At 39.4% G+C, this 70,906-nt stretch overlaps 3 protein-coding genes and 3 non-coding genes across 6 annotated transcripts; 4 read left to right on the forward strand and 2 right to left on the reverse strand.

Moving 5' to 3' along the window:
• Positions 1-19,547: 19,547 nt before the first annotated feature.
• LOC130988808 (dirigent protein 21-like) lies at positions 19,548-20,287 on the reverse strand. The gene has a single exon (XM_057912773.1). The coding sequence runs from the start codon at positions 20,256-20,258 to the stop codon at positions 19,686-19,688; it is 573 nt and encodes a 190-aa protein (XP_057768756.1). The 5' UTR covers positions 20,259-20,287; the 3' UTR covers positions 19,548-19,685.
• A 5,134-nt stretch (positions 20,288-25,421) lies between these two features.
• LOC130990530 (uncharacterized) lies at positions 25,422-29,983 on the reverse strand. Its single transcript, XM_057914758.1, has 3 exons — positions 29,593-29,983; positions 25,810-29,465; positions 25,422-25,643 (listed from the first exon to the last, which is right to left on the reverse strand). Exons 1-3 carry the CDS (start codon positions 29,981-29,983, stop codon positions 25,422-25,424), a joined length of 4,269 nt encoding a protein of 1,422 aa, XP_057770741.1.
• Positions 29,984-32,470: 2,487 nt separating this feature from the next.
• On the forward strand, positions 32,471-34,983 carry LOC130988810 (60S ribosomal protein L21-1). The gene is made up of 2 exons (XM_057912776.1): positions 32,471-32,844; positions 34,476-34,983. Exons 1-2 carry the CDS (start codon positions 32,608-32,610, stop codon positions 34,731-34,733), a joined length of 495 nt encoding a protein of 164 aa, XP_057768759.1. The 5' UTR covers positions 32,471-32,607; the 3' UTR covers positions 34,734-34,983.
• LOC130991084 (small nucleolar RNA SNORD14) lies at positions 33,024-33,147 on the forward strand. Its single transcript, XR_009091047.1, has one exon. It is a non-coding gene; the product is annotated as a small nucleolar RNA SNORD14 (small nucleolar RNA).
• On the forward strand, positions 33,415-33,537 carry LOC130991112 (small nucleolar RNA SNORD14). The gene has a single exon (XR_009091075.1). It is a non-coding gene; the product is annotated as a small nucleolar RNA SNORD14 (small nucleolar RNA).
• Positions 34,085-34,207, forward strand: LOC130991082 (small nucleolar RNA SNORD14). The gene has a single exon (XR_009091045.1). It is a non-coding gene; the product is annotated as a small nucleolar RNA SNORD14 (small nucleolar RNA).
• Positions 34,984-70,906: the final 35,923 nt, after the last annotated feature.

The raw sequence follows: 70,906 nt of genomic DNA on the forward strand, positions 1-70,906 counted from the left end.
CAAGGTAAGCTTCGGCTTGAACGTTTCCACCTCCTGCCATAACCTCCACCTGCATTTTTAAAGCAATAACACCTTGATCATATTTCAGTTATTCCTCATCTCAATCATCAATACCACAACAGCCAACCAACAACTAGATACTCAAGGTATTTATGCGACCTCAGTTATTCAATCCAGTTTGCATTCATACCATCAAACATGATCAGATTCAAATGATAGATGGCAATAAGCTTGATAAACTTAGCAAAGTTACATACTCTATATGAAATAGCATTAGTTACTTTCCTGTTGTATTCATATCTATAGAGCTCATAACAAACCACATATGCGAACTCATGATTTATGGCATTTCACGAAAGTAGTATGATTCATACATTGAGATATTACCACTGTACAACCAAAGCCATAAGAGCTCCCATCATGTAGCAACATGAATCGAAATACAATAGCAGGGGATAGAACAAAAACTTAGCTTAAGGAATAGGGTCGACTGCCCTGTTTAGTCGAGCTCAAGGAAGACGACGGCGAAGCCGAAGGTTCCAGCAGCAGCGGCGTCGGGGCTCGGGGAATCAACGACGACGGTGGCCTGGTGCTCCTACTGCTGTCGATCCAGAGATAGCAGTGGGTGGATGGCGGCTGGACGAGAAGCTGGTCGGCGGAGGGAGAGATGGTGGACCGATCAACTGCTGCTCGGCCACGGCCAGAGGAGATCCGAGGGAGGAGGCGGATCTGCTGCGAGGACGCCGGAGGCGGCGGCGCAGCCGCTGGATGAGAGGGAGCTAGGGCTCGGGCGCCGCTCTTCGCGGTGGGATGCTGGGGTTTAACGCGTCACCGGTCAAATCTGACCGGAGCAGATGACGACTGAACGGCCGGCCCAACCGACCAGAGCTTGAACGAGAGAGAGAGATCGGCTTGGGGAGGCGGCGGCGTTACCTCAGCAGCGGCGACGTCCAGCGACATAGCTTCCAGGCGTGTCGGCAGATGACGCCGGCCGGAGCAGGCGTTGGCCGAACGGAATCTCGGTGAGAGGAGAAGAGACCGAGCGGCCGGCTTTGCGTGAGAAAGAGGAGAGTGAGTTCTGTTTCAGCGTAGTTTGAGAGAGAAGGGGAGTGTCAGCCGATTTTGAGAGAGATCAGAGAGAGAAAGGCGAGAATTGATTTTGAGGAAATAGGGAGAGAGAACCGAGATGTTGGGGGAAGAAAATTTTGGGCTTTTCCTATTGTAATTAAAGTTGGGCTTATTTATTTTAATTGGGCTTATTTATTTAATTCTTTGGGCCTTGTTGATTTATTTTTAGTGGGCTTGAGTTGGGCTGGCTTATTTATTAATATTGGGCTTCTGATTTTATTTAAATGGCCGATTTTAATTACTGATTGAGCCTCCGATTTTATTTATATGGGCTTTGATTTAATTGTTGTTTTGATTTGTATGGGCTTCATTTAATTGAGTTGGACTTTATTTATTTTAATAATTGGGCCATTACATTGGGCCATTTCATTGGGCCGGAGTTTATTTAATTATGTTGGACTCCTTATTTGGGCTTCGTTTCAGTGGGCCGATTTTATTTTAAATTACAGTGGGCTTGAGTTGGGCCGAAAATTTGGGCCTTTATTTTATTTTCTTTGGGCTTCATAATTATTTATTTTGGGCCTTGTTGTATTTTTTATAATTGGGCCTAATTCAATTATTTTGCTTGGGCTTTAGTTTAATTCATTGGGCCTAATTTAATTAATTCATTGGGCCTAATTTAATTAATTCATTGGGCTTTGTTATTTTATTCCGATTGGGCCTCCTAATTATTTTCTTTAGGCCTTGGTTATTTATTCAACTGGACCCTAAAATTTTTTTTAATTACTTGAGTCCATGAATTACTCCAACTAAACTTTTCAATTTAATTATTGGAATGCCACGATTTATTTAAATCAAGCCATATTTGTTTAATTAATTTAGGCTGCCTTATGTTGAGCCTTTTAATTATTTAATCTTATAACATTACTTGTTCCTATTTATTAAACCGATTAATTATGAGGTTATAAAGCGAATAAGTTGAAGTATTTATTTATTTTTTTATTGACTATGAGGAATGGGGTTTATTTACTTGGCGGATTGGAACACCTGAAGCGAACGGATTATTTTAGTTAAATACTCAACCACGCAAGATGAAACCTAGTTGGTATTTATTTGATCCGATAGTGAGGATTAATAGTAGTAATGATCTAATATCATCTCGGAGTAATAAATCATGCATAAAAATCATGCATAGTTAATTCTGTAATCTCATTATTTGAGGATTTTACTCGAGCAATATCTTATTTATATTCTCGTAATAAAGGTCAAGCACGAGATTAATAATCAGTCAAGGAGCTACTGTACCACAAAAAGTTTCTAACAGGTGGGCATTACTTTTATATATATCAAATGAGTTTAAATGTTACGTTCAAGCAAGTTATTTCATGATTAAATTAATTGAAGTTATTTCAAATATTGTCTTGCCATAAAATGTTTAAATTTCAGTATGATATCTATCTGATGTGACTTTAATCATGTAATCGAATTCGGGTCTTGAGCAGTTGATAGCTATCCTGCCAGGGCTAGTGTACACCAGTGACCGTGAGTCATCTAGCGGGTTGGCCGGTCAAGTGACCGTGAGAGGTGGCCACCTCTCCGGCACACAGTTCCAGATATGATAGATTACAGAACTTAGACTGCAGTCGAACTTTAAGAATCACAAATGAATTTAGTAAGCTTGGGCCTTTTAGCGAAAAACTCCCTTGCTGTACTGTTTATTATGGCATGACAATTTACAGTTTTGAAGCATGTATTTTTATACTTAGGCATACGTGCCCACTGAGTACTTTTGTACTCAAGCCCTGCATATATTTCTAAATGTGCAGGTTGAGCAGCTGCCGATGTTGATGAAGTGACGAGCGGGATTCTTTTGTCTTATTATGTATTAATGAACTCTAGGGTTACATGTCTTCATACATGTAATCAGAATCATATTCCGCTGCGTACTCAGAATTTTTATGTTTATTTGGCTAAGTCAGAGATATCTGAACTTATTAGTTATTTGAGTCTATACGACTAAACTTCTGTTATATTATAAATATTCCTTTTGTTAAATTATAAAATGTGATTCTTCTTTGTTTAATTATCCCCTTTCTACCCCGCTTCTAATATCCCTCCATTAGTCACGGTTTCCCGGCTTAATTATCCTTAATTAGGACCGGTCGTGACAGGATATGACCATTATGGTTTCCCACATTTATAGGGAAGGTAATAGTGCTGCGGACATTATGGCTAATCCGGAGAGGTCGGAAGGTTGGTGGCCCTACGCGGTGGATGAGATTAAGCGTGCTGTTACTTTGGATATGGCTACTCATAGTTTTGTGCGTGTTTGTGACTAATGCTCGGGGTTCAGCTTTGTTGTTTGCGGCTTGGTTTGGCTGTTTGCGGTTGAGATGGGACGTTTCCTAGCTTTTTTCACAGCTGCTGAGTGCGCTCGGTGCTGGGGTTTAGGGAGTCGGGTCCCGTTGGTTGCTCTGCGGTCGCATGTGGTGCTCTTGCGGTCGACATTGAGTGTTTTGGGGTGTGGTCCGCTTTGGCTGCATTACGTCTTGCCTTACCTTCTGTCTTTTTGTTTTTGTTTGTTGTGGAGTGGATGCGCCCGGATGGTCTAGGGACAATGGTCAGGCCGGAGTTCCTGAGGCTGTCCTTTTCGCTCTTCACCTCTGTCGGGTCTTTTCTTTGGCTCCTAGACGGGTACTCTTTTTCCTCCCTAGAGGTTTTCCCTTTCGGGTTTTCTCTTCACAGGTTTTAATGAGGTCCGACCCTTAGTCTGCTTCCTCTTGTGCTTTCAAGGGTTTTTTCTTAGGTCTTTTTTCTTTCTTTTAATATTAAACCACATTTAATTAATATGGAATGTAATAGTTAATTAATTAATAAATAATGAAGAGTATATATGGTAAGCTTTTGAAATGGAGCAATTCTAAGCATGCCATGTAGGTTAAGGCCTAATGGTATATAAAGAAGATATTATATACATATATATATATATATATATATACATCTACAATTAATTATATTTATTAAGATTAATGAATCTTTATGTGGAATGTAATAGTTAATTAATTAATTAATTAATAAATAATGAAGATTATATATGGTAAGCTTTTGAAATGGAGCAATTCTAAGCATGCCATGTAGGCTAAGGCCTAGTTGTATTATAAAGAAGATTCTTCATCCGATTGAGATTATTATAAATTTGATAGATGATTAAAGATTTCAAATACTATATTTTAACATCATATCATTTATTGTTCTTTATCTACATTCTTTATTTATGCATTACTAATTTCATAATTTATTTATAGTTATTATTATTATTATTATTATTTTTATTATTATTATGGACGATACAAAAATAAATAAAGTTTTTAGATATGAAAAATATATTTTTATTCACGATACATATAAAATGTATGGATATATTTTGTAAAAAATTAAAAATAAAATTTTAATTATTTTGATAAACGTAAAATAAGATTTTATTAACTTAGATTATATGTAATGTTAATATTATATATATATATATATACACATCTACAATTAATTATATTTATTAAGATTAATAAATCTTTAGATGGAATGTAATAGTTAATTAATGGGTAAAGTACCAAATACCCCCCCCCCCCGACGTTGGCGTCCCTATCGCGTATAGCCCCCCATAGTCAGGGTCAGCGATGTTTACTACCCTAACGTGGCAAAATCGTAGCAATTAACCCCCCGCGACTTAACGGCCCTAAACTCCGTCTGAAATTTTTTTTTATTTTTTTATTTTATTAAAAGTGGGGCCCTCACCAACGATTTTCAGCGGGAGACGAAGGGACGAAGGGGTTTGGTGCTACTTCTAACATACCCAAAGGTCTTCTCCACTGCCATTCCAATTTCAAATCCGAAAAAACCCTTCTCCTCCCGAGCAGAGTTCATACGTGGAAGAGACGAAAGAAAGAAAAAAAGGGAAGATCAGTTCTTCTCTTATGTGATTTTGGAAGAAAGACAGATGGTGCCGGTCTGTGCCGATTCCATGACGGATTCAGAAAGAATAGATAGACGAGAGAAGAGAAGAAAGCAGGACCCGCGAAGAGAAAGAAGACCGATTAGCTACACAGAACTAGAAGGAAGGCTGGCGTCCAGAGGCACTACTAAGAATAGGGACAAGGAATGCCATCGATCGACAAACTCCTGATAGAAGCACGGTTTTTTAGTAGGAGCTTCGCCGCTGCTCGTCTGTGAATTCAAACCTTGCATGCAATGGCAGAAGAGGAAAATGACGGTTCAGGGTAAGTGTGTTGCTTAAGAAAATTGCGATTTAGCTTCGTTTGTGTTTGTTAGTTCGAGCACTGATTTTTTTTGTTTTGCGTTTCAGTAACGTTTTTGAGGGCTTCTTTTTCAACTACGGGGGGTATTGGGAGAAGAAGCACGCTTGGTGTTATGAAGAGGTAAATACTGACTTTGTTGAGAGTGCAAGTATTGATTCATTGACATTCGAAATGATTGTGAAGAAATATGAAGAACTAGGCTTCCCGAATCCTAAAGCATATTTCGTGCAAGATTCGAATGAAATTTACGAGAATGGACTTTATGCTATTTACGATGAGGAATCGACGAGGAGAGTGTTGGATTTAGGTTTCATTTATGGTTGGGACGAGGTCTGTATATACATAGATCATGAGATGCTTCCTTTTCCTTCTGAATTGGTGGATAGAGTACGCGGGTTCTTAGATGAAGAAGAAAGGGTAAAGCTTGATAGGTTACAATCAAAGGGGGAGAGTGAAAAGTCGCGATTGATTCAGGGTGAAGGAGGTAAGTTTGATGGAATTCAGGGTGATGGGGATAGGATTGAGGAAATTCAGGGTGATGGGGATAGGATTGAGGGAATTCAGGGTGATAGGGATAGGTTTGAGGGAATTCAGGGTGATGGGGATAGGATTGAGGAAATTCAGGGTGATGGGGATACACTGCCTAAACAGATAGATGAAGATAGGATTAAGGAAACTCAGGGAGAGGGTAGAGATCAGAGAGGGGTAGATGTAAGAGAAGGTGATGCTTTGGTCGAGGAAGATCTTCATACTGTCAACATCATGGAGTTTGATGACATGGAAATTCAGGGAGGAGAGAACAGTGAGTGCAGTGATGAAGATGGTGAAACAGATGAAGATGAGATGGATGATGAATCAAGTGGAGAGGAAGATGAGATGGAGGATCTTGAAGATGGTTTAGATGTAAGCTTCAAGCTTGGGCAAACTTTTGGCTCTGTCAAGGAAGCAAGGGATGCTGTCAATCTCTACGGAATAGAAGGTGGATATAGGTTGCGGTTTGTCAAGAATGAGAGTTCAAGGCTGAGAGTTGTTTGTCTGAATTCAAAGAGCTGCCCTTTTCTGTTCTATTGCTCAAAGATAGGCAATGATGGAGGCATGGCTGTGAAGACATTGATCTTGGAGCACAGTTGTTACAAGCAGTGGACTGTGCCAAGTATGACACAAACTTGGCTTGCAAACCACTTCAAAAGCAGAGTATACAAGGATACTAAGTTCAGTGCAAAGCAGATGCAAGAAGATACCAAGATCAATTTCAAGCTTCATGTTTCCTTGTTCAAGTGCAAGAGAGCAAGAAAATTGATCATGACAGAGCTTAATGGAAGTGTCATCAATGAATTCAAGATGTTAGAAGCATATATTCAGATTTTGAAAGAGAAGAATCCTGGATCAAGGTGTGAGTTACAACTGTCTAAAGAAGCTGCAGAAAGGGGTGCAAGAGTTTTTAGGAGATTGTTTAGCATTATGTTTTTTTTGAATTGGCTTTGATGTTTGGATACATTGCTTTTGGATATAAAGTGAAGATAATGCTGTGTTTACATTACTTTGAATTGGCTCTGATGTTTACTATTAAGATCAAAAGGATGTTGACAGCAACATGTTTTTATTGCCAAGAACAAAAGCATACCATTAAGAACAAAAGGATGTTTCATTATCATCCTTTTCATTGACAATTGACAGCAACATGTTTTTACAAGAACATTACAAAAAAAATCATCCAACTAAGCATCAACATTGAATAAGCGATCCAACTCTTCTTCTTCCATTCATCACAATCATCCTTCATCTTTTGCAGGGCATACTTCAATTCGCCCTTTTCAACATCAAATTCGCAGCTTCTTGCTTGAAGTTTCTTCACTATTTGTCTACATTCTTTCAATTCATTAATAACAAATTTAGCTCTCTCACCTATGGGCTCGTCATGCCACACAAAATGCCCACAATTCTTCGACTGAAACAACAAAAAATGCACACCAATTAAGGGTGCGCCCATGATTATTCAGAAATTGCACATAATTCATCTGGTAATTTCGAACTCAAAAGAAAGAAAATTAACCTTCCAATTTCGACATCCATAGAACCTGCGACCAGGATTATCAGCTGTCCACGAAGTCATTAAAGGTGCTATCACCCTTGCGCCATCAATTTTGCACATACAAAACTGTGGAGAACCTTCCATGTCCGCATCTGTCGTCCTTCTTCGAAATGAATTGCTCGACCCACAAAACGAATTGGAACTCATAGGTATTATATATACCAAGAACGAATTGGGGAAATTATGAGTTCTTCGATTGGAACAAATTTAGCACAAGAACAGAAATCGAAATCGAAAAACAAGGGTTCTTCGATTGGGGAAATTATGAGTTCACAACCCTAACATTTGATCTTAAAACCGTTGGTGAGGGCCCCACTTTTAATAAAATAAAAAAATAAAAAAAAATTCAGACGGAGTTTAGGGCCGTTAAGTCGCGGGGGGTTAATTGCTACGATTTTGCCACGTTAGGGTAGTAAGCAGCGCTGACCCTGACTATGGGGGGCTATACGCGATAGGGACGCCAACGTCGGGGGGGTATTTGGTACTTTACCCTTAATTAATTAATAAATAATGAAGATTATATATGGTAAGCTTTTGAAATGGAGTGCAACAATTCTAAGCATGCCATGTAGGTTAAGGACTAATGGTATTATAAAGAAGATATTATATATATATATATATATATATATATATATATACATCTACAATTAATTATATTTATTAAGATTAATGAATCTTTATATGGAATGTAATAGTTAATTAATTAATAAATAATGAAGATTATATATGGTAAGCTTTTGAAATGGAGCAATTCTAAGCATGTCATGTAGGTTAAGGCCTAATGGTATTATATTATAAAGAAGATTCTATGTGCTCTTCCCTTTGGTCAACTATATATGTGTGTGTGTGTGTGTTTTTTTTTTTGGGTATTTACCTAAAAAATATATATTTATATAATTCTTCATAAAAAAAAGCATATAATCTAGGATAATGTAGGTATGCTATTGGACACAGGTTAATCAGGCTCACAAGCAAGAGAAATACTAATAAATTCATGAATAATCATAATTTAATGTTATTCGTAAAATTAGAATCCCCAAATATTAGCAATACCTTTAGGACTATCATGGAATTAGTGAATGTGTGTAATATGTTTGATTGAAATGTTTTTATTTATTATATTAATATTATGTTAGAATGTATAAAAATATAATTTATTATTTGGTATGATATATTAAGATTATATAAATTTGTTAATAATTATAATTATAATTTATTGCTAAATAAAATCACTCAAATATGTATAATATTTTTAATTTTTTATTTATAAAGAATCGTGTGTTTTGTATCAAACAAAATATTAGGGATATCATACGTATATTATACACTCACCGGTACCAAATGGATCCTTAAAGTACACTGTCTTTAGTTGCAAAATTTATCATAAGAAATTGAAAAAAAAAAACTTATCATATTTTTATGGTCTCGAAATTTTTTATTCCATATTCTTTAAGAACTAAAAACATTAAAAATATTATTATATTAATATTCCATAATAATACTATTAAAAATTAAAGTGAAAACTTACGAAAAAGAATCATAAAATTTTTCATTCATGTGGAAGAAAATTTATTCACTCTAAAATATATAAAAATTTTCTTTCACTTTAATTAAATAATCAATCATGTACATTTTTGAGCAGACAAAATATCACCAACCTAACCTACTCATCAATATTTTGCACAACCCAAGTGCATGGTAAATGTTATATACACTTTTCGTCCCAAAACGTGTACTACTCTAGCAATCTAATTTGAGTTGTCTCAAGTCTCGACCATATATTCATATCGTTACATTTATATTATTTGTAATAGTTATAAACTCGGTCGGTCCAAGAAAAAAATTCCTATGTTTTTTTCTTTTCTTTTGAGATGTTTATACAAAAATTTATCATTTAACTTTAAACTATACCTTACCATTTACTTTTATTTTTCACCACTCTTAATATTAATTACAACACATTTTCATCACTCCTAATATATTCAACAACTTTTTTTCACTTTCAATATACTCAATAATTTTTTCTTAAAATTCGTGCCACCTCGTCCTAAGAAATCCTTTCATGAACGGAGGGAGTATATATATAATTAATAATAATAAAAAAAATGATATTCTTAAAATCTCACTATTTCAAGAGCGGTCAACTTTTTTTGATTTACAACCCTTCCTAATTATGTACATGAATTTTAAATTTTTATTTATATTGAATTAAATAATAAATTCAAAACATTACCTTAAATCCTTTTTATATTAAATTTTTATTTATTTAACGAAAGAGTAATTTACTTTATCATTATAATTAAAAGTAAAGTGATTTTTCATCGAAATTTGTCCTACATATCACTCTAAAATCTCTCAATTACCATTTTCTTCAAATCTCCTTTATTTGCAGCTAGGGCTGGTAAACCGGTTCCGGTTATCCGGTTAAAACCGTAACCGAACCGAAAAAATCGGTTATCGGTTAATCGATAACCGATTTTTACCGGTTCGGTTCGGTTTTCGGTTATTATGTTTCCATTTTACCGGTTAATCGGTTTAACCGGTCGGTTAACCGGTTAAACCGATTAACCGGTTTAGTCATATAATTAAATAATTTAGATTTTATAATTTAAATAGAATAGCTGAATAGGGCTTAATTCCATTCCCCCAAGAACGAAATACAGCAGCAGCTTCTGTTCTGGCTGTGCGACCCGCCGCTGCGACTCTGAAATTGAAGGCCACCTCTTCCCACTGGACCGCGTCGCCGGTACCCCTCGCCATCGGGCCACGTCGCCGACGTCTTCCCAGTTTTTTCCGCACCTGAGCACCATCTGCTAGATCTGTACCTCTTTCCTAAATCGGACCACGTCGCCTGCTCTTTCTCCGGCGACTGCACCTCCTCCCACCTCTTCGCTTGAGCGCCGGCACCTCTTCTCTTCCCACCGGACCACGTCTGCTCCTTCTCCGGATCCTTGGGTGGCAGCACCTCTTCAACACTAATTTTGATAATTATTAGAACTTAGGGATTTGGGATTTGTGAAATTGGGTGGCGGCTGATTTTGCTTTTTGTATAGATACAGCCAACAAATAGCTTGCAAGATTAAGGTGGGTGTTTGTGTGTTATTATCATCCCTGTGTTTGTGATTATCTTCCTTGTTCTTTCACGATTGTGGGCTGTAGTTTTATCAGATAGCTTGTAGGATTTGGAGTTGACCGGTTAATCGGTTAACCAATTAACCGGTCCGGTTTAACCGGACCGGTTATTCGGTTAACCGATCTAAAAATCGGTTCGGTTTTCGGTTATCATTTTGGCTTTTAATCGGTTCCGGTTAACCGGTAAACCGGTTCGGTTATAACCGAACCGGACCGATTACCAGCCCTATTTGCAGCAATTATTTTTATCTGTAATATTTTAATTATATAAATTTATAATATATATATATATATATATAATATTTCATCTTTCAAATATTAATTTAATTCTCTATAAATAATAAATCTACCTATACATCGAATCCCAAGCCGAATTTCATTCTAGATGGATGTTGGTATTTCATTATAGATGGATAATGTATTTCAAAGTTATCTGTAAACGACATATCTAAACTGGTCATTTCATTCTGGACGAATACAAGTATTTTAAATAAAATATTGCAATAATTTGAATTATAAATTTGAACAGAATCATATAATTAATCGAATTTGGAATGAGTACACATATATACATTATAATTAGTTTCGAAAATCTATCTTATATTTTATTATTTAAACATGTTTAGATAATTAGTGGATAAAATATTAATTTATTATATGGATTTGAGACGGGTTTTTCCGCATCCTCTATTATTTAGTATTTATTTATTTATCTTAAATACTAATTTTATGCATTCTTAATTCATATATCTTTTAATTTTCATTAGTTTAATATTTTAAAATGTCCTTATTAAAGAGTACGATGGTTTCTTAATTAATTTGCATTCCTATTTTTCATTTTAATTGAAATTTTGCATCAATTTTTCACGAGCTTTTATCGATTACAAATCTTGCATTGATTTTTTCACGAGGCTTAACGAGAGGATGCTCAAAAATTAAAAATGGTCTATCAAACTCAATACAAGATGATGCTCACAAGCCAATTTAGATCTTTTAAACTCCAGACGAGATAATGATGAGAAGTCAAAGATGATTTATCAAGCTCCATACAGAATAATACTCAGAAGACAATTCTAGTCTTTTGGTTATAGATGAAATGATGTTCAAAAGTCAATTTTGATTTTTCAAGCTTCAAATGATGATGCTCGAAAATTCAATGCTTAGAATTTAATTCTAGTCTTTCAAACTCCAGGTAATGATGCACAAAAGTTTGACGATCAAAAATTAAATGTGGTCTTTAAAGCTCTAGCGAAGATGATGCTCAAAGTCGGACACACAAAAGCCATATATGGTCTTTAGAGCTCCTTATGATGATATGATCTTACAAGATGCAGATGATGCTCAGATGGCGAATGTGATTTTAAATTATCTTTCATCTATGAATCGAAAAAAATGTATAATATTAATAAATCTTTTTATGTACGATTAACAACAAATGAGGCTCATCATCCTCCATCATATTATACATCAAATCTTTTTTTTTTTTGTCATATTCTTATATTTCTAAACTCTCTAATTTCACGTCGACTTTCTATGAAAGTTCATCAAATAAAAACTTATATAAAAAGATATTTCTATTCTCTTAAACAAAAATTAACATTTAATTGACTAAAGGCCCGTTTGATTTTCAGTATTGGATTAATCATGATATAAATTATCCTGATAATTTAGTGTGGATTAGTCATGATTTCTAATCTCAGATGGGTGTTTGATATCATTGGTAATTAATCCCAAAAAGTGTTTGGTATCCATTGAAATAGGTTGGATTAACATATCAAATACCTAAATTAGTAGCCTATGGAGGGGGTGGAATAATTAGTGTGGGTTAATCCCATGAGGGAGGTGAGATAATTAGTGTGGGTTAATCCCACAAAATAAGCTAGGGTCTTGGGATAAACCTGGAGTTGACCATATTAGTAACACATAATATCAAACACTACATAAATCCATATTAATTTAACTTATCCTGCTTTTAAACCCATATCAAACAGGCCCATAACAAGTGTCATACGTTCCTTTTTGAGTTGTCCCACAATAAGTGCCATATTTCTAAAATAAGAAAGTGAACTCCACCTCTTTTTATTTTTTACCTTTTAATCATCTTCACTTTAATTCTATTTTTCTCACAAAGTAAAAGTGGGCTCCACCACTTTTTATTTTTTTACTCTTTAATTATACCCACATAAATTGTCGTGCCGAAACAAACTAGGACATTTGTTATGAGACGGAGGGAGTATTATTTAAACTGTACCACCAATTTAATTTGATTAATTAAATTAATTATAAAAATAATTTATAATTAGAAAGATTTTTCCATATTCTATACTTATAATAACAATGTAAAGTAATTATAAATCACAATACAAAATAATTTTCGTCGAATTTCGACAAGTAAACATGCTAGTTTATATATATATATATATATATATATATATATATATATATATATATATATATATATATAGGGAGAGGTTCAAGAAAGAACCATAAATAAAAGAAGACCGGAGAACCATTTTCAGCCATTCGATCATCAAGATCTACGGTGGATGCATCATCTTGTTGGATGAATGCAGATCCTGAGTTCGAATCCTGAAGGGAGCATTTTTTTTTAATTTTTTTAGTGCATTAATTTTAACAGCGAATGCATTAATTTTTACAGTGGATGCATTAGATTTGATGGTTCTCCCGTTCTCACAAATAATGTAGTTCTCTCTAGAACCACACCCTATATATATATATATATATATATATATATATATATATATATATATATATATATATATATATGGAAAAGGTGCAGATCCACCCCTATAATAGAGGCACCAATAACGTATTGCTCCCCATAGTTGGCATTGGATCAAATAGGCCCCCGGAGTCTGAAAAATCGATCAATTAAGCATGTTTGACTAATCGCTGTTAGTCAAAAGTTAGTCAATTTTTTTTAAACCCCCAATTTCTTTCTTCTTCCAATTTCTACCCCCAATTCCAATTCAACCACCAATTACATCTCCCTTGGCCTCTCTTCTCTTCCGGCGGCAACGAGACCGCCGGTCACCTCTATTTCTCGTCTCATTCTCTCTCGCTTCTTTCTTTCTGTCGAGCAAAAGTAGTTTAGATTTCAGACGAAGGGAGAACCATCGGCGATTGGTGTATAGGGTTGTTCAGGCCTGATTAAGGGGGTTGTTGGGCGACTGGTGGTCGGAGGCGGCGCCCCTTGCCAAATGATCGAAGGGATTGGGTCAGATTTGTGTTTATTCAAGAGAGATCTGAGCGAGGGAGAAGATGAGAGCTTCGTGCCGGACTCGGGAAGGGAGAGAGAGACAGAGGGAGGTGGCGGTGCTGCCACCGGCAAGGAAGAAAACGTCGCCGCATGGGGCGGCGGCTGGCTGGGTGGACAAAGTGGGTAGAAATTTCAAAGTAAAAAAAAAAGAGGGTGTGTCTCCTTCCAGCCTGGTTCGGAAAAAAAAAGGGAGACATCCATTTTCCCATCTCCCGCCCTTCGTCGAATAAGAGAAGATGGTGTCGTTCAGTTCTTCGTCGGAAGAAGGGCCGTAGCAGTGGCGGACGTGGTCGTGGGGTAAGAAAGGGAAGAGCAGCGATGCTTTGCCAGAGGAGGAGCCGCCGCAGTGGTCGCGCCGTCTCAGTCTCTCTTCCGCTGTTCGACAGTTTTGGAGAATCAGCTAGACCAAAAAATCGAGTTTTAGAAATAGAGAGAGGGGGATATATCTCTCTCTCTCCCGTCTCACTCCTTCAGTCGAAAATTACAACAGGCACTGCAGTCCGCCAGCGCCGTTCTAGCTTTGCTGGAAAATGGAAGCTTCTACTTTGAAGAAGGAAGGTCGGCGTTAAATTTTTATTTATTTAACGAAAGAGTAATTTACTTTATCATTATAATTAAAAGTAAAGTGATTTTTCATCGAAATTTGTCCTACATATCACTCTAAAATCTCTCAATTACCATTTTCTTCAAATCTCCTTTATTTGCAGCTAGGGCTGGTAAACCGGTTCCGGTTATCCGGTTAAAACCGTAACCGAACCGAAAAAATCGGTTATCGGTTAATCGATAACCGATTTTTACCGGTTCGGTTCGGTTTTCGGTTATTATGTTTCCATTTTACCGGTTAATCGGTTTAACCGGTCGGTTAACCGGTTAAACCGATTAACCGGTTTAGTCATATAATTAAATAATTTAGATTTTATAATTTAAATAGAATAGCTGAATAGGGCTTAATTCCATTCCCCCAAGAACGAAATACAGCAGCAGCTTCTGTTCTGGCTGTGCGACCCGCCGCTGCGACTCTGAAATTGAAGGCCACCTCTTCCCACTGGACCGCGTCGCCGGTACCCCTCGCCATCGGGCCACGTCGCCGACGTCTTCCCAGTTTTTTCCGCACCTGAGCACCATCTGCTAGATCTGTACCTCTTTCCTAAATCGGACCACGTCGCCTGCTCTTTCTCCGGCGACTGCACCTCCTCCCACCTCTTCGCTTGAGCGCCGGCACCTCTTCTCTTCCCACCGGACCACGTCTGCTCCTTCTCCGGATCCTTGGGTGGCAGCACCTCTTCAACACTAATTTTGATAATTATTAGAACTTAGGGATTTGGGATTTGTGAAATTGGGTGGCGGCTGATTTTGCTTTTTGTATAGATACAGCCAACAAATAGCTTGCAAGATTAAGGTGGGTGTTTGTGTGTTATTATCATCCCTGTGTTTGTGATTATCTTCCTTGTTCTTTCACGATTGTGGGCTGTAGTTTTATCAGATAGCTTGTAGGATTTGGAGTTGACCGGTTAATCGGTTAACCAATTAACCGGTCCGGTTTAACCGGACCGGTTATTCGGTTAACCGATCTAAAAATCGGTTCGGTTTTCGGTTATCATTTTGGCTTTTAATCGGTTCCGGTTAACCGGTAAACCGGTTCGGTTATAACCGAACCGGACCGATTACCAGCCCTATTTGCAGCAATTATTTTTATCTGTAATATTTTAATTATATAAATTTATAATATATATATATATATATATATAATATTTCATCTTTCAAATATTAATTTAATTCTCTATAAATAATAAATCTACCTATACATCGAATCCCAAGCCGAATTTCATTCTAGATGGATGTTGGTATTTCATTATAGATGGATAATGTATTTCAAAGTTATCTGTAAACGACATATCTAAACTGGTCATTTCATTCTGGACGAATACAAGTATTTTAAATAAAATATTGCAATAATTTGAATTATAAATTTGAACAGAATCATATAATTAATCGAATTTGGAATGTGTACACATATATACATTATAATTAGTTTCGAAAATCTATCTTATATTTTATTATTTAAACATGTTTAGATAATTAGTGGATAAAATATTAATTTATTATATGGATTTGAGACGGGTTTTTCCGCATCCTCTATTATTTAGTATTTATTTATTTATCTTAAATACTAATTTTATGCATTCTTAATTCATATATCTTTTAATTTTCATTAGTTTAATATTTTAAAATGTCCTTATTAAAGAGTACGATGGTTTCTTAATTAATTTGCATTCCTATTTTTCATTTTAATTGAAATTTTGCATCAATTTTTCACGAGCTTTTATCGATTACAAATCTTGCATTGATTTTTTCACGAGGCTTAACGAGAGGATGCTCAAAAATTAAAAATGGTCTATCAAACTCAATACAAGATGATGCTCACAAGCCAATTTAGATCTTTTAAACTCCAGACGAGATAATGATGAGAAGTCAAAGATGATTTATCAAGCTCCATACAGAATAATACTCAGAAGACAATTCTAGTCTTTTGGTTATAGATGAAATGATGTTCAAAAGTCAATTTTGATTTTTCAAGCTTCAAATGATGATGCTCGAAAATTCAATGCTTAGAATTTAATTCTAGTCTTTCAAACTCCAGGTAATGATGCACAAAAGTTTGACGATCAAAAATTAAATGTGGTCTTTAAAGCTCTAGCGAAGATGATGCTCAAAGTCGGACACACAAAAGCCATATATGGTCTTTAGAGCTCCTTATGATGATATGATCTTACAAGATGCAGATGATGCTCAGATGGCGAATGTGATTTTAAATTATCTTTCATCTATGAATCGAAAAAAATGTATAATATTAATAAATCTTTTTATGTACGATTAACAACAAATGAGGCTCATCATCCTCCATCATATTATACATCAAATCTTTTTTTTTTTGTCATATTCTTATATTTCTAAACTCTCTAATTTCACGTCGACTTTCTATGAAAGTTCATCAAATAAAAACTTATATAAAAAGATATTTCTATTCTCTTAAACAAAAATTAACATTTAATTGACTAAAGGCCCGTTTGATTTTCAGTATTGGATTAATCATGATATAAATTATCCTGATAATTTAGTGTGGATTAGTCATGATTTCTAATCTCAGATGGGTGTTTGATATCATTGGTAATTAATCCCAAAAAGTGTTTGGTATCCATTGAAATAGGTTGGATTAACATATCAAATACCTAAATTAGTAGCCTATGGAGGGGGTGGAATAATTAGTGTGGGTTAATCCCATGAGGGAGGTGAGATAATTAGTGTGGGTTAATCCCACAAAATAAGCTAGGGTCTTGGGATAAACCTGGAGTTGACCATATTAGTAACACATAATATCAAACACTACATAAATCCATATTAATTTAACTTATCCTGCTTTTAAACCCATATCAAACAGGCCCATAACAAGTGTCATACGTTCCTTTTTGAGTTGTCCCACAATAAGTGCCATATTTCTAAAATAAGAAAGTGAACTCCACCTCTTTTTATTTTTTACCTTTTAATCATCTTCACTTTAATTCTATTTTTCTCACAAAGTAAAAGTGGGCTCCACCACTTTTTATTTTTTTACTCTTTAATTATACCCACATAAATTGTCGTGCCGAAACAAACTAGGACATTTGTTATGAGACGGAGGGAGTATTATTTAAACTGTACCACCAATTTAATTTGATTAATTAAATTAATTATAAAAATAATTTATAATTAGAAAGATTTTTCCATATTCTATACTTATAATAACAATGTAAAGTAATTATAAATCACAATACAAAATAATTTTCGTCGAATTTCGACAAGTAAACATGCTAGTTTATATATATATATATATATATATATATATATATATATATATATATATATATATATATAGGGAGAGGTTCAAGAAAGAACCATAAATAAAAGAAGACCGGAGAACCATTTTCAGCCATTCGATCATCAAGATCTACGGTGGATGCATCATCTTGTTGGATGAATGCAGATCCTGAGTTCGAATCCTGAAGGGAGCATTTTTTTTTAATTTTTTTAGTGCATTAATTTTAACAGCGAATGCATTAATTTTTACAGTGGATGCATTAGATTTGATGGTTCTCCCGTTCTCACAAATAATGTAGTTCTCTCTAGAACCACACCCTATATATATATATATATATATATATATATATATATATATATATATATATGGAAAAGGTGCAGATCCACCCCTATAATAGAGGCACCAATAACGTATTGCTCCCCATAGTTGGCATTGGATCAAATAGGCCCCCGGAGTCTGAAAAATCGATCAATTAAGCATGTTTGACTAATCGCTGTTAGTCAAAAGTTAGTCAATTTTTTTTAAACCCCCAATTTCTTTCTTCTTCCAATTTCTACCCCCAATTCCAATTCAACCACCAATTACATCTCCCTTGGCCTCTCTTCTCTTCCGGCGGCAACGAGACCGCCGGTCACCTCTATTTCTCGTCTCATTCTCTCTCGCTTCTTTCTTTCTGTCGAGCAAAAGTAGTTTAGATTTCAGACGAAGGGAGAACCATCGGCGATTGGTGTATAGGGTTGTTCAGGCCGGATTAAGGGGGTTGTTGGGCGACTGGTGGTCGGAGGCGGCGCCCCTTGCCAAATGATCGAAGGGATTGGGTCAGATTTGTGTTTATTCAAGAGAGATCTGAGCGAGGGAGAAGATGAGAGCTTCGTGCCGGACTCGGGAAGGGAGAGAGAGACAGAGGGAGGTGGCGGTGCTGCCACCGGCAAGGAAGAAAACGTCGCCGCATGGGGCGGCGGCTGGCTGGGTGGACAAAGTGGGTAGAAATTTCAAAGTAAAAAAAAAAGAGGGTGTGTCTCCTTCCAGCCTGGTTCGGAAAAAAAAGGGAGACATCCATTTTCCCATCTCCCGCCCTTCGTCGAATAAGAGAAGATGGTGTCGTTCAGTTCTTCGTCGGAAGAAGGGCCGTAGCAGTGGCGGACGTGGTCGTGGGGTAAGAAAGGGAAGAGCAGCGATGCTTTGCCAGAGGAGGAGCCGCCGCAGTGGTCGCGCCGTCTCAGTCTCTCTTCCGCTGTTCGACAGTTTTGGAGAATCAGCTAGACCAAAAAATCGAGTTTTAGAAATAGAGAGAGGGGGATATATCTCTCTCTCTCCCGTCTCACTCCTTCAGTCGAAAATTACAACAGGCACTGCAGTCCGCCAGCGCCGTTCTAGCTTTGCTGGAAAATGGAAGCTTCTACTTTGAAGAAGGAAGGTCGGCGTTGATTTGGACGACTCATTTCAGGCTTTCAGCCGAGAGAAAGAGAGAGAGTCGGATTGAGGGAGAGGTGACCGATGGCGACGACCTCGTCGCAGCCGGAAGAGAAGAGATGTCGAGGGAGATGTCGGTGGTGGCTGAATTGGATTGGGGGTAGAAATTGGAAGAAGAAAGAAATTGAGGGTGATTTTTTTATTTTTTTTTACTAATGTTCGACTAACAACGGTTAGTCAAACGGGCTTAATTGATCGATTTTTCAGACTTTGGGGTTCAAATGTCGACTATGGGGAGCAATACGCTATAAGAGCCTCTACTATAGAGGTGGATCTACACCTTTTCCCTAATTTTATTAAGAATAAAGTAATTTATTTACACAATACAATTAATTATCAGAATTATTCTACGATTACCATTAATATTTTATTAAATAAAATAATTATTTGGAACTATTTAACACTCCTTGCAATACATAGAGCATGAATAGGTAATTGAGACATACAGACACGACGCATATGAAATACTAATCAGTAGTGGAAGACATAGACGTCATACTCCTCCACAGCATAACCCATTTTCAAGTCAAGCAGATGCGTCTGCGTCCGAGCATACCCGCGAGCAAACCTGAAAACGCCGCTGCCGCCCACGATAGGCATCTCCCTCGCCGCCGAGAGCACCGCGTTCCGCCCCAACACGCTCAGCGTGCTGCCGTTGAACCTCCCCTCCACGAAGGCGAAATTGAACACCATCAAAAGCCCCGCGTCGCTCACGTCGGCCGATGCATACATCCCCTGAGCTCTGCCCACGACCTTCGAGCTCAGGTTCGGGCCCACCGTCAGGCGATCGTCGATGATCAGCACCTCGCCAAACTTGTAGGGGTAGGAGCTCGTCGTGGCGGCCTGCGCCACTCGCACCGCCGTGGGGTTTCGGCCGCCGAGGACGTCGTGAAAGTAGAAGTGGAGGTGGCTCAGCTTCTCTCTCTTCATCCCCATCTCTCTCTTGGAGAATTTTCTCGAGAATTCTTGGGAGTTTATAATTGGCGCTGCGGAGAGGAAGATAATAAGAGAGAATATTGCGAGGTTTGTGGTAGCTCTGGCCATGGCTATGGAGAAATCTAGAGACGAGACAGTATAAATAGAAATAAATTAAATGTTGTGTTTCAAATAAAGTTTTTTTTTTTTGAGAACTGTTTCAGATAAAGTTGGTGAAGTAGGGCACAACAAAGGGAAGAGAGATGGAAATATTCTTTTATCTAGGGGAGAGATTGAAATATTTAATAGAAAAGTATTACTGTCATATTCATTTGATTTGCTTTTGAGCAGGTATTTTTTTATCTTTTTTTGAAAGGGCTTGAGTATGTATTTAATGTTTCCACATTTTGCACTTTCGTGCATGCATGGCTAATCCGACTTTTTCTATAACTGGAGCTGTAACTGTAGAAAGTAGCGTGTAAGAGCATCTCCAAAGAAGACACTATTTTAGCATTGAATGCTACTCCAATCGTCTCCTGACAGCTACTGTAAATTGAAGTTTGTGAACAGTGTCCCGCCTCATGTAACGGGCACTGTTCACTCTGTTACTTTTTTTTTTTGTTTTTCATTTTCTTTTCTTTTTTTGTTTTATTATATTTGTTTTTTCTTTTATCTTTATAAAATGCTTACCTTTGCTTGATTTAATTTGTAAAATGTATAGATAACTACTCTTTACATTATGTAATTTATGCTTTGTTAAATATTATGTAATGTTTAATTCTAAGAGTATTATGTAATTTCAGTTTTTTATGTTGTTGAAATAAATTAATCGTTCTACAACATTTAAATATAGCACTTTATTAATTAATTTTTCTCAAAAATATTTAAATTAATTTATATTTGAATTTGAATTATATTTAATTGAATATGAATATAATTATTTATAAATATATATGATATATAATAATTAAATTGATAAAATAATTTAATAATAAAGAGCAATATTCCATTGTAGAGGGAAATGTAGAGTTGATTGTTGGAGATGAAAATCCAAAAACTCTACATTTCAACTCTACAATAGAGTGAAGGGCCCTCTACAATAGAGGAACTCCTGTAAATGCTCTAAGAACAACTATAGCGGTAAAACGCTAGTTTGTAATGCATGGCTCTCTCTAGTGACAGTTACTTTACGCTAAAATTTGTAGTTTTAGTGTGCGTGTATTGGTCAAGTGGTAAGGGGTTAATGTCTAAGGTAAAAGGTCTTGGGTTTGAGTCATCTGTAGCGCGGTCTTTAAATTTCTTTATTTAATATTGTTAATTTATCAAAAAATAAAAATTTGTAGTTTGTGATTTGTGAACAGTTGCACGCTTCATCTGTCGAGCTACTATTCATCACGATAAGTTTGAATATTTTTTTTTTGCTTTTCTTTTGTCTTTCTTTTTATTTTCTTGTTTTTATTTCTTTTTGTTATTCATATAAAATACTCCTTATTTTATCTTGGTTTATATGAAGAATATATTTTTCTATTTTTTATATTATTAATATGTTTAAATTTTTGTGTTTAATTTATAAAAGACATTATATAAAATTTTAAAATTGCAACATCATAAAAATTTAGTAATATAAAATTACAATAATAATAAAATTACAACAACACAAAAATATCATGAACATAAAATTATAAGAAATAAAAATACAATAATATTAAATTAACAAAACATTCAATCCTAGTAAGGTCTAAGATCATCTTCAGATCCTCCAACATCACTGCTAGATCCGCCAAAAATTTGAAATTCATGACCTAATAATTTCATTGTAGCAAGTCTTATCAAAAATCAAAATGCTATAGCAATCCACAGAGTTACTTTAACTCGTCCAACATCGAAAATTACATTAAACTGTGATTTAAATTATTTTATATAATATAATTATCTTTATATAAATTATTTTTAATTAGTTTAATTTGATGTAATAGAGTTTACGTTGTATTAATTTCAATCATATTCATCAATTAAATTTGTGTTAGTATATAAGTTTTTGTTTGATGAAGTTTTTAAAAAGAATAATGTGGGATTGGAGATTTTAGAAAAATCAAAAGAAAAAGTATGTAAATTTGATGGAAGGATTGATGTGCTACATTCAATTGTATATAGACAATATTTATTAATCTTGTACAAATTTTTATATCGACGGATAAGAATTAATTTAAGACCTCATATGTCATATAAACATCATCTCATTTGAACTCTGTAAGACCTCATACGTCATCTAAGCATCATCTCATCTGTTTTCCTATTATATATGTAATCATTTTAATACTTGTTCTGATCCTAGACCCATATAATAATACCCACTAATTTCTAGAATAATTTATAAAATATGCATATAATCAAATAAATATTTAAAACAATAAGAACCTATTTCTTTCAAATACATTTATATATCTTTTTTTTTTATTTTTTTTTAAAGTTAAATACTCCCTCCGTCCCGCTCCAAATGTCTCATTTCTTTTGGGCACGAAGATTAAGAAATGTGTATAAAGTAGATAAAGTGGGTATAAAATAGATAAAGTGAGTTGATGAAAATTGTTTAAATATTAAGTATAGAGAGATGGTGTATTGCCAAAAAAGGAAATGAGACATTTGGAGAGGGACAACCCAAAATAGAAAATGGGACATTTGGAGTGGGACAGAGGGAGTATCTTTTTATTTAGATTTTTAAACGGTAAAATTTAATAATCATTTTATTTAAATTCTGAAATGTGAATTTTAATATAAATTCAATATGAGAATGTAATTTAGGAATGATAATTTATTTGAAATTATTTTTCATGACCAAATTAAATTAAAGAACCTCTTTATTTCATATATATCTTAATATCATTTTATTTATTTTATATAATCAAATTCAATTGAAGAACCTATTTATTTGAAAAATATCTATGATTTTAGGTTTGCAATTGCTGAAATGTAATACTCCCTCCGTCCACAAAAAGTAGTCTTTTTTTGCCATTTTGGGATATCTACAAAAATTAGTCTCTTTCTATTTTTAGAAATTATCTGTCATATGGTGGGTCATATTCTCCACTTACAATATAATTAATTATCATTATAAACGCTACTCTTTAAGTCAGACTCTTTCTCCACTCACAATACAATAACCACTTTTATTAACACTCTAGTCGTCCCTTATTTGGATTATTTTTTTTGGACGGAGGGAGTACAATTTTTTTTTTTAGATTTTGACTTATGAAGTTTAATATAAATTTAATGTGGAAAACTATATATTGCAATTATAAAAAAAATGTGAAAAATTATTTATTTGAAATGCATATTATAAACATTTCTTTATCTAGATTTTTCCATGATTAATTAAATTTAATTGAATATCAATTTGGGAATGATAGATGAGCTAATATATGCATGAAGATTGAGCATTTTATTTGGATTATGAATTGATGAATAGTATAAATTCAATGTGAGATGAATGATTTAAAATAGCTAAAAATGATTAATATAGGAGATGTCAACTAGCATTGAGAGTGAATAGGGTGCTTCCAATATGTATTCTTTTATATAATTAATAGATATGATTTGAAATAAAAAATGTTAACTATTAAAATAATTAATAGATGATTTGAAATAAAAAAATGTATTCTTTTATATAATTAATAGAGTGAATGGACTACTTAAGCTCATACATAATTTTATATAACAAAAGAAAATGTTAACTATTAAAATAAAAAATAGAAATATTAATTTATATTTTTGTAAATGTAACAATATACATTTAATAAAGATAATTTAAAAAGGACCAAAAACTAACCAAAATCCTGCGTCACCGCCCTCCATTCCACCCCTATGCAAGGGTCATCGGCTCATCGCCGCTCTCTCTCTCTATGTGTCATCCTTCTACGTGTCGTCGCTCCACCAACACATCGACTGTTGCTATGCCGTCATTACCATTGCCTTTGTCATCCTTCTGTGTGTCATCGCTCCACCACTTATCCCCTACATGTCTCCGCTTTATCTGGAACAAAGTCCACAGCCTAATGCTCCTGCAAACTTGGAGGGCCACTATCTCTCGTTCTTTTCCGCTGCCTCCATTTATGTGTGGATCAACATGTCGCCGTTCACAAATGAATTGATGGATCAGTTGCACAGTCTACAAAGTCAGTCCGTATAACCAAAGTGTTCTTTAAGTACTAGAAGATCAGCTTATGTCATCCGATTGGGGAATCATGTCCCAAATACCGCAGAGGAATAATATCACTTGAGAATCATGTCCCCAAATACCGCCACACATGTGTATAAGCATAAAATCAGAGAGAAAATTGTTCTAATTACTAGATCCAAATTTGAAACACAAATAAATTCACCAAATTTTTTGCGTAACTTCCCCACTATGCATATGAAAAACAAAATCATGCTAATACTCACGTGTTAACTCAGATTTTAGGCTAAAACAAAAACACCTATTAGAATATGAAATAAGCACCATTCTCAGCTCTTAGATCATCAAGATCTACGGTTAATTCATATCCTTGCTAGATAAATTTATGGTCCCGAGTTCGAATCTTACAGGTAGCAAAAAAATTATTTTTTGCAATTCATATATTTACACAGCGAATTCATATGTTCTACACAAAAATTAATATATTTTAGGCAGTTCTTATTTTTATATGTTAAGAAATGTTTATACCGTAGCCCTCCCCTATATATACATATATGTGATATTATTAAAATGCATTTATTAAGAAAAAGAAAAGAAAAACCTAAGAAAAAACCCTTGAAAGCACAAGAAAAGCAGACTAAGGGCCGGGCCTCATTAAAACCTTTTTACGGAAAACCCGGTGGGAAAAACCGTAAAAAGGAAAAAGAGTACCCGTCTAACAGACGGAAAGGAAAAGAGGAAGAAGAGCAGAAGAGAGAGTTTCGGGAACTCCGGCCTTACCATCACCCCCAAACAATCTCGGCTCAAACCCCAACAAAAAACAGACCAAAAGAACACTACTGCAAAAGGAAAAGCAGTCAGCCACCGCCGGCCACCAAACCCATGCAAGCAAAGCACCGAAAAACAAAAACCGAAGAAGAAGAAACCAGCCACCGTCATTCATCCAACCATGCAAACAACGACAGCAACAGCAGAAGTCCAGCGCCTCCCAACCCTCAAGGAGAAAGCCCAGAGCTCGCAGAACACAACAAACCCACTCCACCCAGCAAAGCAGCCCGTCAAACCCAAAAACCGAGCCGCACACCATGTGTTTGAAGAAACACCAAACCTACCCAGCATCAAGATTTTATCCGAACTCGACTATGCGTCGACATATCTAAAGCCACGTCTTTCTTGATGGCGTCAATAGCATATGGCCACCATCCCTCCTCTCTATCATGATTCGCCATAGCATCCGCCGCGGTATTCCCTTCACGATAGATATGAGATATCTGCAAACGACAATCAAGGAGGAGAAGAAGCGTGCGATTCCACGCAGCCTTGAAGCGCCACGGAACGTCCTGAGAGCGGGAATTAAGAAGATTAATAACGTAAATAGAATCCGCCTCAATCCAAAGCCAACGCCATCCTCTAAAATGAGCAATATTCACCGCATGAATCACAGCAAGCAGCTCGGCCTCGAACGCAAAACCCGTACCCCCCTTTGAAGTGGAAACACCCACGCACCCAACCCCAGTTATCCCAGAAAACGCCACCAGCAGCAATGCTTCCCGGAGCTCCCAAAGCTGAACCGTCCGTGTTAACTTTCATCCACTGTCCTGCCGGCGGCCACCAATGAACTTCAATCATAGTGGGAGGCGGCGCCGCCCTCGTAGAAACCCCAATTCTGCGAAGCACGATATAATCAGCCCAAGAGTTGTTAGAGCAGCCCAGCTTAGGAAAGTTAGCATCCAACTCTTTAAACATCACTTGCAAAAAACTAACAATAGTTTTAGGATGGAAGGAAGCATCATTGAAAGTCATTTGATTACGGCAATCCCAGACTTTCCACAACAGATTAATAAGCCCCGCTTTCCAGAATGAACGAACTTGGGGGCTGAAATCGCCATTCCAGGCAGCAACCAGGACACTATGAATATCCAAGCAGAGAGAGAGCTCCTCTTTGCCAAACCAGGCCAAGAAAACGGACCAGACCGAGCGTAGAGCATTACAGCTCCAAAACAAGTGATCAATGGTCTCCATATCTAAACCGCACAAGATGCAACGGTTTGGGCCAAGAATGCCGCGTCTCATGAGATTGTCCAGCGTGGGCAACTTTTTGTGAATAATACGCCAACAGGTCAAAGAGCGATGTTCTGGAATAAACTTTTCCCAAATCCATTTTCCCCACACCACCTTCGGGAAAATACGATTTTGAGACTCATAAGCAAGAGAAGCAGTCACATTCCCACAAACCGAGGGTTTCCAGAAACGAGCATCCTTCTCATCCCCAATCGGAAGAAGCAAAATATCCACCACAATGTCCGGGTAATTGATAATAAAATCCGCAGTGAAGTGCCAAATTCCCTCATAAAAGTAATCACTCACCGCTTGATCGAGGAAATCTATCATAAAGCTCGGAATATGAAGCCGCTCCATCAACTTATAACCCAACCAGTCATCACGCCAGAAATAAGTATGCTCACCAGTGCCCACATAAGAGTAAGAATCATCAACCAGATTATTCACAAGGCCCCGAATACCAGTCCAGACGGGAGAGGAAGCCAAATAAATTTTAGCATATCTAAAAGTAGTCAAATACCGCGTGCAAAGAATCGCAGGAGCAAACTTCTTACCCTGAATAATTCTCCAAGCCATCTTCATTAAGAAACTTTTGTTCATAGCAGTGAACGATCTGATCCCTAAGCCACCATCTGCACGCGGAGCGCAGACTCGGGACCAGCTGACCGGACAAGAAGGCTTTTTATCCACATTACCCGTCCAAATGAAGTTCCGACACTTCTTGTCCAAGCTGTAAATCAGAGACTTTGGCCAGCGATAAACCATCATAGAATGAGTGATAGAACTCTGAATAACCGAGCGGACCAAGCAGATTCTACCAGCCATAGAGAGCTGCAAACCCTTCCAATTCGAAAATTTGTTGACAATTCTGTCATGTATGCCCATAAAATAAGAAGCCCGAATACGACCATGAAAGATCGGAACTCCCAGATAATTGACCGGCAAGGATCCCACAGCAAAGCTCAAATTCCGAATCACCCCATTTTTCATAACATGAGACACTCCCGACCCAAAGAAAACGTGAGATTTCTCCGGATTACAAATCTGACCAGAAAGCTCCCCGTAAAGGTCCAGGATTTCTTTAATTTTTCGCGCATTCCTGACAGACGCTTTGCAGAAAATCAAAATATCATCAGCGTAGAGAAGATGAGTGGGAAAGTGAACCGATCGACTGAAATCCATGGGGATGAGATGTCGAGACCGAACACAATTCAAGAAAAGATGACTCAACACATCTTCCGCGAGACCAAAGAGAATCGGTGAAAGAGGGTCTCCCTGCCTGACCCCTCTGGAACAAGCAAAATAGCCGCTCAGCTGCCCATTAAAGAGGATGGATAACCTAGCAGAACTGAAAATAACAGAAATCCAACGAATAAAGTTCTCATGAAAACCGTTAACCCGAAGGACTTGAAAAATAAAATCCCAACTCATCGTATCAAAAGCTTTGCGAATATCAATCTTGCAAGCCATATTTGAACGCCTCCCCGTACGATTCAAACAGTTAAACCCCTCCGAACCAAGCATGATACAGTCGTGTATCGATCTTCCTTCAATGAAACCAAATTGGTTCGGAGTGACCCCGGCAGCCGCCACCCCACTTAATCTAGTGGCCAAGATCTTCGAGATGATCTTAAAGAAGAAATTAGACAGAACTATAGGACGTAGATCAGCCACAGTCTCAACATTATCCTTTTTAGGAATCAGGATTAACGTACTAGAGTTACAACCCGCTGGCAAATAGGAAAAGCGAAAAAAAGCTTGAACAGCCGCCACAACATCCGCACGAATTATGGACCAGCAATTCTGAAAGAAACGCCCAGAAAACCCGTCAGGCCCTGGCGAGCTATTGGCATCAAGACCGAAAACCGAAGCAGTAATCTCATCATCATCCGGAATACCAATGAGAGTGTCATTCTGCCCCTCAGTAACAAAATGATCAACAATAGCCTCAATCATAATCCTCTCCACTCTGCTCCCACCATCATCTTTGAACAAATTGGAAAAAAACTCCACAATATGCTGTTGAATGCCATCACGATCATAAGAAAATGAGTCACCAATCTTAAGATGCTCAATCCTCGTGCCATGCCTTCTAGAGCGAATCATGCGGTGAAAAAAAGACGAGTTTCGATCACCATCCTGTAACCAATTCGCACGACTTTTCTGCTGCAACAAACTATTCTTTCGTTCCAAAATAACGTTGAGATGAGCTTGAGCAGCCACTTCATCCTCAAACAGCTGATCAGTATAGCCCAAAAGAGAAATATTGTTCTGAATTTCTAACAAATTTTGTTGTCCCGACTGCAGGAGCTCGTCCACATGGCCAAAAACAGTTTTATTCCAGACTCTCAAATCACCTCTCAGCCTTTTAAGCTTAGCCATCACAGTGAAGATGGGACATCGAACATCCATAGTAGCCGACCAGGAAGAGTTAACCTTATCTAGAAAACCAGGGTGAGAAATCCACATGTTCAAAAATTTAAAAGAACGCCGATTGTGGGGCAAGTCAGCATCACATTGAAAGATAAGAGGAGAATGATCAGAAGTCAGCCTCGGAAGAGCATGAGTGTTGACGTTGGACCATAAGCAACCAAAGTTGTCAGAGAAAAGAGCTCTATCCAGAAGGGATTCCACATGCCTAGGGAGGAGCCGCCTACCAGACCACGTGAACCGAATACCAGAGGTAGGCGATTCAATAAAGCCAGTAGCTTCAATGAAGTCGCAGAACTCCTTACAAGAGCTCCTCGAAGGCATCACCGAACTTAACCGCTCATGAGCACCCTTGATAGCATTGAAATCACCGATGAACACCGTGTTACCATCAACAAAAGAGAGAAGATCCCTCCACAAAGAGCGCCGAGTGATCTGATCGTTAGCACCGTGAACGATCGCCACACGGAAATTCTTCGAACACCAACAACAATTAGCAATAACCACCTGGTCGGAAGAGTGAATAATGATAGTCTGAACCGTAGGGTGAGCCAGCAACCAGATATTCGAGCGACGAGGACCTCTACAATTCTGGTGACGAGGGATCATATTAATAGATCTCCAAAATTGCTGCCGAACTTTATGAAACCTCGTTTTAGGTTCGATTAAACCTAAAATTATCGGAGAAAAGGAACGACAATGTTCCTTAAGAAGACGTTTAGACTCGTCCGTCAAGCCACGGACGTTCCAAACGAGGAAATTCATTAAATTAGAATTTCAATCTGGGCTGGGATTCACCCAGCTCCGCTTCCTTATCCCAACGTTTATTCACCACGTTATCCATTGTTTGTAAACAAACATCCTTGCTATAATCAACAATATAATCACGCGGATTGTGACCAGCTTCAACCGATTTCCTAAGCCGGTTTTTAATACTTTCTTGCTGCATCAAAAGAGCCTTATTATGATTCCTGGCAGCTTGATCTTGCTTAGGAGGCCTGCCCCGACCTCGCTTCTTCACCTCATTCTCCAAAGCTATGGCTTTCAGATCCTTATCAGCAAGTGTGTCCGTTTTAATCTGCTCTCCCTCGTTAGTCGTTTGATCCATCGACAAGCTCGCGCTCTCCTTAAGAATGACCGGATGTTTGTTGCTCTCAGTAAGAATTATGTTGTCATCAGAATCTTCCATCGACCACCTCCTGTGTCCCAACTTGTCATTACATTCCAAACTCCCCGTCCTCAATAGCCCCGTCTGATCAGCCTCCGGACCATGAGAATATACATATATGTGATAAAATACAAATTCCATCAATTTAAAGACACAAGAAAAAAATAAAAATCGATAATTGTTGCTATTTGAAATCGAGAAAATTCCACAACTATATTTAGGGATATCAATGCAGCCCGAAACCCGTGGGCCGACCCGAATAACCCGACAAAATTAGAGGGTTAGGGTTGAAAAATCGCAACTCGATAAAACCTCCAGCCCGATTAGCCCGCACCCGACTAACCCGGAACCCGATAGGGTTAGCCCGAAAACCCGATGGGCTGGCCCAGTGGGCTGACGGAATTGTGATTGATACATCCAGTTACAACTTCTGCTATGTTTAGAGCTATGGTATTTGCTTAAATATATATATGTAGCCTCATTAAAAAAAGTGAAATTAATTAGTTAGAATATATGTGTGTGTGTGTGTGCAATCTCATTAAAAAAAGTGAAATTAAGTACGAATTTTTTGTAGAAATTGATTATTAATATCTCATTAGTTAGAAATTAATTATTAGTATCTCATTTTAAAGTGATACCATTTTTTTTTCTGTCAATGAGACGTGCATGACAAATCCACTAATTAAGTAATGATCCAGATTGATTCTAGTGCATTGATACATGTTAAATTTTACTATCTCATTTTAATATAATTTTGTTTATGTAATCTTGAATATCTTATATTTTTGCATTTCATGTTTTGCTATATAATTTATATCTTTAATATCTATGTATATTTTATACATTATACATTAGATCATTAGGAATAATAAAATACAAATGATAATTTTATTTTTACGCCTTTAACCTGATTAGCCTGATGGGCTAGCCCGAAACCCGAAAGTTTAGGGTTAGGGTTGAAGATTTACAACCCGAAAAAATCTCCAACCCGATTAGCCCGGACCCGACTAACCCGGAACCCGATAGGGCTAGCCCGAAAACCCGGTGGGCTGGCCCGATTGACATCCCTAACTATATTAAGTAACGACTAGAATAGCCCGTTGTACGATGCGCAATAACAATGCCGATTAAAATAAATAAATAAATAAATAAAGATATATACTTAAATAAAAGGGGTTATTGCCATAAAATACATCAAGTTTGTCAATTTTCTTATTTATATCATCACCTTTTTTTTTTGCCAGAAAATACATGAATTTATACTTTGTTTGTAATTATCCCACCATTTATAATTTCGTCCAAATTAATCTGAGGTGGCTACCAACGTGACAACCGGAATTGCCAATTGGCTGCCGGAATTGCCAAATCACACTTAAACACACTTCTCTCTCTCTCTCTCTCTCTATCAACACACACACAAACCCCCACACACACGTACAACCCCACCCTCTTCTTCCTTCTCCGGCGACGGCGTCGTCGTCGCCGCTGCCGCCCTCTCATCCCTTAACCCTCTTTCTCTCTCTCTCTCTCTCTCTATCAGACACACACACACAAACCCACGCACACACCCATTGCACACACACACACGCACAACCCCCTCCCCCTTCTTCCTTCTTCGGCGACGATAGCGTCGTCGCCGCCGCCGCTACCGCCCTCTCATCCCTTAACCACCCGCTGTCTCTCTCTCTCTCTCTCTCTCCTTTGCACACACATACACAACCAAAGCAGCAGCCGCCGCGAAGCGACGACCGCCGCTGCACATCGCCCTCTCCCTCGCTCGTCTCTCCTCTGCTTCGGTCAGAACGACGGCAGAGCCGCCGTCGCCGAGCCCTAGGCTCCCAAACCCTAGATCCTTAAATCCAGCCACCCATTTCCCCAAAATTTCTAGTGAAAACTCCGCCATACACGACGCCACCTCCGTCCGCCCTCTTTCTAAAGTCAGACGGCGGCAACAAGGCCACTGACGATACGCCTTCTCTCATCTGTTAAACTCCGCCAGGCAGGGAGAAGGCGGGGGTTAGGGGAAGGGGGAGGCTCCGCCGGACGTGGGGTTGGGGGAAGGGGGAGGCTCCATCGGGTTGGAGAAGTGGTGGCGACGAGGTTGGGGGAAGGGGAGGCTCCACCAGGCTGGAGAAGTGGTGGCGGCGGGATCGGGAAGGGGCACGATCTTGGGGTGTGGGGGGAGGGGGACGGTCTGTAGGGAAGGGGGTTGGGGAAGTGTGCGTGTGTTCGTGTGAGAGAGAGAGAGAGAGAGAGAGAGAGAGGTGTATGTGTGATTTGGCAAATTTTGGATGCCACATGGCAATTCGAATGCCACCTCATATTTAATTTGGGCGAAATTATAAATGATGGGATAATTACAAATAAAGTATAAATTCATGTATTTTCTGGCCAAAATAAAAAGTGATGATATAAATCAGAAAATTGACAAACTTGATGTATTTTACGGCAATAACCCCTAAATAAAAAATAGAAAATTATAAATATATTAATATAGATTAGAAGGCCGAAGAAGCCCAATTCACACCCATGAGCGGCCCATTCCCCTCAGAAAACCTTAAAACCCTAATTATTTTCCCAATATATATGATTCATCATCTTTCCCCAAAACCCTACACTCACATTCAGCTCAATCTATCAGAACAATGCCGGCTGGGCACGGACTGAGGTCGCGGACCAGAGATACGTTCTCGCGGCCTTTCAGAAAGAAGGGTCCGACCCATCTCTCCACCTACCTCCGCACCTACAAAACTGGAGACTATGTGGATGTCAAGGTTAACGGGTCGATCCACAAAGGCATGCCTCACAAGTTCTACCATGGTCGAACGGGTCGGGTCTGGAACGTCACCAAGCGTGCCGTCGGCGTTGAAGTCAACAAGCAGGTATCCATCAAATCCTTAATGCTGGACTAGTTTTGTTGAAGTATTTTCCTTCGCGTATTCAAATGGTGTTGTTTTTTGTTTTGTTTTGTTTTGTTTTTGTCTTTAAAATTTCGTATTGTTTAATGATGGGACAGCTTTATATATATATATATATATATCCTATTTGGGTTTAATTTGGGTATCTGTGATGACAAATTCTAAGGCTGTTTCTCAAAACATTCGCAGTAGCCGCCTGAAAGCTTTCGCCTTTCGCCGGGCTTGAGAGCTTCTGATGCTTTTATTCTTCCTTGGATGTCTGAGACCCCGATTTTCAAGTTCTTTTTTTTGTGTAAATTTTTTTATTTATTGTATTGTGTTACTGAATGTGTGGATGATTAATTTCCGAAAGTGATTAAAAAAAGCTATCTTGAATGTGTTTCTTTGTGTGAGGTTTTTGAATGATCACTTGAGATTGTATTCCGTGCATGTATTTTTGGCAATAAGTTATAGCTATTATTAGAGGAAATTTTGAACTGGTTAATGAATTGCTTCATTTTGATGGAGTTATTATTGTTTTATGATCACTGATGGTGTCTGTGATGACAAATTCTAAGGCTGTTTCTCAAAACATTCGCAGTGGCCGCCTAAGAGCTTTCGCCTTCGCCAGGCTTGAGAGCTTCTGCTGCTTTTATCCTTCCTTGGATGTCTGAGACACCGCTTGTTGTTTTCTTATACTCGTATAAAATAAAATTGCTACGATATTTTTGCTTTGTTTTGTTTTGTTTTGTTTTTGCCTTTCAAATTCGTATGGTTTAATGATGGGACAGCTTCTTTTATATATATATATGTACATATATATTTTTATTTATTTATTTCCATTTGGGTTTAATTTTGGTGCATGCTCCAAATTCCAAAGCTGTTTCTCAAAACATTTGCAGTAGCTGCCTGTAAGCTTTTGCCGTTCGCGCTTCTGATGCTTTTATTCTTCCTTGGATATTTGAGACCTCGATTTTCAAGTTATTTTAATGCAAATTTATTGTATTGTGTTACCGAATATGTGAATGCTCAATTTCCAAAAGTGATTAAAAAATGCTACCTTGGATGTGTTTCTTTGTATGAGGTTTTTGAATGATCACTTGAGATTGTATTCTGTGTATGTATTTTTGGCAAGAAGTTATAGCTATTATTAGATGAAATTTTGTACTGTTTAATGAATTGCTTCATTTTGATGGAGCTATTATTGTTTTGGGATCACTGATGGTGTCTATGATGACAAATTTTAAGGCTGTTTCTCAAAACATTCGCAGTGGCCGCCTAAGAGCTTTCGCCTTCGCCAGGCTTGAGAGCTTCTGCTGCTTTTATCCTTCCTTGGATGTCTGAGGCACCGCTTGTTTTCTTATACTCGTATATAAAATAAAATTTCTATGATGGTTTTTTGGGTGATCACATGAAATTGTGAGTACTGTAGCTATTGCTTGAAAGAATCTATAGCTAGTCGCTCAATGAATTCATAGTGTCTTTTAAATAAGATCAGAACAAGTTTTGTAGTGTTTTTAGCTTGTTTAAAGCTTGCTTTTGCTGTAGACTGTTGATTTCCCTCTGGTGTTTCCCTTCTTATTTGCCCTTCTCTTGATTGTAATGCATGATTTCAGGTGGGCAACAGAATTATAAGGAAGAGAATCCATGTTCGCATTGAACATGTTCAGCAATCGCGATGCCATGAAGAGGTGATGCTGAGGATAAAGAAGAACGATCAGTTGAAAGCTGAAGCGAAGGCGCAGGGTAAAATCATAAGCACGAAGCGTCAGCCAGAAGGGCCAAAACCTGGATTCATGGTGGGAGGTGCAACATTAGAGACTGTAACTCCGATCCCCTATGATGTTGTCAACGATCTCAAGGGTGGTTACTAAGGATTGGCTCTAGGCTTATCCACTCTTTGATAATTTTTGTGATGTACGAACTTCTGGAAATTGATGATTCAGTGCCATTTTGGTCAAGCATATAAAGCTTTAGTTATTGTGCTGTAGATTGTTTCTAGATATTTGTTTTTTCTTTTTGACTTTGGAGTATCATGATATAGTGATTCTTGTTTATGAAGAGACATGAAAAAGAAGTAAGCTATTGGTGGCAATAGATTTTTTTCAGATTTTTGTATGAAAATCAAAGTTCTTATTGTACTTAATTCTTTGTTACGTTTGGTATGGTGTTATTCTATTTGGTTGGGTACTTAGTTTTTTAATCTTGCCTCATGAGGTTTGGTCCTCTCCCTATGATAAAATTAATCTTTTGATAATTTCATTAGTTATTTTCAGCTATTTCATATTTGGGTAGATACTATTTTGGCGATTTCTTATACTTGGGGTTAGGTTTTATTTACTTTGTCCATGTTTAGGAGTGGGCACAAAGTAAAGAACCTGTGCTTAAGTAAAAGATCTTGTTTAGTGTAGAACACACATCTTTATACTCTAAAATTTTAGGAAATGCAGTGAACACTTGCAGGAAATAGCAAAATATCTTTCTACATAAGTAACAAGTTTTCTTGCTTTCTGTATAAGTAGTGGCTTTGTTGCAACAACAGTAAGCTAATGCTTTTGAAGAGAAATACATCGGAAATGAAAGCTCTGCTCATCCTAGTCGCCCTTGCCCTGGCTTTCTCCTCGGGTTTGCTCTGCTCCTTTATTCATACTAGCTTTCTTATTTGGTATCACACACTAACACACACCCACAATCATGCCGTACCCTTGATTTATTAGTTGGAGGAGAGACGTTTTAACAATTGAGCTTCGTTTTGATCATCTCAGCCGTTTCCACATGGATTCCGGAGCATAGGTGCGTCAAAAGCATTCATTCGACCACGTGTGACTCGTATAGATGTGAGCAACGATGTTCTACAATGACTTGTGGACATGGAAAATGCAGTGGCGCCTATTGCATATGCACCTATTTCTGCCCCCAACCTCCCAATTAGAGCTTTCTTTGTCTCCCAATTTTCATCACTTTGTAATAGATGATTTCGTGTATGGGGTCATATGATGGTTTACAAACAATAAGAGTTTTCTTTTCGAGCGCTTGTGTTTTTCAAGTTACATTACATGCACCCTTTATTATTAGAAATTGGAAAACATATGATGTGTGATGATTTATAACTTAGATTTGTGGATTTCTTTTAACGGGAATTTTGAAGGGTTGTATATTGAAAGCGAGACTTTTATATTTGTATACATTGATTCCTTAGTTCATTGCGATTCTTCTATCTGAAATATTGTTATTGCATAATCCTATAATAGTCCTATTTATCTCATACTATAGATTATATGATGTGTTGTAAATCACAGAAGATCATATAATCGGGAAAAGTTGAGATATAAATTGAGTTCACAATCGAGGCAACCATGGACGAGTTGCTGGTTTAGATTGTAGCATAAATAGATAAATAGTTTGTCTTGACTATTTATTTATTTATGCTAGTACACTTGTGTTGAACATGATCACAGTGAGATGAATTCTTATATTCTGACTAATTAAGAATCAAGATTTCAGTGACTTAAATAGTCTTAACCTTAATTGGATTAATCGGTGTGAATAATTAATTGACTATTGCTTTGATTTATCAAGGGTGAGAGTTCTATTGAAGCTTAATATACTCAATACTTTGGGTGATAGCAATTATTATTTGGCATGCGATTATATTGTAATAAGGATCTGTGTCCTGCTAATAACAGGCTGATGATATCTTCTCGATGAACTTAATAAGTTTATCGTATTAAACCCTGCAGGTGGAATGAGTTCCAATACGATAATAAGTTTAAGTGGTAGCACTCGAGATGTCGTTTATTATGAAACGACTAATTAATTAATTAGTTGATCGTCAGAGGAATTGATTAATTAATGGATATTGAATATCTTAAACACGGGGATTAATTAAGTCTTAATACCAGCCCGACTCACCTAAAGAATAAAGAGGTAATTCAATATTAATTTTCTAGTGGAATAAATTAATACTTGTGTCTCGATTTTGTTTTGGGCTGAATAATAAAATCGAGCACTGAGACCAAACTTTATTCAAGCTAGTAGATCCCCGCTTGGCCTAATAAAGGTTGTACTCCATAAAGGGGCGTCATTTGTCATCTATTAGGCATTTGAGCTTGGTTTGGTTTAATTAAGTTTATGGCTTTATTATTTAGGTATGATCAATATCTAGTATAAATAATAAGAAATCCCTAAACCTAATTACTTCTGCATTCACGCAAAGCTAAAAAAAAGATAATTCTGTGAGAACAGAGAGAGAGAGGGAGACGCCATACTTGGAGGTGGAGAGGACTTGAAGCTCGTTGCCATCCAACATCAAGTCTTGCCGTGGGAAACAAGTCGGAAGATTCACTCTGGAGTCTCTTATAGCTAGGGATGACAATCGGGTACGACGGACACGGATAGTGACTATCCATATGCATACCCACAAACTAAATGGATAGTAGATCTTAACCACGAAATTATCCATGGATATTAAATGCTACCCAAACTCGCTACCCGTCGGATACCCATTACCCGCTATCCATCGGATACCCGCCACCCCCTATTCATCGGATACCCGTGAAACAGAATTTAAGTATAAATTTATAACAAATTTAATACAAAAAGAATAAATTTCACAGATATTTCACGGGTAATTGACATGTATTTTCGCGGGTAAACAGGTTTCGCGGGTATGGATAGTAAGTATCTAAATCCATACCCACGAACTAAATGGATAGTGAATTGCAACCACGAAACTATCCGTGAATATCAAATGCCTCTCAAACCCACCATATTAGGGTCGGTTTTCGCGGATATCCGTTACCCACAGGTAAATTGCCATCCCTACTTATAGCTGGATTTGCAAGTAAGATTCTATTCTCTTGCAATAGGCACGATGATTTTTGTATGTATTCGTTTGGTATCCGGAATGAGTCACGTGCACTTGAATCATATATCAAAATATGGATCCTTCAAATTCATGATATTTGAGTTACATATGATGTGGATTAATTAAATTGAGTTACATATGATGTGTGATGATTTATAACTTAAATTGGAAAACATATGACGTGGATTTACAAAACTATTACAAAAGATGTTCAAAGGAAGGATTGTGTAGGTGTATTGGTTGAGTGATAGAGTGAATAATGTCTGAGGTTAAAAATCTTTTGTTTGAGTTCATGATTACATTATCAATCAAAAAAATATCCTAAGGTCCCCTCGCCATGAAATAGACCGTTCAGTTGAAAATTATTTTTGAGTATTACCATCAAGAACAATTTTTTTTCTCTGCATCAAGAACTATTCTTAACTGAAAAGTTGAGCAAGGAGTTGAATTATAGCTTTAAGAAGAATGTGCAAATACTGATTAATACAAGATGAGGATTATTTCTTGTTGAGAATGGTTTGGAAGATTTTTTTTTTGAAGAATAAGGGGTTACGAGATTGGGACCGAGTCAGATTCTTAGTGGATGGCCCGACTCGGTTCATCCATATGAAGAAGTTGAATGAATCATTGATCACTAAATTATTAGCAACAAATTACCGCAACTAACACGGTGCAATTGTAGCACAAATTGGTAACCAAGTATCGTATCCACAGGGACTGACACAACGAAACTACTTTAGCTATCTCCTAAACAAACTTAAGTAGTAGACATGCAACAGAACGTAGAGATTTGATTGATTAACTAAAACGCAAATAACGATAATTAAAATCACGTAGGAAAATATCAAATATAAAAGACAACTGATCCTAGCGTAGTAAATTCATTAACTAAATCTACGTAATTAACCTATTAATCCTATGTACCAGTTTAATCCAGTTATGATGAGAGATCTCTTAATTAATCAATTACTCTCGCTAGAGCAGCAACGATCGTAGATTAGTAAATTCTCTATCTCCGCTAGGTCTCAAGAAAATCCACTAACTCCCAATAGCTCCTAAGAATAGCTCCCTATGATCCATCTATCTCCGCTAGGTCTCAAGGTTAAAATCATATCATACATTCCTGAATCCGCTAAACAGTTATCTCCGCTAGGTCTCAAACCGAATAGCTAAACATGCAAACTATTGATCAGATAATTCACAAGAAAACAAGCACCGGGAATTATGAATCATAAACTGGAAGGCACAGAGGTATTAACAAATAAATCACATAAATTCAATCAACTATTTACAAACCCTAGAATCAGCTAAAGGAAACTAGATAGACATAGCAAAATAAAACATAAACATAATTAAATTGAACGCAATTGTAAAAACTGAAATATATAAAAACCGAATAAAAACTAAAGTAGCGGCTTGAATCTTCAATCTTGATCCAAGCCTTGACAACTAGAAAACAATAAAATTCTAAAGCTAAAAAACTAAAGTATGAATGCTAGGGTTCAGGGGTGTCTCTCAATAGGTCAAAAGAGGACCTATTTATAAGCTTCAGATTTCCTTCGGATCACCATGGAAGTTGCCATGCAAAGTAGAATTCTAAAGGTAATAGAATCGTGTGAAATAAGGCACTCTCTAGCTGGATGCGCGCTCCGAAAAATACTCCTAATCTCGCCGAATTCGCGGCTCTCGCCAGAGGAATGAATGTCACCCGGGGAATGGGTCACGCCAGAGGAATGGGTTGCCAGCGGAATGGGTCGCCAGCGGAATGGTGATTTCTCTGCTATCGCCAGAGGAACGGTGATTTCTCTGGCTTCTCGATTCCGCTGTAATGGCTTCTTGCGATTCTGCTGTAATGGCTTCTTGCGATTCCGCTGTAATGGGCTTCTTGCTTGGCTACTCTGACTATTGACTCCTCTGGTGATGACTTCGCTACACTGGCTTCTTGATTTCGCTGACTCCAGAGAAATGGTGATTTCTCTGGCTCCAGAGAAATGGTGATTTCTCTGGCGATTGATTCCGCTGCACTGGAGACTTGATTCCTCTGACGCTGGCGCTTCTCTGCTTTGGAGATGTTGGTTCCTCTGCTCTGGTCTTTGATTTCTCTGACTCCAGAGGAATGGTGATTTCTCTGCTGTGGAGACCAGAACACCTAGAAAACGCCAAATTCATCCAAAATTCTCCAAAATTGCATTCTTCCATCTCGAAAGCCTAAATCTCCTGTAAAGCATAGAATACACCATAAAACACACCAATTTCCAGAAGATTATCCTAAAACACGCACATACAAACCCTTAAAAGTAGAGTAAATTAAGCATAAATCAACTCCCCCACACTTAGCCTTTTGCTTGTCCTCAAGCAAAAATCTATATGAATCCTAGGAAGAGATTGATTTCAACAATGTTCATTTCCATCCAAACATTCACATAGTCAATTCAAAACTTTACAATCAACACACATCTCTCGGTCATGCAAATAACTCAAAGTTTAAGAAGCAACAAAAGAGTAATGCGAGTAATTCGATCAGACCCAATTCTCCGCTAGAAGTGAATTCCCTAATGTGATCGCCTTTATAATCAATATCACAAATTTTCACACTTTGTGTGCTTGAGATTTCGACAGTTGAGCCATAATTCATGAAATAAAACCATTTGGATGTAATCCAAAGTCTTTTCACGTGGTTTCCCATGCTCATAGTTAGACTAGAGGAGCAGAGACTCAGAGCTATCACATTTCAGAACAGGCCAGATGTTTCAGAGCTGGCAATTTTTAAAGTTGGCAATTCGTCCAACATTTTCACAAATAAGATACGATCGTAGGCAATCACAATGACAATACTCCTTCTAGCATCTACCGGACAAATCACGTTTTACTAACTTACAAAAGTGTTGCAACAAAACTCATAATTCTTTGCACAATCAAGAAACATATATCAAAAGTAAAATAAGAATAACCACCGAACAAACACAAACCCGAAATGCACATCGAAAACCATCTTCTCTTCCACAAATTCATAAAAATTAGCAAGATTCGAGACAAAAAACTATGCATAGAAAAATCAATTTCGCCTAATTTTGAAAAATATAAGCAACAAAACACCACTCCCCCACACTTAAAGCATGCCATGTCCTCAGGGCATAAAAGAAATACGAAGAGTGTAGAAAACGTCCCTGATTATCGGCAATGAAAAACTGAATCTTCGTGAGAGGCGGTGAAAAGGTGGGTTTGCGGCCTTGGGCAGAGTAAAGAGTGGCTGCGCTGGACAGGTGCAGCGTGGAAAATGGCAGCGAAGAGAGTGGCTGCGCTGGAACATGAAGACCACCAGAAATCTGGCAGAGAAACTCCTGCCCCAAACTAAACAAAGAAACGAAGAGAAACAAAACGAAACAAAACGAAACAGAAAGAAAGGAAAACAAAACAAAGAAAAACAATTGGGTTACCTCCCAACAAGTGCTTAATTTAACGTATAGAGCTCGATCATACCTCAAACTCATGGGTCATTGAATTTGACAACTTCAAGACCACGATCCACGTTTGACTTGAAGTATGGTTTGAGACGATGACCATTGACAGTGAAGGTAGTGCCATCAGCGGTAAACAACTCATACGTCCCATTCCAATTGCTCTTATGCACAAATGGCCCTGTCCATCTTGATTGCAGCTTGCCAGGAAACAAACGTAATTTCGAATTGTATAAAAGTACCTCATCTCCTGGCTTGATTTCCTTGGTGCGGATGCTTAAATCATGGAATTTCTTGGCCCTCTCTTTGTAGATGCGGGAACTCTCATAGACCTCATTCTTCCATTCATCTAACTCCGTCAATAGATCTCGCCATGTGTGACCGGCCTCCTTGAACTTCAAATTGATTCTTCTCGTCGCCCAATATGCCTTATGCTCAATCTCAACAGGTAAATGACATGAGTTGCCGAAGACAAGTTGATAGGGAGACATACCAATCGGAGTTTTGTAGGCAGTGCGATACGCCCAAAGAGCATCATCTAGGTGCTTCGCCCATTCCTTCTTGTTGGCCACACTTTTCTCCAAGATTTGCTTGATCTCTCGATTCGCCAACTCTGCCTGCCCATTAGCTTGAGGATGATATGGAGTCGTCACCTTGTGCTTTACTCCATACTTTGCCAACACGCTTGCTAGTAACTTGTTGTTGAAGTGCGACCCCCCATCACTAAGCAACGCTCTCGGTGCTCCGAACCGAGTCAAAATATTCTTTTGCAAGAATTTAATGACTACCTTGGAATCATTAGTGGTAGTTGGGATCGCCTCCACCCATCGAGACACATACTCCACAGCAAGCAATATGTAGGAAAAATCGCAAGAAGCAGGGAAATGACCCATGAAGTGAATTCCCCAAACATCAAACAGCTCCACCTTAACAATGATATTCTGCGGCATCTCATCCTTCTTGGTGATATTGCCCATGCGTTGACAACGATCACACGACTTCACAAAAGCATGGCAGTCTGCGAAAATTGAAGGCCAAAAGAATCCACTATGGTTTACCTTCATGGCAGTGCGGTTGGCAGCAAAGTGGCCTCCACTAGGTGAGCTATGGCACTCTTTAATGATCTTTGGCCATTCATGTTTTCTAACGCATCGCCGAATAAAGCCATCGGGGCACCTCCGGTATAGGTAAGGATCCTCCCAATAATAGAACTTGACATCATGGAGGAACTTCTTCTTTTGATAGTGCGACAACCCCTCGGGAAGAGTTCCAATCACCAAGTAATTGCTATACTTTGCATACCAAGGATCCTTAAATAGCATCGCCCAAATCTGCTCATCGGGAAAGGACTCATTGATGGCCATCTTCGGATCATCCCCCTCAATCGGATTCTCCAATCGAGACAAGTGGTCGGCTACCACATTCTCACACCCCTTTCGATCACGAATCTCCATATCAAATTCTTGAAGCAACAAGATCCAACGAATCAATCGGGGTTTGGAGTCCTTCTTCGTGAACAAGTAGCGGATGGCGGCATGATCAGTGTAAACAATTGAATGAGTTCCAATCAAATAAGAACGAAACTTATCAAAGGCATACACCACTGCTAGCAGCTCCTTCTCCGTGGTTGTGTAATTCCTCTGAGCAGAATCCAAAGTTTTACTAGTGTAGTAAATTACCTTGAATAACTTATTTCGCTTTTGCCCCAACACAGCTCCCACGGCCCAATCGCTAGCATCGCACATCAACTCAAATGGAGCACTCCAATCCGGCGTGATCAACACTGGCGTAGAGATCAGCGCGGCTTTCAACTTCTCAAAGGAGACGCAGCATTCATCGGTGAAGACAAACTTCACATCCTTCTCCAGTAAAGCACAAAGTGGCTTGGACAGCTTGGAGAAGTCTTTGATGAAGCGCCTATAAAATCCTGCATGTCCAAGAAAGCTCCGCACTGATTTCACAGAAGTAGGCGGCGGCAACTTTTCAATGGCCACAATCTTAGCACAATCCACCTCCAAACCTTGGGCAGAGACCCTATGCCCTAAAACAATGCCCTCACGAACCATGAAGTGGCACTTTTCCCAATTGAGCACGAGTGCCGTCTCCTCACAACGCTGCAACACTTGAGCAAGATTGTCCAAACAATTATTAAAGGAGGATCCAAAGACAGAGAAATCATCCATAAACACCTCCATGATATTTTCAATCAACCCATGGAAAATCGCCATCATGCAGCGCTGGAAAGTGGCAGGAGCATTGCAAAGACCAAAAGAAATCCTCCTAAGATCAAAGATGCCATAGGGACAAGTAAACGCGGTCTTATGCTGATCCTCCGGAGCTATCATGATTTGATTGTAGCCCGAGTACCCATCCAGAAAGCAGTAGCACTCGTATCCTGCCAATCGGTCAAGCATCTGATCAATAAACGGCAAAGGAAAGTGATCCTTACGTGTGGCTGCATTCAAAGCTCGGTAATCAATGCACACGTGCCATCCTGTGACCAGCCTTGTAGCTATGAGCTCATCTCTCTCATCCTTAACCACAGTCATGCCTCCCTTCTTAGAGACAACTTGCGTCGGGCTCACCCACTCACTATCAGAAATGGCATAAATAATGCCGGCATCCAACCACTTCAGCACCTCATTTCTCACCACTTCTTGCATAGCCGAATTCAAACGTCTCTGTGGCTGCACCTTAGGCTTGTATTCCTGCTCCAATAGAATACGATGCATGCAAATAGAAGGACTAATTCCTTTGATGTCAGAAATAGACCATCCTATAGCAGACTTGTATTTCCTCAAAACTCGCATCAACTTCTCCAACTCCAACGGAGATAAAAAGGCTGATACAATAACAGGAAAAGTTTCATTGTCACCCAAAAATTGGTACTTCAAATGCTCAGGAAGCGGTTTCAGCTCAATTTTGGGTGCGGCCGCTGGTCCGGCTGATTCCTCTGGCCTGGCTGATTCCTCTGGCACAGGGAATTCTTTTTCCACCGACTTCCTTTCCCCATCAACAGGTTTGTGAATATCCATGTAAGGCACATGATCGATGGGATGTCTCTCTACGGCCTCCAGCTCTGCAATATAATCTAAGATCTCATCACACGCCTCGTCTAGATTGGAATATGGATATAAGGACCGTGTTGTCACGACCGGACTTAATTAAGGATAACTAAGCCGGGAAACCGTGACTAAGGGAGGGAGGTTGGAAGCGGGGTTAGAAAGGGGGTGATAAATTAATAAAGGATCGGACTCAACTCATTGACAGTGAATGGGACATTTATAGTATAACTTATGTTTAGCCACAAGGATTCAAATAACTAGTAAGTGCGGATGAATCCGACTTAATCAAAAAGGCTTATTTCTTAAGAATACGCAGCGGAAATAATAATCTGATTACATGTATGAAGACATGTATCCAAGAGTTTATTCAATCATCTTATGACAAAAGCTCCGCTCCTCACTTCATCCTCATCAACCAATGCTCAACCTGCACATTTAGAAATACATGCAGGGCTGAGTACAAAAATACTCAGTGGACACGTATGCCTAAGTAAACATATAAACATGCTTCGTGAAACTGTAAATTGTCATGCCATCATAAGCAGTACAACAAGGGTTTTTTTTTGTGAAATAGGCCCAAGCTTACTAAATTCTTTTGTGATACTTAAAGTTCGTCTGCAGACTAAGTTCTCTTGTAATCTATCATATCTGGAATTGTGTGCCGGAGAGGTGGCCACCTCTCACGGACACTTGACCAGCCAACCCGCTAGATGACTCACGGTCACTGGTGTACACTAGTCCTGGCAGGATAGCTATCAACTACTCAGGACCCGAATTCGATTGCATCATTGGCAAAGCCAAAGCAGATAGATATCATACTGAAATTTAAACATTTTATGGCAAGACAATAGTTGTAATATTTTTCAGTTCAAAGATTTTGTAACGAAATAACTTGTTCAAATGTAGCATTAAACTCGTTTGATAGGTATATAAAACTGAAATTAGCAGTTAAATCATCTCATGCATTCATTCGTATAAGAGGCCTACGACACGCAGGGGATCTCCATATACGTAAAGTAAAAGTAATGCCCACCTGATAGCAAAGCTTTGCTTCAGTTCAATAACTCCTTGACTAGCTCTTACTCTTGCGCTTAACCTTTAAAGCGAGAACATAAGGTCAAACCTTAGCTCGATGAAAATTCTCAAATAAATGAGAATGCGTATGATGAATATGCATGATTCATATTCCGTTAATAAACCAATTAACCCAACTAGGTTCCGTTCCATGAAGTCAAGTGATTAACTACATTGATTCTTTCTCATAGGGTGTTCTCTCCTCTCTCTCTCTCTCTCTTGGTCTCTTCTTTGCTCTCTGCTCTGGAGGTCAGCTCTGGCCCTAAGTCAGCTCTGGCTGAGTTAGCTCTGTGGCGAAGTGATTCCTCTGGGCGGAACGATTCCTCTTGGTGAAAGTGATTCCTCTGGCCATTCCTCTAGCGAGGTGATTCCTCTGGCGAGGCGATTCCTCTGGCGAGACGATTCCTCTGGCCATTCCTCTGGCGAGGTGATTCCTCTGGCGAGGCGATTCCTCTGGCGATGCGATTCCTCTGGCGAGGCGATTCCTCTGGCGATTCCTTTGGACTGGGCGACTCGGCTCCGCTGGCCTCGTCCCCGCTGGACTTGTCCCCGCTGGCCTCGTCCTCTCTGGTCTCGGCCTCGCTGGACTTGTCCTCGCTGGACTTGTCCTCGCTGGACTCATCCCCGCTGGACTTGTCCTCGCTGGACTCGTCTCCGCTGGACTTGTCCTCGCTGGCCTCGTCTCCTCTGGTCTTGTCCTCGCTGGACTCGTCCCCTCTGGACTTGTCCTCGCTGGACTCGTCCCCTCTGGACCTGTCCTCGCTGGACTCGTCCCCGCTGGACTTGTCCTCGTTGGTCTGGGAAGAGCGACGGGGACTCCAGTTTTCAAAACCAGAAATCTCCGTCCTTATCTCATCTCGATTCTTACTCGTACACAGACCTTAATCTCTACCTATGTGAGCATGCTGTGATTATTCATGTTCGTCTACGTTTTAAAGCTAAAGTTCTCGTCGTTCATCAAGGTTCAAGTCGTAGGTTCCACTAAATCGTGACTTGACATGCTTTTGGTTCATTCGTTTACAGCCAATAAAACATGATCTCTGTGAGTGTGATGCATGCCGATTGGAGTAGCAACAAAGGTCGAAGGTTACCTTGGTATCTCGCGTGCTTTGGTTGGGTAAAGAACGATGGTTTCTCTTTTGCTTTTTCGAGCACCGAGGTGTAAACTGAAAATGAATTGGCTGTTGTTCTTAGGCCGAAAACAGGTGGAAAGAAACATGGCGAAGGGTGGAAAATTAAGTCGAGTCTTTACCTTGTTCAAGGCGGTAGCAAGAATCTCGCTCTACTCCCCTTCGTGCAAGGCGTCGAGAGAGATGAACTTCTTGCTGTTGCTGCGGAAAAATTCTAAGTGTTGAAAGGAGAAAGGGGTGGCTCAAGGATTGAAGGGTGAATTTATAGTTGGAGCTCGGCTGATGTGCACTTGAGTGCCGAAGGGGGGGGGGCATTGGTTGGTACTGCATAGCGTGAGGCCTTTCGATTTCCCGGCCAATGGAAGGAGCTGCTGCTGCAGTCTTGACGTGAGGCCTTTCGGCTGCTCAGCCAATGGGAAAAGAGCTGCTGCTCGCTGCAGCTTGCGTGAGGCCTTTCGGCTGCCCGGCCAATGGGAGGAGCTGCTGCTGCAGTCTTGGCGTGCGGCTTTTCGGCTGCCCGACCAATGGGAAGAGCTGCTGCTGCTGCACCTTATCCACTTTTTTCTTTTCTCCCATTTTTCCTCTTTTCCTTACATGTGGCGTTAGCAGGTGGCGGATAGGGCGGTGATGTGATCTAAGTAAAATCCTTCAGGGTTGGTCTCACTGTATTAGAAATACTGGTTTCGCGTTTATGCTAAAATCGATACTTGCTAAATTAAATCCGTAGATTCAATTCGTTCGTCATTCTAATACTTAAATTAAATCCGTAGATTTAATTAGCATCAAAGTCGGAAATAATTCACGACTTAAGTAACAACATGAAATAAACTCCATCTTGATAAATAACACAACTTCGCTAAGTTGGTTATAACTGAGTACTAGTAATTCATCGACTCAAAGATTCTCATCGCGGTCTTAAACACGCGAAGGTAAATAGAAATGCATACTGCTAGTGTAGTGACTCTGTCTCCAAAATACGTAATTCAGAAACATAGTTGAAATCATAAAGTGCTTCGATTACTAGCAGATAGATAAATAAACATGCAATACTGGAATTAAATACTGATAAAAGGGCGGGTTGTCACATCCTACCCCTCTTAACAAAAATTTCGTCCCGAAATTTGCATACCTGTGCTATAAAGTTCTGGCATTTTTACCCATCTTGGTTTCAAGCTCCCACATAATTCTTCTTATCCATGGTGTCTCTATGGGACTGTCACTAATTGCTAGACTTATTCCTGAGCTATTGCGTTTTCTCGAGCAAACATGGCTTTTGGTCTTCCTTCATAGCTCGAGTCTGAGCTAAGAATCATTTTGTTATGGTGAGTCACGCTCTTCGGATCGAAAACATACTTCTTAAGTCGAGGAATGTGAAAAACATCATTCACATAACTTGGCGGTAGCGTCTATCTATAGGCTATTGGGCCTATTTTTCAAAGTCTCATATGGTTCCATGAATCGGGGTCTAAGCTTTTTTGTTTTGTCGTCAAACTTAGATATTCCCTTAGAGGAAAATACCTTTAGGAAAACCTTATCTCCTACTTCAAAATGTGACTCAATTCGGTGCGTATTAACATAAGATTTCTGCCTATCTTGTGTCTCTTTTATTCTTACTCTGATCTATCGAAGTATCTCAATCGTTTCACTGATCGTGCTTGGTCATAAAATTCCCATTCCACCTACCTCTTCCAGTAAAGTGGTACTTTGCATTTTCTTTCATGTAATGCCTCATAAGGCGCCATATCGATGGTTTCCTGATAACCATTGTTGTATACAAATCAATCAATGGCAACAAAATTCCCCACTCCCACCTCAATCTAGTACTGCTACTCAAAGATATGTCTAAGGGAGTTTGAATTGGTCTGTCGAACTATCCATCTGATTGTGGGTGGGAGGCGGTACTGAATTTTAACCTTGTGCCTAATTTCTTTTGTAAGTTTACCTCAGAATCTGGATGTGAACTTCAAATCTCGCTCCAAAGTGGTTGAAATGGGCACGTCGTGCAACGCACAATTTCTCGAACATATAATTGGGCTAGCTTGTCTGATTCATATGTGATCGGTGTTGGTATAAAATGAGCGCATTTCGTAAGTCGCTCCACTATTACCCAAATAGCTGTGTTTCAATTTCCATTTTGAAATCTCCAATGATTGTAACTTTCTATGTGGCCCTGGGTGTAAAGCCTTCACTTATTGGCTTGCCAGGCATCTCTCAACAAATGAAGATATATCTTTCCTTATACCTTTCCATTGAAATTTCTTTCAAATCTTTGTCAATTTTGTACTTCTCGGGTGGCTAGTATATGGCGTGTCATGAGCCTTGCTCATCATCTCATCTTTGAGAACCTCATCGTGTGGGATACACAATCTGTCCTCAACCATCATCCGATGTCTTTGTGGTGATGTGCCAGCTTGCCTGCTCTTATTGCTAAACGTATCCTCCCCAAGGTTTCATCATTTCTCTGTGCATCTAACAACTTTTCCTCTCAACTTAGGTGTTACTAACATTGGGGCAATAATACCTTCCACTGATTCCGTTAGTTGAACCACTCCTAAACTCATTCTACAAAATCCTTTGTATGTCCCTGCTCGAGGGCGAGGGTAATCCCCACTTAGATTCAGTTTTGCGACTCAATGCATCGGCTACTATGTTAGCCCTGTCTGGGTGGTAGTTAATACCACACTCATAATCCTTTACTAGTTCAAGTCATCTTTTTCTATCTTATACTAAGATCCCTTATAGTGAGACAATGTCCCAAAAATGTGACTTCACAGAGTCAAACTTTGCACTCGCTGAACTTGGCATAAGGACACTCTATTCTCAACGTTTTTAAAACTGTCCTCAGGTGTTCCTTGTGATCTTTCTCGTTCTTCGAGTAGATCAAGACATAATCTATGGATATAAGACATACTTGTCTAAGTATGGATGGATCACTCAGTTCATGAGGTCCTTGAACACAGCTGGTGCGTTGGTCAATCCGATTGACACCTCTATGAAATCATAATGGATATATCTAGTCGGGCTGCTCTTATCTCATAGCATGACGATGTCTTCCATACTGTTTATCATGTCGATGTTGACGTGGTTGTTGCTGATGTGGTTGCTGCCCTAGGTGTGGTTGGGGCAGAGCTTGGATTGCTCGCAGATGCGGTGCTCGAGCAGACGGTTTCGGTTTTGGACCCGCCCCTTCTGGCTTCTGTGTAACAGCTATCATTGACAGTCTTGCAGAATCTCCTATGGTTCTTGTTACACTTTGGGCAGGCCAGGACCCTCTGTGGGTCATCCCCTATCTGTTTAGGAGTACCCTGGTTTTCTTAGCCCTGTTGTTGGGATGATTGCCACTGCCATAGCTTCCTTTTCGCTTGGAAAGTGCTACTGTTATCCCATTTGTTTTCTTTACGACCATCTTAAGGTAGTCTATACCTTGACTGTGCGTGGGTTTTCCTTTACTAATGGATAGTAGTGACTAAATATGAGAGTCCCACTCATTTCTTACTCCTGCGTAAAATCTGTTTGGCTTGTTAGGGAAATTCAATATCTCATGACACAATTCGTTTCCAAACTTCTTTATGTGTTTCTCAATGGTGTCCACCATCGTGGAACATGCCTTGTCATTCGATTGAAAACTTCATCATACACAGTAATTGTTCCGGCTCTCCGCTCGAGACTCCAGAAGTAGCTTTGTTTTTACCGATCCAAGGTCAAAAGATAGTTTGACGCTTAGTGTATCCTTCTAATTGTAAAAGTTTCACTTCCTAGTGGTTAATAACTAATGACCAACTGAGTCATCCTAGTCGTCACTATGTTCATCGTGATAAGACAAGATCTTATGGTGCGAGTCTATCTATTGGGCTACCGTTCTTCTTCAAGATTACAAATCTCGATTGGCAACCACTAAGATCTTAGTCAGGTGGAGATGTTGGCATAGGCATTGTTACTGGTCTTTCTCTCGGCCTTGTTGTCTCAATGTCCATCGCTCTGCTATGCGATTCCATGTAAGATAATCCCCAATGGCTTGCCAAAGCCATCCGGATCTCGTGCCTTTGACCGGCCCAACAATTTCAGCCATCTTTTATCCTGTGTCTACTTGCTCTGGCGCATATCTCGACATATCACAGAACATCTTATCATACTGAGTAACGGTCCTTATTTCCTACTTTAGATTGTAAAATCCAATTTCCTTTTTCTTGCGATAGCCTTGGGGTATATACTTATCATATATCATGTCTTAGATGTTCCCGCGTAAGATTTTCTAATTGTTCAACTGTCATCGTTTTTCTCTATGCTTTCCTTCCTGGTCTGTACAACGCGAATGAAATTGACAATGCACTCAATAGCTCTTACCCAAGTCTCAGCTTTTGCTGGATCTCCTGTCTTACTGAAGGCAGGTGGGTTTTGTCGTGAAATAGTTCCTCTATTCTACCTTCTGGTTGTATGGATGGTGGGGCTATATTTTGTTCTGGCCCTGGTACTGGACCTCTTTAATCATCTCGGGGAATTCTTCCCCCTCTTCTCGGATGCCCTCGTCTTGGTGGCATTCCGATGAGTTGACATATAGTCGTTACTACATTATGAAAAACGTTCAGACGCATATCATCAAATCTGCAACCCGTTTCTTGGTTCTCTAAACTCGCTCATACTCTTTCTTATACTAACATATGAGTAAAACGTGGCGGAAGTGGCTTGCCGCAAATGATCGATAAGGTCACTTAAATAGTTATGGAAAATTGCCTTGATGAGGACTTTTACATCAACATTCGAATCTGGATCTACTAATCTATCCAGGTACTACACGTGATGGACTGGCGATCTAGCAAAATCATCACAAAAGAACTTAGTCACGTTACGTCCGGTGGACCAGCGTCTTAGTACTAGTCAAAACAACTAAGCCAACATAGGGGCATACAAAAGCATCGGAACAATCATCGTTTTCGAAATACACAAATAATGTCCTACCAAATTCATAAGAGATGGTCTAGTTGCATCACGTGCTTGACCCTTGGGTCGAGGCATGCGTGTCTGATTGATTTAATCTGGTGAGTACCTGTTTATCTATAGGTCACAGAAAATCTACTAACAACGAATACCCATAATGATTGAAATCACAATTGGCAATTAGGTCAAGTGTCTCAAAAATTTGTCAAACAATTGAAATGGAAAGACCTTAGGGTAGAAATGAATTGACTAAAAGGTCGAAATGAAATGACCTAATAATCTTAACCCGTTTGGCTTTTCAGATGATTGTTTCAAAAATTTGTCAAACAATTGAAATGGAAAGACCTTAGGGTAGAAATGAATTGACTAAAAGGTCGAAATTAAATGACCTCATAGTCTAAACCCGTTTGGCTTTTCAGATGAAGGTTTAAAATATATAGGTTTAAAGACCCATATATGATGACTACTGAGATTTTGGCCATGTGGACTGGCCAGGTCCGACACAACTACTTCTCAGTCACTCAAAAATACTCTTCCGAACTTGGTAACTCTTGTTCATTGGCTGCAAAAGGTATATTTGGTCTAAAATCACCACTTTCTTCTTAACATCTTGAACATGTCCTTGAGAATATTCTAGAGCTTTTCAAACCTGGAGTCTGCCTCCTAATTTAATGCAATCCCTAAACATCTTCTATAGGCGTAGTAAGATAGGCTCAACCTTACTCAATAATCTTCCTCTACATGATCTTAGTGTGGTACTTCTCGTAGTTAACGTTCATTCTCATAACGCTTGAAATGCAACCATGCAATTTGAAGCACTCTCCCATGGCTTTGCTAAAGACCTTCTTAATCATTATACCTTCCATAAGGAAGAGGATTTGCTTCTCAGAGCATCTTTACAAGGTACATAACACCACACATAATACTAAGTTATGTAACGATCTTAGTCAACACTTTCATTCTTCTTACTAAACTGAATGTCTAATCCAAGATGTTCTAACAAGGGCGATGTCTCTGATAGGCTAAGGTATGTATACTTAACCATCTTCTGGAACTCATTCCCATCGCATCTCGTCCTTCGAATCGTAGTAGGTGATCGTAATCAACATGGGTTCTAAATCAAGCTCACGTGTAATGTAATAGGTAACTTTAATCAGAAAGGTTTCGAATATCTAAAACTGTAAGCTAATAGTTCTAATCGCAATATTATAACATCATACACAAAGTGTCATGACTCTATGTGAGTCTAACTCTGAGGTTCAACATTAATCATGAAGGTTCTCATCATGCAATAACGGGTGATAATTGAGGGGTTTGAAATGAGGCTTAGCCCTTTACACAACTGCAAGCTAATTGCATAAGTCACTCTCATCGCTATGAGCAATGTCTCAACTAAGTTCTGGTCGGGTAAGACAATAGTTGGTTCGGTATTCTGTCACGTGTGAACAGCCCGAATAAGGAACTATGCCCGTGTCACTTACTCGTGTGTGACACTCTTCTTTTCACCTCATTGCATATCTTCTCATTGGATTATCGTGTCTCTTCAAGTGACATTTGATTTTCTTCCTCTTTCTTGGCTCTTCACTATGGCTATAGTGAAAGATAACTGAATTTCTAGATTCTATTGTTCTTCTCGTAACAGTGATCATGCATTCTTAACGCATCTAAGTTCATTGAGATATCAAATCAATCAAAAAGCACAAAACCTGAGTGTAAGCATCGGTACATTCGCATGAAACGTGAACTTTCAACGTTTGAAAATTATTACCTCTTTCTTTTCTTGTTGAGCATGACGATGTGATGAAGTGCTGAGCTCTTGTCGACTGACACTTTTATATCAATATCCAAACTAATGCTAATAGATAACTCTTGGGTTCAGAGCAAACGAACTGCTCTGATACCATTCTGTCACGACCGGACTTAATTAAGGATAACTAAACCGGGAAACCGTGACTAAGGGAGGGAGGTTGGAAGCGGGGTTAGAAAGGGGGTGATAAATTAATGAAGGATCGGACTCAACTCATTGACAGTGAAGGGGACATTTATAGTATAACTTATGTTTAGCCACAAGGATTCAAATAACTAGTAAGTGCGGATGAATCCGACTTAATCAAAAAGGCTTATTTCTTAAGAATACGCAACAGAAATAATAATCTGATTACATGTATGAAGACATGTATCCAAGAGTTTATTCAATCATCTTATGACAAAAGCTCCGCTCCTCACTTCATCCTCATCAACCAATGCTCAACCTGCACATTTAGAAATACATGCAGGGCTGAGTACAAAAATACTTAGTGGACACGTATGCCTAAGTAAACATATAAACATGCTTCGTGAAACTGTAAATTGTCATGCCATCATAAGCAGTACAACAAGGGGTTTTTTTTGTGAAATAGGCCCAAGCTTACTAAATTCTTTTGTGATACTTAAAGTTCGTCTGCAGACTAAGTTCTCTTGTAATCTATCATATCTGGAATTGTGAGCCGGAAAGGTGGCCACCTCTCACGGACACTTGACCGGCCAACCCGCTAGATGACTCACGGTCACTGGTGTACACTAGTCCTGGCAGGATAGCTATCAACTGCTCAGGACCCGAATTCGATTGCATCATTGGCAAAGCCAAAGCAGATAGATATCATACTGAAATTTAAACATTTTATGGCAAGACAACAGTTGTAATATTTTTCAGTTCAAAGATTTTGTAACGAAATAACTTGTTCAAATGTAGCATTAAACTCGTTTGATAGGTATATAAAACTGAAATTAGCAGTTAAATCATCTCATGCATTCATTCGTATAAGAGGCCTACGACACGCAGGGGATCTCCATATACATATAGTAAAAGTAATGCCCACATGATAGCAAAGCTTTGCTTCAGTTCAATAACTCCTTGACTAGCTCTTACTCTTGCGCTTAACCTTTAAAGCGAGAACATAAGGTCAAACCTTAGCTCGATGAAAATTCTCAAATAAATGAGAATGCGTATGATGAATATGCATGATTCATATTCCGTTAATAAACCAATTAACCCAACTAGGTTCCGTTCCATGAAGTCAAGTGATTAACTACATTGATTCGTTCTCATTGGGTGTTCTCTCCTCTCTCTCTCTCTCTCTCTCTCTCGGTCTCTTCTTCGCTCTCTGCTCTGGAGGTCAGCTCTGGCCTCTAAGTCAGCTCTGGCTGAGTTAGCTCTGTGGCGAAGTGATTCCTCTGGGCGGAACGATTCATCTTGGTGAAAGTGATTCCTCTAGCCATTCCTCTGGCGAGGTGATTCCTCTGGCCATTCCTCTGGAGAGGTGATTCCTCTGGCCATTCCTCTGGCGAGGCGATTCCTCTGGCCATTCCTCTGGCGAGGTGATTCCTCTGGCGAGGCGATTCCTCTGGCGATGCGATTCCTCTGGCGATTCCTTTGGACTGGGCGACTCGGCTCCGCTGGCCTAGTCCCCGCTGGACTTGTCCCCGCTGGCCTCGTCCCCTCTGGTCTCGGCCCCGCTGGACTCGTCCCCGCTGGACTTATCCTCGTTGGACTCGTCCCCGCTGGACTTGTCCCCGCTGGACTCATCTTCGTTGGACTTGTCCTCGCTGGCCTCGTCCCCTCTGGTCTTGTCCTCACTGGACTCGTCCCCTCTGGACTTGTCCTCGCTGGCCTCGTCCCCGCTGGACTTGTCCTCGCTGGTCTGGGAAGAGCGACGAGGACTCCAGTTTTCAAAACCAGAAATCTCCGTCCTTATCTCATCTCGATTCTCACTCGTACACAGACCTTAATCTCTACCTATGTGAGCATGTTGTGATTATTCATGTTCGTCTACGTTTTAAAGCTAAAGTTCTCGTCGTTCATCAAGGTTCAAGTCGTAGGTTCCACTAAATCGTGACTTAACATGCTTTTTGTTCATTCGTTTACAGCCCATAAAACATGATCTCTGTGAGTGTGATGCATGCCGATTGGAGTAGCAACAAAGGTCGAAGGTTACCTTGGTATCTCGCGTGCTTTGGTTGGGTAAAGAACGATGGTTTCTCTTTCGCTTTTTCGAGCGTCGAGGTGTAAACTGAAAATGAATTGGCTGTTGTTCTTAGGCCGAAAACAGGTGGAAAGAAACATGGCGAAGGGTGGAAAATTAAGCCGAGTCTTTACCTTGTTCAAGGCGGTAGCAAGAATCTCGCTCTACTCCCCTTCGTGCAAGGCGTCGAGAGAGATGAACTTCTTGCTGTTGCTGCGGAAAAATTCTAAGTGTTGAAAGGAGAAAGGGGTGGCTCAAGGATTGAAGGGTGAATTTATAGTTGGAGCTCGGCTGATGTGCACTTGAGTGCCGAAGGGAGGGGGCATTGGTTGGTACTGCATAGCGTGAGGCCTTTCAATTTCCCGGCCAATGGAAGGAGCTGCTGCTGCAGTCTTGACGTGAGGCCTTTCGGCTGCTCAGCCAATGGGAAAAGAGTTGCTGCTCGCTGCAGCTTGCGTGAGGCCTTTCGGCTGCCCGGCCAATGGGAGGAGCTGCTGTTGCAGTCTTGGCGTGCGGCTTTTCGGCTGCCCGGCCAATGGGAGGAGCTGCTGCTGCTGCACCTTATCCACTTTTTTCTTTTCTCCCCTTTTTCCTCTTTTCCTTACATGTGGCGTTAGCAGGTGGCGGATAGGGTGGCGGATAGGGCGGTGATGTGATCTAAGTAAAACCCTTCAGGGTTGGTCTCACTGTATTAGAAATACTGATTTCGCGTTTCTACTAAAATCGATACTTGCTAAATTAAATCCGTAGATTCAATTCGTTCGTCATTCTAATACTTAAATTAAATCCGTAGATTTAATTAGCATCAAAGTCGAAAATAATTCACGACTTAAGTAACAACATGAAATAAACTCCATCTTGATAAATAACACAACTTTGCTAAGTTGGTTATAACTGAGTACTAGTAATTCATCGACTCAAAGATTCTCATCGCGGTCTTAAACACGCGAAGGTAAATAGAAATTCATACTACTAGTGTAGTGACTCTGTCTCCAAAATACGTAATTCAGAAACATAGTTGAAATCATAAAGTGCTTCGATTACTGGCAGATAGATAAATAAACATGCAATACTAGAATTAAATACTGATAAAAGGGCGGGTTGTCACACGTGTGATGCACTCCTCCAAGGGATCGTCTACAGCTGCAGGGAAATCTATCACAGATTCAATCATGTTGCACTCATCCATCTGCGGCTCGGCTGGTTTTCTCATAGCGTCATAGATAGATAGAGTCAATTTTTCATCATTGACTCTAAATGTGAGATCTCCATCCTGTACATCAATAAGAGCACGGCCGGTAGCTAGGAATGGACGCCCCAAAATCAATGGAGTATTCTTGTCCTCCGGCATGTCCAAGACCACAAAGTCCGCAGGAAAAATAAACTGCTCCACCTGCACAAGAACATCCTCCACAACTCCCTTGGGATATGTGATGGAACGATCTGCCATCTGCAAAGCAATAGAGGTAGGCTTGATTTCTCCAATCTCCAACCGGTTGAAAATAGAGAGAGGCATCAGATTGATGCTTGCCCCTAAGTCACAAAGAACGCGGGAGAAATTCTGCCCTCCAATCACACAAGCGATAGTAAAGCTGCCAGGATCCTTTTGCTTTAATGGTAGCTTCCTTTGTAGCACTGCACTGCATTCCTCTGAGAGATTAATCGTCTCATATTTCCCCAACTTCCTCTTGTTGGAGACTGCATCCTTGAGGAACTTGGCATAACCTGGCATATCTCTTAAAGCATCAAGTAAAGGAATGTTGATGTGAAGCTTTGAAAACATCTCCATGAACTTGGCTAACTTCTGATCCATCTTCGGCTTTGCCAGGCTATTCGGGAAGGGTGCTACAGGCTTGTACTCTGGCCTGGAAAACGTAGGAGTAGGAATAAGCTTCTTAACAACAGAGGTTTTCGACGATCCCTTAGAAGTAGGCGGTGAATCGCACACAATCGTCTCCAGGTCATCATCCTCCATAATCTCTACATTTTCTTCCTTTCCATTCTTGCCATTCCGCTGCTCTGGCTGATTTCGCTGCTCTGGCTGATCTCGCTGCTCTGGCTGACCTCGCTGCTCTGTATGATTTTGGTATTGAGTCCCGCTTCTCAAATGAATTGCATTACACTGATTTTTTGGATTGATCTCAGTGTTGCTAGGAAAGTGGCCCGACTTGTGCTGTGCAGCTGCTTGGTTGGCAATCTGACCAACTTGAGTCTCCAAAATCTGTACTTGCTTCGACAGTGATGAAAAATTATTCCCAATGTTACCCACTTGAGACTCCAAGTTAGTCATCCTTGAATTAACAGTTGTCTTCATGCTAGACATCTCTGTTAACATCTGCTGCATCATATCCACCATTGATGCTTTCTTCGGCTCATTTATAACTCCTTCGCTAGATACAGAGAATCCAGGTGGAGGCTGCAAAGCATTGCTCGGATTTCCGTAAGAAAGGTTAGGATGAGGACGTGCTCCTGGCTGAAACTGCTGCTGACCCTGCTGAAATTGTGGACCTCTGCCATACATTCCTGGCTGTCCTCGCTGGAAATTCCCATAATTTCTGCCATTCACAAAATTGACATCTTCCATGCCTGACGGGTCTATCACAGCTTGCTCATGACGTCCACTATTCAATTCACCAATTTTTGTAGTCAGCTCTGCCAACTGAGTAGCCATCGCTGCCTTTTGAGTAACCATTGCTGCCATAGGATCAAAACTTGACGCAGCTGCAACCTTCTTCAATTGTACTCGCTCAGATGGCCATTGGTAGCTCATAGAAGCCATACTATCAATAATGTTCCATGCGTCAGAACTGCTTTTCTGGAGTAGGGAGCCACCTGCAGCTGTATCCATGTGCATCCTTGTACGCTCCCCGCAGGCATTATAGAACATTATCACGAGTGTGCCCTCATCAAATCCATGGCCTGGGCACTTTCTGAGCTTCTCCTGATACCGCTCCCAAGTTTCCGCTAGCTTTTCTCCTTCGTACTGTTGAAACTGCACGATGTCCATCTTCAATTTCAACGTAAGGCCAGGCGGATGAAACTTGCGTAGGAATGCATGAGCCAAATCCTCCCACACGATATTCTCTCCCAGCTGCAGCGTATGATACCACGACTTCGCCTTATCCCGCAGTGAGAAGGGAAAAAGACGAAGACGGATAATGTCATCGGGGACACCATTCATCTTCACCGAGCTACACAGCTCCAGGAAATGCGCCAGGTGCTCATTAGGGTCTTCGATCGCTTGTCCACCATATTGGCTCTGTTGGACCATCGTGATCAAGCCCGTTTTCAGCTTAAAGTTGTTGATGTTCACTCGTGGAGGCTCCTGATACACATACTGCGGAATGAACGCTTCATTGATGGCTGGTTGCTTCTGACCCTCTTCAGCTTCCGATTTATCGATCAGCTTCTTCAATTGCTCTTGCAGAGCTCGCATTTGAATTTGGATTTGCTCAGGAGTAGCCATCGTATTTGTCTCAACTTGATTGTTCTGCTTCTTAAGATCGCGCAAAGTCTTGTTGATTTCAAGGTCCAACTCAAAAAGAGGATTTCCGTGAGATCTAGTGTTCATGCGCACTCTACAAAATCACACTAAAAAAATTAAAACAGAAAAAAAAATAAAAGCCTGAAGTACTATAAAGTCCTATCGGAAATATTAAAGCAACTTCTTGACAGTCCCCGGCAACGGCGCCAAAAAGTTGATCACTAAATTATTAGCAACAAATTATCGCAACTAACACGGTGCAATTGTAGCACAAATTGGTAACCAAGTATCGTATCCACAGGGACTGACACAACGAAACTACTTTAGCTATCTCCTAAACAAACTTAAGTAGTAGACAGGCAACAGAACGTAGAGATTTGATTGATTAACTAAAACGCAAATAACGATAATTAAAATCACGTAGGAAAATATCAAATATAAAAGACAACTGATCCTAGGGTAGTAAATTCATTAACTAAATCTACGTAATTAACCTATTAATCCTATGTACCAGTTTAATCGAGCTATGATGAGAGATCTCTTAATTAATCAATTACTCTCGCTAGAGCAGCAACGATCGTAGATTAGTAAATTCTCTATCTCCGCTAGGTCTCAAGAAAATCCACTAACTCCCAATAGCTCCTAAGAATAGCTCCCTATGATCCACCTATCTCCGCTAGGTCTCAAGGTTAAAATCATATCATACATTCCTGAATCCGCTAAACAGTTATCTCCGCTAGGTCTCAAATCGAATAGCTAAACATGCAAACTATTGATCAGATAATTCACAAGAAAACAAGCACCAGGAATTATGAATCATAAACTGGAAGGCACAAAGGTATTAACAAATAAATCACATAAATTCAATCAACTATTTACAAACCCTAGAATCAACTAAAGGAAACAAGCTAGACATAGCAAAATAAAACATAAACATAATTAAATTGAACGCAATTGTAAAAACTGAAATATATAAAAACCGAATAAAAACTGAAGTAGCGGCTTGAATCTTCAATCTTGATCCAAGCCTTGAAAACTAGAAAACAATAAAATTCTAAAGCTAAAAAACTAAAGTATGAATGCTAGGGTTCGGGGGTGTCTCTCAATAGGTCAAAAGAGGACCTATTTATAAGCTTCAGATTTCCTTCGGATCACCATGGAAGTTGCCATGCAAAGTAGAATTCTAAAGGTAATAGAATCGTGTGAAATAAGGCACTCTCCAGCTGGATGCGCGCTCCGGAAAATACTCATAATCTCGCCGAATTCGCAGCTCTCGCCAGAGGAATGGATGTCACCCGGGGAACGGGTCACGCCAGAGGAATGGGTTGCCAGCGGAATGGGTCGCCAGCGGAATGGTGATTTCTCTGCTATCGCCAGAGGAACGGTGATTTCTCTGGCTTCTCGATTCCGCTGTAATGGCTTCTTGCGATTCCGCTGTAATGGGCTTCTTGCTTGGCTACTCTGACTATTGACTCCTCTGGTGATGACTTCGCTACACTGGCTTCTTGATTTCTCTGGCTCCAGAGAAATGGTGACTTCTCTAGCGATTGATTCCGCTGCACTGGAGACTTGATTCCTCTGACGCTGGCGCTTCTCTGCTCTGGAGATGTTGGTTCCTCTGCTCTGGTCTTTGATTTCTCTGACTCCAGAGGAATGGTGATTTCTCTGCTGTGGAGACCAGAACACCTAGAAAACGCTAAATTCATCCAAAATTCTCCAAAATTGCATTCTTCCATCTCGAAAGCCTAAATCTCCTGTAAAGCATAGAATACATCATAAAACGCACCAATTTCCAGAAGATTATCTTAAAACACGCACATACAAACCCTTAAAAGTAGAGTAAATTAAGCATAAATCAACTCCCCCACACTTAGCCTTTTGCTTGTCCTCAAGCAAAAATCTATATGAATCCTAGGAAGAGATTGATTTCAACAATGTTCATTTCCATCCAAACATTCACATAGTCAATTCAAAACTTTACAATCAACACACATCTCTCGGTCATGCAAATAACTCAAAGTTTAAGAAGCAACAAAAGAGTAATGCGAGTAATTCGATCAGACCCAATTCTCCGCTAGAAGTGAATTCCCTAATGTGATCGTCTTTATAATCAATATCACCAATTTTCACACTTTGTGTGCTTGAGATTTCGACAGTTGAGCCATAATTCATGAAATAAAACCATTTGGATGTAATCCAAAGTCTTTTCACGTGGTTTCCCATGCTCATAGTTAGACTAGAGGAGCAGAGACTCAGAGCTATCACATTTCAGAACAGGCCAGATGTTTCAGAGCTACCAATTTTTAAAGTTGGCAATTCGTCCAACATTTTCACAGATAAGATACGATCGTAGGCAATCACAATGACAACACTCCTTCTAGCATCTACCGGACAAATCACGTTTTACTAACTTACAAAAGTGTTGCAACAAAACTCATAATTCTTTGCACAATCAAGAAACATATATCAAAAGTAAAATAAGAATAACCACCGAACAAACACAAACCCGAAATGCACATCGAAAACCATCTTCTCTTCCACAAATTCATAAAAATTAGCAAGATTCGAGACCAAAAACTAAGCATAGAAAAATCAATTTCGCCTAATTTTGAAAAATATAAGCAACAAAACACCACTCCCCCACACTTAAAGCATGCCATGTCCTCAGGGCATAAAAGAAATACGAAGAGTGTAGAAAACGTCCCTGATTATCGGCAATGAAAAACTGAATCTTCGTGAGAGGCGGTGAAAAGGTGGGTTTGCGGCCTTGGGCAGAGTAAAGAGTGGCTGCGCTGGACAGGTGCAGCGTGGAAAATGGCAGCGAAGAGAGTGGCTGCGCTGGAACATGAAGACCACCAGAAATCTGGCAGAGAAACTCCTGCCCCAAACTAAACAAAGAAACGAAGAGAAACAAAACGAAACAAAACGAAACAGAAAGAAAGGAAAACAAAACAAAGAAAAACAATTGGGTTACCTCCCAACAAGTGCTTAATTTAACGTATAGAGCTCGATCATACCTCAAACTCATGGGTCATTGAATTTGACAACTTCAAGACCACGATCCACGTTTGACTTGAAGTATGGTTTGAGACGATGACCATTGACAGTGAAGGTAGTGCCATCAGCGGTAAACAACTCATACGTCCCATTCCAATTGCTCTTATGCACAAATGGCCCTGTCCATCTTGATTGCAGCTTGCCAGGAAACAAACGTAATTTCGAATTGTATAAAAGTACCTCATCTCCTGGCTTGATTTCCTTGGTGCGGATGCTCAAATCATGGAATTTCTTGGCCCTCTCTTTGTAGATGCGGGAACTCTCATAGACCTCATTCCTCCATTCATCTAACTCCGTCAATAGATCTCGCCTTGTGTGACCGGCCTCCTTGAACTTCAAATTGATTCTTCTCGTCGCCCAATATGCCTTATGCTCAATCTCAACAGGTAAATGACATGAGTTGCCGAAGACAAGTTGATAGGGAGACATACCAATCGGAGTTTTGTAGGCAGTGCGATACGCCCAAAGAGCATCATCTAGGTGCTTCGCCCATTCCTTCTTGTTGGCCACACTTTTCTCCAAGACTTGCTTGATCTCTCGATTCGCCAACTCTGCCTGCCCATTAGCTTGAGGATGATATGGAGTCGTCACCTTGTGCTTTACTCCATACTTTGCCAACACGCTTGCTAGTAACTTGTTGTTGAAGTGCGACCCCCCATCACTAAGCAACGCTCTCGGTGCTCTGAACCGAGTCAAAATATTCTTTTGCAAGAATTTAATGACTACCTTGGAATCATTAGTGGTAGTTGGGATCGCCTCCACCCATCGAGACACATACTCCACAGCAAGCAATATGTAGGAAAAATCGCAAGAAGCAGGGAAAGGACCGATGAAGTGAATTCCCCAAACATCAAACAGCTCCACCTCAACAATGATATTCTGCGGCATCTCATCCTTCTTGGTGATATTGCCCATGCGTTGACAACGATCACACGACTTCACAAAAGCATGGCAGTCTGCGAAAATTGAAGGCCAATAGAATCCACTATGGTTTACCTTCATGGCAGTGCGGTTGGCAGCAAAGTGGCCTCCACTAGGTGAGCTATGGCACTCTTCAATGATCTTTGGCCATTCATTTTCTCTAACGCATCGCCGAATAAAGCCATCGGCGCACCTCCGGTATAGGTAAGGATCCTCCCAATAATAGAACTTGACATCATGGAGGAACTTCTTCTTTTGATAGTGCGACAACCCCTCGGGAAGAGTTCCAATCACCAAGTAATTGCTATACTTTGCATACCAGGGATACTTAAATAGCATCGCCCAAATCTGCTCATCGGGAAAGGACTCATTGATGGCCATCTTCGGATCATCCCCCTCAATCGGATTCTCCAATCGAGACAAGTGGTCGGCTACCACATTCTCACACCCCTTTCGATCACGAATCTCCATATCAAATTCTTGAAGCAACAAGATCCAATGAATCAATCGGGGTTTGGAGTCCTTCTTCGTGAACAAGTAGCGAATGGCGGCATGATCAGTGTAAACAATTGAATGAGTTCCAATCAAATAAGAACGGAACTTATCAAAGGCATACACCACTGCTAGCAGCTCCTTCTCCGTGGTTGTGTAATTCCTCTGAGCAGAATCCAAAGTTTTACTAGTGTAGTAAATTACATTGAATAACTTATCTCGCTTTTGCCCCAACACAGCTCCCACGGCCCAATCGCTAGCATCGCACATCAACTCAAATGGAGCACTCCAATCCGGCGTGATCAACACTGGCGTAGAGATCAGCGCGGCTTTCAACTTCTCAAAGGATACGCGGCATTCATCGGTGAAGACAAACTTCACATCCTTCTCCAGTAAAGCACAAAGTGGCTTGGACAGCTTGGAGAAGTCTTTGATGAAGAGCCTATAAAATCCTGCATGTCCAAGAAAGCTCCGCACTGATTTCACAGAAAGCTCCGCACTGATTTTGGGGGTGGGTGGGGGCGTGGGGTAGGGGAGGGTGGGTGAAGGTGGCGAGAAAAATTAAAAAAAAAAAATTTTGGGAGGGGGGTGGGTGCGTGGGGTAGGGGAGGGTGGGTGGAGGTGGCGAGAAAAAATTAAAAAAAAAAAAATTGGGGGAGGGGGTGGGTGGGGGCGTGGGGTGGGATGGGGTGGGGAGTAAAATTAAAGAAAAAAAAATTAATGGTTTCGATCCGAATAAGACTCACTCACTGACATTCTCAATGTGAAGGGTAAAATTGAAAGATCAAAAAAATATACATCATGGGAAAATTTTATCACACCTGCAGGTCATGATAATATTATCATGATTTGGGATGAAAATGTGGGAAAAGGGGCTGCCCGGGAAAATTTTCCCTCCTGCCCGGAGAAAATTTGCTAACAAAGAGAACACATGAAAAAGATGGAAAATGAGGGAAAATATTTGTTTTCCATCCTTTTCCCACAAAGAGAACGCAGCCTTAGGGGTTATAATTTTTTTTTTATATTTATTTGAATTAATAATTGATTATTTGGGTTCATTAATTCAAAGTTAGGGCATATAATTTTTAAAATTTTTAATTTTTGGTGATAAATATTAATTAGAGTTCATTATATAATAATATTTTTTATTTTTATAAAAAATAATTATAAAATAGATAAATTAAGTGTGGTACACATAAAATAGTGGGACAGAGGATCCCATCTGGCACCGTCGCCGACCCCTTCTCCAATTTGCGCTACCTCTCCCTCCTACCCTGACCCTTCAAACATCAAAACCCTCAAAATTAAAACCTTTCTCACTTCAATTCCTAATTTCCTCCTCTCTTCTTCATCTCCCTATCTCCTTCACGAAGATCGCCGCTCGTTCAGACCTGATGACAGCAACTTGACCCCATGTCCACTGTTGCCGTCGCCCGTCAACAGCCTCCAACCCCTCGTTCTCATATGATTTAATTAATACTCCCTCCGTCCCAATAATGAAGACACACTTCATTTGGGCACGGAGATTAAGGAGAGATAGTTTAGGTGCTAAAGTATTGTGGCCCACATCTAATTAAACTTGTTTAATTCTTCTTTTTCTCTCTTAGTTCCACCATTGTTGTAACCTCATTTTACTATCTTTTCTCCTCCGGCGGAATCGCCGGCGACCACGACCGCCGACCACCGTCGAAACAGCAAGAGCAAAATTGAAATCTGCCATTCCCATTCCTCACATTCCTATTCCCAAATTTGAACCATGAAAACCGAATCGAATCTAGAAATTTGAACCATGAAAATCGAATCCAGAAATCGAAACAACACAACAGAAAAATCGAATCATGAAAATCGAAACAACACAACAAGAAATTGAATCCAGAAATCGAAACAACAAAGCTAGAAATTTTGTTCTCCCCGATTCCAAAATTTGAACCATGAGAATGGCGGCGGAGATGAAGTTTCAGAAGGAGGGTGGTGGCTAGTGCTGCCAAGGGCCGAACGGAACCGGCGGTTCGACCCTGAATCGGCCCGCCGGTCAACGGTTCCGGCCCGGACCGTTGACCAACGGGCCGGTTCAGGGCCGAACCGCCAGTTATCCGGGCCGGTTAAGGTTCAAGCTGGAGAGGCCCGTGAACCGCCGGGCCGGACCGACGGTTCGGCCCTGAACCGCCGGTTCATGGAGCGGCGTTCGAGGCAGGCAAGTGGCTGGGCTGGGAGTGGGCTGGCAGGGGGCGCGCAGGGGGCAGTGAGACAGGGGGGTAGGGGCGTAGGCCGCAGGGGCTAGGCAGCCTAGGCTTGACCGGCTCTTTAGCCAAAAATTCAAAAATTTCAATTTTTTGTATATATTTTTTTTAATTCAAAATTATAATTCTAATTTTTCCCCACCCAATTTTATCTAATTCACATTTTATCCCACCCAATTTTATCTATAAATACCCCCCTCTTCCACCTTCAAACTCACTCCATTGTATTAACAATTCTACACTCTCTTCTCTTCTACTTCCAATTCTCCTCCATTCTTTGCTATTGCTCTTGTTAAATTGCTTTTGCTCTATAATTCTTTAGATATTCTCTAATCTCTTGCTTAATTGCTTTACTTTATTGTTCTTGCTTTACATTATATTACTAATAGTACTACTATTAAGTACTAAATACTATACTATACTATATATTTCAATTACACTATCACTACACTCACTTGCTCCTTTAATTTATTGTTCTTGCTTTACATTATATTACTACTAGTACTACTATTAAGTACTAAATACTATACTATATATTTCAATTACACTATCACTACACTCACTTGCTCATTTAATTTATTGTTCTTGCTTTACATTATATTACTACTAGTACTACTATTAAGTACTAAATACTATACTATACTATACTATATTATATATTTTAATTACACTATCACTACACTCACTTGCTCATTTACTTTATTGTTCGTGCTTATTATTCTCTAACCTCTATTATCTATATTCTCTTCTCTACTTGTTTATTTGTTATCATGTCTCATGGTCGTGGTAACTGTGGCAAGTCTATCAATGTCGACCACGAAGAAGATATTGATAGCACTCCCACTTCTCCCGAGTTTACTCAAAATGTTCAAGTACCATCATCATCCTCTAGGAGAAGGGTGAAAATTCCAGTTGAACGAGGACCATTCGGCGCACGCCGGGAGGCTGCCGATGAAGCATATGCTAGACAACTTCAAGAAGCGGAGGATGAAGAATATGCACGTACAGTTCGACAACAAGAGGCGGAGGAGGAAGCCGACCAAGCACGTCACAACGTTGAGGAGGAAATCCCTCCCACTAGAGGTAAGGGTAAGGGTAAGAGTAAAACACTTTCTTCTAACATTTTCATAAAACATTTTAGGAGGGAACCCGCTCCACCACATCCAAATGATGCTCCAAATGCTCCCGAGAGGTTCATTGCCTATTGCAACTATTGCAACGCTACTTATCAATGGAAAGCGGGAGGGGGTTATGGCACCCTCATAAGGCACATGACAGCGCAACACACTATCGAGTTTGGAATCCATACAACTCAAACTCAACTACATCCCGAAGCTTTCGAACGACAAGGTAATGAACAAGGTAATGTTTTATGGAAATATGACCAACAAAATGCTCGAGATTACATGGCTCGTTATGTTTCAATGGAGCATTTGCCTTTTATGCATGCCGATAAATTTACTTTTGAACATACTATGAAAAATGCTTATAATCCGGCCGCCAAAAAAATTGGCCGAACTTCTATGTGCAAAAATATTAGGCGACAAGCCGAAGAAAGAAAACGTGATTTACGAAAACATTTTAAGAATTTAAAACAAAATTTTTCTATATGTTCCGACATATGGAGTGATTCTTTCCAAAGATATTCTTATATGGGTATTACTTGTCATTGGGTTGACGAATGTTGGTTAATTCAAAAACGTTTAATTGCATTTAGAGATTTCAATGAAACACATAATGCTACTAATATTGCTCAATTGATTGTTTCTGTGTTAAATGAGTATCGCATTTTAAACAAGATATTTTCGGTTGGATTTGATAATGCATCCGCCAACACCGCCTCCATTCCCGAGTTACAAGCCGCGTGCGCACCCTCTTTTGAAGGTAGGTATTTTCATGCTCGTTGTATTTGTCATATTTTAAATAGATGTGTACAAGATGCTTATACTCTTATTAATAATGCTGTTGATCCCATTAGACAAGCCGTTAATATGTTGCATAGAAAAGCCGCTATTGGCAAAAAATGGCAAAAATATTGTCGTCACAAAAAAATTCGATATACAAATTTTGTTAAAGATATTTCTACACGTTGGAATTCAACATTTGGCATGCTTGCATCTACCATGGAACATATTGAGCATCTATGTGATTTTTTTAGAGTAACTCCCGAGGCTAACTTGCTTTTATTGCCCGCTTATTGGAAACAATGTGGTAGTTTATTTCAACTTTTAAAGATTTTTCAAAATGCTACCACGGATTTATCCGGTGTTTATTATTGTACTAGTATTAAAGTTTTAGAACATTGCATGTTTATTGGTATTGCTTTAAATGATTGTTATAAAAGAAACGATTTGAAGGATGTATCATATCAAATGATCATTAAGTGGCTTAAATATTTTCTTGAAATTCCCGATGTTTTTTTAATTGCTAAGATTTTAGATCCTTCTATGAAAATTGGTGGTGTTTATCGTCTATTAGAAATTTATTATGGTGCCTTTAGAGAAATCTATGAGTCAAGATTAGGAAACAATGAAATGCTAGAATGGTACCTTCCCAACTTAGATGATATTAAACATAGAATAGATAACACACTTAGAATTTTGTTTAATGACTACGAACAAAAATATATTCTTGCAAACCCCTCATACTCTTCAAGTGGCACTTCTAGTTCACAAGGTCAATATGGCTCCTCCACCTTAGGAAGTAGTTTTGATCAAAACGAATGGGCTCAAGCCGCTTATTCATTTATGAATACACAAAGGAGCTATACTACTAACGAGCTAGATATATATTTGTCTAGTACATTTGCTTTCAAGCCTGTAGGTGGTATACAATTTGACGTCTTGAGATGGTGGTCCTCCCACGAGAGGGAATATCCCATACTCGCCACCATGGCCAAGGAGTTATTCGCGGTCCCGGCCTCCACGGTCTCCGTCGAGCAAGCATTTAGCGTTGGTGGGCTTGTCTTGGACGAAAGAAGAAGCACCATGGATCCTTGAAACATGGAGGCCACCATGTTGCTTGATGATTGGTCCAAAGCCGAGTTGCGCCAACAAGAGAATGAATGGGATCAAGCCGACGAGAGCCCAAACGATGAATTCACCGAGTCCGAACGATCCGAGCCCGGCGAGGACTACGATTAGGTAAGTTAAGGTAAAAGAACTACGTGGGCTTTGATTCTTCATTATTCAATGAAGATACGTAGGCCACTCAATTTTAATATTTATATTAAAATTGAGCTCAAGCCATTAATTTTTTTAATTTTTCCCCCCTGTTAGACAACTCTCTTTCGGAATTTATTGTAAACTTGTAATGAATTCGTTATTTAGTTAGTGTTAGTTTGTTTACTTATTCAATTTTTAAGATTGTAATTTGTATCCTTATAATATTTTTTGTATACATAGAATAAATTCAAGTTTTATGCATTATTTTGATTGTCAATGACTCAATGTGTTAGAATTATTGTACTTTTATTGTATTTCAATTTTCAACACAAGTCATTTAATAATAATAATAATAAAAGCACAAGCATTACTAAAGAATTAAGATGACATTACTAAAGAATTAAGATGACATAACAAAATATTATGTAAAAAATATATTAATTGTCATGTTTATAAAATATAAATTTTCAACAAGTCATTTAATTTAAAAATATGACATAAAAGATATTACATGTTTATATTTTCGATTTCAACACATGTTTATATTTTATATTGTAAGTTGAATTAAAATTTGAAAATTTCATCACAAATCATTTAATTTCATAAAATATACATTTTCAACACAAGTCATTTAATTTAAAAATATGACATAAAAACTATTACATGTTTATATTTTCGATTTCAACACATGTTTATAATTTTTATTTAAAGTTGAATTAAAATTTAGAAATTTCATCACAAATTCACAATCATTTAATTTCATAAAATATAAATTTTCAACACAAGTCATTTAATTTTAAAATATGACATAAATCATTTAATTGCATAAAAAGAAAAAAAATATGACATAAATCATTTAATTTCATCACAATCATTAAATTTTCTACACAAGTAATTTATATTATATATTTTAAGATTTAAGTTGAAATAGAATTTTGAAATTTCATCACAAATCATTTAATTTCATAAAAAAGAATACAAAAAAAAAAAAACGAAAAAGCCCGGAACCGCCGGTTTTCAGCCCTTGAACCGCCGGTTCTCGGCCCGGACCGGAACTGCCGGTTCAGGGTCAGAAAACTGGCCCTTTTAATATCATCCGGGCCGGTTCAGGTTCGCCGGATTCCGGACCCTGAACCGTCGGTTCGGGCCCGGAACCGGCGGTTCCTGAACCGGCGGCACCACTAGTGGTGGCCTCACTGCTGCGGCGGCCGGAGAAGAAGAAGAGAAGAGGATGTGCGGCGGTTTCAGGCCCGCACGTATCTCGAGCGACGCCTCCGCCTCCGCCTCCCCAGAACCATATCCACCACTATCTTCCTCTCTCAAATCGAACCTAGAAATTGAGGGTGGTGGTTTGGCGGATCTGGGTTTTTGGGGGAAGGAGACCGGAGACCGGAGCCGCTGTTGTTCGGCGGGGCTAGGGCTCGGCCCTCTGCCCCCGTCAGTGTGTGCGCGAGCGATCAGAGTCTCACCGGAGGGGCGAGGGGTGTTCGGTGGTCGGAGGGGCGAGGGGTGCTCGGCGGTGGCCGTGGGTCGCCGGCGGCGACTCCGCCGAGAAGGGGGGGGGAGATGGGCGGCGGGTTGGGAGTGGGGAGAAATGAGGGAGGCGGCTGAAATGTGTAGATTTAGGGTTTTGTACTAATTTATACCATAATTAAGGTTCAATTAATTAGTTATAATTAAGTCCTAAATATTTCCTTATTTGGAAGTGTGTCTTTATTATTGGGACGTCCCAATAAGGAAAGTGTGTCTTCAATAATGGGACGGAGGGAGTATTTTAATAAATCCATGTGCATTAAATAGGCCATTCAAAATCCCGTTTGAGCCAGGTGCGATAGGATGAGCCGCGTCTCAAGTCATCATCATCCGCATTGGGGTTGGGGGCTCATTGCCAAGGCCGACGATAAGCCACCACCGTTGTTAATGCTCTAAGAGCTCCTTTGCTTTGAGGTACAAGGTATGAATAAGCTTTATTTATCACCTTATACCACATTTGTTTTGACGTAATAAAAAATTCGAACATACTGTATAAAGTTTCAGGCATTACATTTTCTCATGGGTAAAGTATAAATTTATATTTAAGGGAGGATGTTGTAATTTTATACCATCTTATAAATATATTTTCATTCTAAACAAATAAGATATAAAAAAATATGATCTTT

The sequence above is a fragment of the Salvia miltiorrhiza genome, chromosome 6 (genome assembly GCF_028751815.1).
Source record: "Salvia miltiorrhiza cultivar Shanhuang (shh) chromosome 6, IMPLAD_Smil_shh, whole genome shotgun sequence".
Lineage (NCBI taxonomy): Eukaryota > Viridiplantae > Streptophyta > Magnoliopsida > Lamiales > Lamiaceae > Salvia > Salvia miltiorrhiza.

Coding starts and splice junctions, on each gene's coding strand:
- LOC130988808 (XM_057912773.1), bottom strand. CDS start 20,258: ATGGCCAGAGCTACCACAAACCTCGCAATATTCTCTCTTATTATCTTC.
- LOC130988810 (XM_057912776.1), top strand. CDS start 32,608: ATGCCGGCTGGGCACGGACTGAGGTCGCGGACCAGAGATACGTTCTCG. Junction 32,845..34,475: donor GCGTTGAAGTCAACAAGCAG/GTATCCATCAAA, acceptor GCATGATTTCAG/GTGGGCAACAGAATTATAAG.
- LOC130990530 (XM_057914758.1), bottom strand. CDS start 29,983: ATGGAAGATTCTGATGACAACATAATTCTTACTGAGAGCAACAAACAT. Junction 29,466..29,592: donor GGATAAGGAAGCGGAGCTGG/GTGAATCCCAGC, acceptor CGATAATTTTAG/GTTTAATCGAACCTAAAACG. Junction 25,644..25,809: donor TCTGGGATAACTGGGGTTGG/GTGCGTGGGTGT, acceptor TCCCGCTCTCAG/GACGTTCCGTGGCGCTTCAA.